This window comes from Solanum dulcamara, chromosome 11 (genome assembly GCF_947179165.1).
Source record: "Solanum dulcamara chromosome 11, daSolDulc1.2, whole genome shotgun sequence".
NCBI lineage: Eukaryota > Viridiplantae > Streptophyta > Magnoliopsida > Solanales > Solanaceae > Solanum > Solanum dulcamara.
The window spans coordinates 48,578,021-48,638,968 of NC_077247.1; the positions used below are offsets into that span (position 1 = coordinate 48,578,021).

The following is a 60,948-nucleotide window of genomic DNA, read 5'->3' on the forward strand; positions in this document are numbered from 1 at the left end:
TATATTTTAATTTTGACACGAAAAGAAAAGAAGCTTGATTGCTTTACTTTTTTTTTCTTCTTTTGAAACACATGTTTTTGGAATCTTCTGAGAAATGGACTATTCTCTGGTCATATTTGTCTCCTAAAATTTTATATAGGACACTAGGAAAAAAAAACAGTTTTGAAGTAACCAATTTTAATGAGTATATATATGAGGTAACCTTAATGGAAGCTATTCTTCCATGGAAGTGCAGAGAATGAGTTAATTGTGAAGAAGGGAGCTTTTATTATCAAATCATGTTTTAATAATAATAAAAAAAAAACTCATGAAAAAATGATAGCAGGTGGGAACACAACACTAAGAAAATATAAATGGCCTATAAGTGTGAATGCACATATAGTATACGTGTGGAACCCTACCAAGTCAAGATCTAGTCAAACCAAATTCATGCTGGTTAGTTATATACATAAGAAATTATCACTAATCTCAACAACTCTAAATTCAAAATCATTATAAAAAAATCAAAGAGAATGTATAAATTTGAGTCAATTAGTAATCGAGACCGTTGGAAAATTAGATCTATAAATTAATAGCCATGTCATCTTCGATGCAATTCTTTAATGACAAAGGATGATAGAGCGATAAAGGAACATTTTTTATTATTATAAAAAAAGTGATAGTCATTATTAGCAAAACATAATTATAGATGGAATTAATTAATGGGTTAATTAAACGAAAATCAAGTCTTAATTCAATGCCCGAGTCCATAATTTAATACTTAAGATATAAGAAAATGACAGAAAGCCATCGGGTCCCAAATTTCCTTTTTAATGATAGACTTCTAATTTACAACTTTGCCTTCCTATATTTAGCTCATATTTTAAAAAGATTTTAATTAAAACTGTATTTTTATTAAACTAACTTTATTAATATTCCTTTGTCCACTTTTTTTAAAATAATTTTTTATTTTTACTTGTCACATTTAACATATCAAGAAAATACAATTTTTTTTTATGTTTTACTCTTAGCATTAGTTACTTATTCTTCAAATTAATTTTTAATATTTAATACTAGACATCAACTAATAGAGATAAAATAATAAAATAACCATGCCAATTTTTTTTAATAAGTATGAAAAATAAAAATGAATAGAAAAAATATCTTTTTAAATTTATTAAAATGAACAAGTAAAATAAATATTTAATTTTATACAGGGCCAAATAAAATTTAACGCAGGAAGGAAATGGATTTGGTATCAATTATATATATATGAATTCCCACGTGTTTTTAGTGCAACTTGACTACTAAAATATTACTTTTGGATATCTTATCTTTTGGTTCAACCAGACATAAATTATATGCTTAACTGGCAGTCACTTATCTACTTGCAATTAAAAATATTAGATTAGTTTGAATGATTATCATTTTGAAGACATATACCCTAAATCTATTGTATATTTTTATTGTTAAATTTAATTGGAGTAAACAACAAAGAAAATAATGGACTCTAAATAAAGAAAGTGAATGGAACAAATAATATGTCACACACATACATGAAGAAAGCAATGACGTATCATGTAAATTTTACCAAAACCAAGGGCAATTACCAACTGCTCGACTATATATGTATCCGGGACCATTTTACTTCACTCTCAAAAAGCAAAGCAGAAACAGACCGCTGCAACAACCAACTTCACCAGGGTAACCGCCGGCGACTGATCCATCACCGGAGTACAGTACAAGTAATTAAAGTACATCGGAGAATTTCAAATATGGCCGGAGTAAGAAAAGAGATGAGGATGATGATGAATGGAGGAAACATATTCAGAAGGGAGGAATATGGGCGACCAATTCCAAAAAGAGGGCAAGTGAAAGTTACCATAGTTTTGGGATTAGCTCACTCTTTGTCTTCCATTTTCTTCAATCGCCGATAGAGAGAGAGAGTGTCCAGTTTTGGTTACGATTTTGAGCTTGGTGTGTTTTGTATTTTGTACATGCCTGGTGATTTTGGTAACTCCGCCGCCTATTGTACAGTGTTTTCCAAGTTATTTTTCAATCTTCTTCTTCACCTAAAACATTCTACTTTTTTTCTGCCTGCTCTCGCTGACTTGTGCACTATTTTCTATTGAACTGAAAATTCTTCTTCCAATGAAATATTATTCCCTTTATGAACAAGGTCAAAAATACCATTAAATTATACAAAATTGAACAAAAATATCCATGTTAATAGTTTGGCTTGCCGTCAATAGTTTGATTAAAAAATACTACTATTGTTACTTAGTGGGTAAAAATGCCTGAGTATTTTTAGACCAAACTCTTTCTAAGTAATTTAGAGACATGATTTTGGTGAAATAAATTTATGTATGTCGAGCTTTTGTACACGCTTCAAACTAGTCTCTGGGGTTGAAGGAAACTGTACACAATCTTAAGTGTGAATGTCATAACAAATCTGAGAAAAAAATAAACTTCTTTTTAATGAAAAATCGCAATAACAATTAAATTAATTAATACTACTTAGCAGGAAAACAAAAAAGAAATTATATCATACGAACAGTAGATAAAAACCATATTATATTAATAACACATCATAAAAGTAGTACAAAATTTGGTCACGCATCCATGGATCTGCAATCCAATGTAAGGTGGCATAGGCAACTAATGAATGCTTGCGGTTGTTATCCAAAATTATTTGCTTGATCAACTTCAGTTTCTGGGCGACCAGACATACCTTTCTTTGCTAGTTAATTGGTATAACATCTGCAACCACCACATATGAATGTATTTGTGACCAGCAGAATTTGTGCCTCCATGGAAATCATGTGTCAGAAAGCAAGTCTTCAGTCCCAGTCAATTTTGCAAACTCATTCTCATCGATAGCTCCCTTTTTTAGCTTTTTCAATAAGCGGTACTCCCTTGTGATCTCATCTTCATCTTCAACTAACTGCGTAGCACGTCTCTGTTTGGCAGTTTTCTTTCTCATGGCAGATGCTGTAGAATTTGATTCTTTTTTAAGTCTCTGTGTCTTCTGTTCTACTTCTTGTGCCATTGCAGCCTTTTTTGCTTGCAAATTCTTCTTTCTTTGCTTCTCCCTGGACTTGTCCCTGAGTGGAAAAGGTAACGGCTAAATATCAAAGGCAAAGACTCCACAACAGTTCTAACATTTAGTACTCAGTGCTTGAAGTCACACATCAGAACTGCTCTATGAAAAATATAATGCTAATGACAAGACGCACTGAAACTGCCTAATCTGTATGTTTCCAATGTGATTGTTTGCAGTCCGAGTAATGAATAAACTTACTTATACTTGATCTCGTCCAGCTTGATATCTTCAACAGCAGTAAATCCCTTTGTAGAAAGAGAATGATGCTTCACGTCAGGCACAGAAGGAAGCTGCAAAAGACCATATCCCATGCCCAACTTCCCAATCTCAAGCTCCTTCCACCTGTATATAGAGGACTAAGCTGAAGACATGGAAATATAACTATAATTTTTGTATTGCATCATAGCCTTGACTTACCTTAAAATGTAAGAGCAGTGGTGCTCTTTGTACGCACGGATGTATGATACAAAGGCTCTGAGTCCTTTCTCCATTACATCGCGATCTTTCTTTGCTGCGGACCGTATCTAGAAAAAAGGAACATCAGTAACAAACAGAACTCATTAGTCAACTGCAGCCTCTTCAACCTTTTTGAATACTGAGGACAATATTATTATTATTATTTATTTATTTATTTATTTATTTATTTTTTTTGGGGGGGGGGCTACACAATTCTGGATCTCATTATGTTAAATCTAATCACAATTTTTTAACTGATGAGGATTATGGCCTTGGAGGAACATATGAAGATCAAAGTCAACGTGGAAAGTGACTTGTTTTGTGTGGCTAGTTACAAAAAAAGCATGCTTGACACAAGACAACCTTCAGAAAAGAGATTCTCAGCTCTGTAACAGGTGCCATCTTTGTGGAACAAATTCAGAAACCATCAACTATTTCTTTTTGTACTACCCCATTGTTTCATAGCTTTGGACTTATTTTTGCATATGCTGGGATAACAATGGGCAGTGCCTGAAGATACAATTGATTTGATGAGAAGAAAGTATAGAAGGGACTTGTCAAAAGAACAACACAAATGGCGGAGAACTATCCCAGATACTATATAGTGGACTGTTTGGAAAGAGAGAAATGCAAGATGTATTGAAGATACAGATAGTTCTATACAGAAGATAAAAACAAAGAACTGAACACTTTTGTTTTCTTTTTGGTGTAAAGAGGGTTTGATTAATGATGCAGAATCTCTGTTAGACACACTTGAATCAATGCTGATATGATGTGAAGCTGGATCTTTTTGTAAATATTCAAGCACATTTCGTGTTGCATTTATAATACTTACCCTTTTCTCAATTTAAAAAAAGAAGTAACTAAACAAACTAGAGGACTGAAAGCAGTTCTCCACTACAAAGCAAGGGAAAAGAGAAATATGGCATAATTTAATTCTTACTTCATCTATAATATCAGGAGCATCAGAGGCACATTCCCCCTCTTCTAAGAAAACGTCTTTTATACGCAAGAACTCCACATATGCTTCCTCCTAAAAAGACCACGACGGATCATATCATAGTTAATAAGTATGTTGGGAGTAAGCCTGATAGACAATATATCCAAACAGCCTCCAAAAAGTTTGATACACTATAGAAGTGCAAGACCTGACCTTTGGTAATAGAAAAACAACAGCACTACCTTGTCGGCCCAGCCTAGCTGTTCGGCCTACTCTATGTATAAACATTTTATCATCCTGAGGAAGGTCATACTGCACAAGAAACAACATAAAGAATAAAACATCCATGAAAGTTCCAGCTGCTTATTATCATGCTCATAATTACATGCATGACTGACTATAGAACTATATTTTATTAGGAGAGCGGTGGTTCATATTACTACCACAAACTTCCATCTGCATACCTGTTCATGAAGAATTTAGTGCCTTTGGTGTGGCTAGCTGGATGTGTACAAAAGACTTAAGCATTTATGGGTGGCATTTGTTTCAAAACAGGTGAAAAATATTTTTAGCTTTTGCAAAAACTGAAGCTTTTCTTTGGTGTTTGACCAAATCAAGTCTTCAGCAAATTGAAGTTTGTCGAAATGATTTTTCAGCACTTCTTGAAAACAAATGCCAACTAGATCATTCCTATACAACATGCCGGCTGTATGAACTATTCTTCAAATACTGTAGTGTGACTCATCACTCATATATAAACCAGGTAACTTTTTCTTATAGTGATATCATGTTATTGAATAGGGGAAGGCAACAGTCATCAATGTGTAATACTAACTTTACTACCATTGGAAATTGTTAATTCTGCTGCACATATTCTCAGTTCTCTAAGTTCAAGGTGGTGAAGGAGTGATGAACATGTTATAGTAATAAAGTAATAAGCCCTCCCGTCTCTCCAACCAAGATAATGAGTTCATTAAGCAAAATTATTATGCCCAATAAGAAAGTACCTGTATTATATAATCAACACCTGCAATATCAAGTCCACGTGCAGCTACATCTGTGCATAAAAGAATACCACTGGAAAGAGCTGTAAATGATGCTAGTGCTTTCTCCCTTGCACTCTACAAAAGTTTTGAGAAAGTAAATTTCCTGAGCTGCTAGAGCACCTTCATTAATTAATAGGCCTTGATTAACAATTTCATAAAATAATAGGCCTTTATTATTAAAATGTCAATAAATGTACCTGCTTCATCTTTCCATGAAGAGAGATTAACGAAAAACTTTTCAGACAAGAGAGACGTGGAAGAACAGTTCCCCAATAATCAACACAAGCACAAGTCATGAAATAACTGTAGAAGTAAAAAAAAATATCAAGTACTAAACACCAACTTAATATCCTACCATCTATGCAGGTATATAAAAATATATTAGGTACAATTCAGGATTCCGGAAAGTAAGCTCACATTATAATTTTTTTTGGCTTGTTCTTCGTTATGAGATGTACAAGTTGCGATGATTTCTTGTCCGCTTCGCATTCAAGATACTGCCAAATTGAAGAGACATTAGAATATGGTAATATGCACATTGACATAAATAAACTTCGTTTGGAATAAACGAACACTGTGAAACAGTGGGAGCATACCTCAATATGAAGGCCAGAAGGTGTTTTTGACGAGGTCGAATTCCCAGATGCAGAACCGCTCAACTGTTTTGCTTCTGCCCGAACTTCAACCCTAACAGGATTTCTCAATCCTGCCTTTGATAGTTCTTCAACTGCCTCAGTTTGCGTAGCAGAGAAGAGACCCGTTCTACGAAGCTTAGGTAAATGAGAAATGATTGAATTTAGCTGCTTCTCGAATCCCATGCCTAATAGCCTATCAGCTTCATCTAATATCAGGATCTGCACAAATGATATGGTTTTCGCTGAGTGACTAATTAAGATGTAGTATGCCATATATCACTACCAAATCCCAAACACACATGGACAAAAGAAGGGTTGAGGAAAGGGGACGGACACAACACCCATTGTTCTATTTATTGACAGCCAATAGACTGCCCTAAGAACATGTAGGAAATCGGAAACTATCTTTTTAGAAAAAATGTAGGAAATCAGAGACCACGTAAGTCAGAATGTGATTATAGGCAATCATGAAAGTCAGCCTTGAGTACGAACTTATGATCTGCAACGGAGGTAAAACTTAACAATTTTTGTTAAGGCTGAACTTAGCATTACTCCAGAGCACAAATGGCAAGCTTTACATAAATTAGCACAAAAGAATGCAGCTAAATTGTTTTAACACTGGGCTTATGGCAACTTCATTTTCCTTTTTAAAGTATCAGAAGAAAAACATAAATTATCATCTTTCAAGTAAAAGATTTGGCACTCCAAATCCCAAGCAAACTTATCTTTAAGAGAAAACAAATGGTAAGCAGCTAAAAAGATACTGCAGCACCCGAGCAAAAGAATTTGAATACTCCTAAATTCCAAAGCAAACTTTCTTTAAAAGTAAGCAAATAGTTAACAGCTTAAAAATCACTATAGCACTTGAGCACAAAGCTCTTTGTTTTCCACTGAAGGAGGCATGAAAGTAGAAACCTCAAGATCCCGAAAGTCCAGTATATCCATGCGCTCCATTATGTCATATAGCCTCCCAGGTGTCCCGATCAACAAATTTGCTCCTTCATCCTCTATCTTTCTGATATCTGCCTTTACTTCTAGTCCCCCAACAAGAAGCATAGGCCTAACATTTGCTAATGTGGAAATGAACGGTTGAGCAACGTGAAATATTTGTGACGACAACTCCCTGGTGGGTGATATAATTATACCCATTACCTGCAAGGGCACCAAAGAGACAGCTAAACACAAAAAGAGGACAAAATAGAATTAAAGGAAAAAACAGAAAGGAAAGTATATCACAAGGATCTTTATTGGCTGTCAAATGGGTCTATTTGGATAGAACATCATGCCATAAGCATGGAAGATCCATTTTTACAAAGTATAACATGTGCGGCACAGATTAGTCTGTGCCTTTTCTTTGTAAAGTAAGGCCCTTCAACAAGTTTGGACGGCTTTATTTATCTATTATAACTATTTCTAGGGTTGAAGGCAACTTGACCTCCCTTCTATACTGTTCCTCATCAAGTTACATTGATTTATTTAATATAAAAAAGGGGGCAGAGATAATTGCGGCAGTACTGTCTTTCTATAGTTGAAGCACGACACTGTCAAAGGATAACCAGATAACAATAGAAGTATCAGAGAACAACCTCCAATTATTATAATCTTATAGCACCATCCAACTGGCAACTACTACTGAATAAGATCCCTTAAGCTGGAAATGTTCCAAGACAGAAACACCCTAAATGATCCAACTTGGTGGTATTAGCCAGGAAAAATGGATGTCTTTTAAATCAGCAATGACTAAGTGACTTATTTTTCACAAAGTCAATCAGCACAGAGTCCACTTCTACAAACATGTGAAGTGGATAACAGCGCCATTGTCGCAGCTCTTCATTCCCACGAGAATATTTATTTGTATAAGCAACTCATTCCGTAGACAAATTTGAATGACTTCTTGAACTAATATGAAACTTGACTAGGTACAAATGAGCACAACTACATCTGCTTCCAGCTTATATCATTCCGCACAGCAAAATTCTTCATGACTGGCCAGTATATATTTAAAATTCTAGTTCTCAAGCAACTTGATTATATTAACCTCGCATACCACTAATTGGGAATACTAAATTCCGTTCTCTTTACGTAATAAAGATGTTACAGCAAAGCCCAAAAATAGCCTAACTAACAAATCTAAATACTAGTGCCGGCACTAATGCTTGTATACTTTGCATAAAAGAGCCTAAACAGGTCTGGTAAAGAAGAAGGAACCTTATTACCTTGTGAGGTTTGGGATTGGAGGAGGACCGACGGAGGATCTCAACCACAGGTAAGACGAAGGCTAGGGTTTTACCAGAGCCAGTGGCGGCGTCGACGGTTACATCCTTGTAGCTGCAGAGTAAGGGTATGGTGGCGGCCTGAACAGGAGTGCAGAACTCGAAGCCGGAGTTGGTTAGGGCTTCCAAAACTGGCGCAGACAGCCGTGGTTCGAGGTCGGAGAAACGAGTATTCGTTAAGGCTTTGTTCTGATTCGCCGCCGCCATAGCTGCCGCAGTCATAGTTTTCTTCCGCCCAACTGCCTAAGTAGTAATGTGCTTGTAATTAGACCGTCGGGTCGATTGAGAACCGACTCAAAAAGTATATACGGTCCGGTTTTGGCTGGTAAGCGGTTCTCTTTAAATATAGGTGTGTAATGTGTAGTTAACGTTTCATTTTATTTTAAAATCGAAACTCTCTTTTCATTTTACTTCACCTTGTATTAAAAATAATATTTCCTTTTAACTTTTTCATTCTAGTAAATTAAAAAAAATCACTATTATTTATACTAAATTATTCAATATAATTTCATTAGTGAATTTTTTTAAAAAAAATATACGCAAACGTTATTTCTATCTTCATGAGTCGTGGAAATTGATTTCTAAAACTCTTACATAACTGATAAAGGAATATATTACTGCGCTTTCCAAAAAAAAACAATAGTAACAACAAAGTTCTTTCAATACTATCCTTATCTTTAAGTAATTACATATGGTACTATTAGTCAAAAAAATTTAAAAAATTATTAATAAGATTGTGATAATGTGGTAAATATTTATTTCATTCTTAATTAAATATTTTACAAGTCCTTTTGAATACTGAGTCACTTTTAGTAGAAAATATTTTACCTCCTAATATGAAACTTTCTACCACAAATTTAAATTTAATCAAATTCCAATATAAATAACGGACACTACATAAAAAATTAAAAAATAAAATCTTTTGCGTCCATTGAATGCACGAGCCCTAGAATTCTAATACGGGTGTGTTAAAAAAAAACAGATACAATATTTATAAATCTCGTAGTTGGTGAAAAAATTCTGACAATACATATATAGGTGTGTGTCGTTTCCTCTTGGTTAATATATTATAAATATAATAAATTACAATTGACTATCTGACCTTTTATCTTGTCCTCTCTTAAAGCCGAGGATCTTTCGAAAACAGCCGCCCTATCTTTCAAGGTGGGGGTTAGGTCTGCATACACTCTACCCTCTCCAGACCCCACATTGTGGAATTATACTGGGTCTGTTGTTGTTGTTGTTGTTGTTGTTGTATAATAAATTACAATTGAAAAATAAAATAACAAAAATGAGTAAAAATATATTCATGTTGAGGTGCTAATATCTCGCTTTCTTTAAGGAGATTCAAATTCACTATGACATAATCTACACCAATCCAGCAGTAATACTATTGACTTATCCCCTCCAGAATATAACAGTTCAACAACGTCGTATGATTCAAACAACTCTAAATTAGTTGAAGAGAATATAAATATTCACAAAAGAATATCTTCTTCCAACATGTCACGACCTAGCCCCGTGACTAGTGTCCAAATTGGACCCTCGTATACACACATATTATCTATAGTCAATCGGCAATTAAGCATGATAAAGGATTATATGGGTAGCACGTTGTCTCAAACTGTTACTTATATATATACTAAAATCACCTATTTCTTGGGGAGTCTTAATTGTCAAAAATAAGATAACATAATATGTAAGCCGACAAGGCTTCCATTCTGAATGTAAACGTCCAAAAACATAAGTCATACTAGTACACCGGACAACATCTATATACAACCCACTCATATGTCTACAGACCTCTAAGAGAATTAACAATAGCATATGACGGGACAAGGCCCCGTCGTACCCCTAAATACACAAATATATACATTATAAGGATTAGTACCCAAAGTTTGGGCTCCGAGACAATGGAGCACTTCAAACCCGTTGAGTAGGATCCTAAGTTGGCGGCTCTCCAAAATGAGTATTTGTACCTGCAGGCATGAAATGCAGCCCCCCGAACAAAAGGGGGTCAGTACGAACTATGTACTGAGTATATAAAGCATAAAATACCGTAAAGGAGATCACATCTGAAATAAAGATTCAGGAGTCAAGTATCATAATCAATAAATCACTGTACCTATGTCTTATAAAATGAAGACATGCATATCATCATCATATATCGTACCTGGCCCGTTATGGGACTCGGTATCACAATTATATCAATATATCGTCATATGTATATATATACCATACCCGGCCCTCTAGCAAGGAACTCGGTGAATAGAGTAGTGTACACTGATACCGTACCCGGCCCATTATGGGACTCGGTGCCATAATCATATCGTCATATCATTATAATATCATATTATCATATCACGTACCCGGCCCTCTAGTAAGGGACTCGGTGAATAATGTAGTGGAATCCATACATGATAACATACCCGGCCTATCGTAGGACTCGGTGAATAATACCATAACAGCATGCACGAATAAGATATCATTAGCAACCTTGTGAAATTTAATCATTATCGGAGACTTAATAGAATAAGCAAAACAGACCATCATTTGAAAACCAAGACAATAGTCATTATAAATCACACTAATTATGGATTATACTAAAATATGAATTATACCACAACATGAGTTATACCAACTAGGATGGCTGGAATTATACACATGAGTCAAGACATAACAATATAAATTTTGAAAATCAAGAACGGTAGCCATCCGAGTATATCTACGAATAAGAGTTTCTTTGGAATTTAAGCATACGTCATTCGTTCGTTTCATATGGATCATGCCAAAAGAAGAAAATGTTAACTTTACATACCTTTAGCGTTTATACGTATATGTTGTCCAATATTGTCTCAACCTATATTAAAACGTTAAGCACTATGATTAAGCTATGGACAAGAATAAAACGTAGTCTATCGTTAGTAGGTTATTTCTAAAAAAAATTGGACAGCACCTCCCCTATACCGCTCACTTTTCCCACTTTCAAACCAGCCATATAATCATCAACCAACATCAACAATCCAAAATATTGACACAAAATAAGATTTATTATTCATGTTACCAAAGCAGTAAATTCGGAAAGTCAAGTACCTCACGTTGTATCTAAATTTTGAAAATGAAAACGGCAAAACTGGACTTTATAACCTTCATAAAACATTTATATCTCTGTCTTAAGTTTCCAATGCAAAAGAAATCAACTCAAAATTCATTTTCTACAAAGAGATATCATCAAAATACGAACAGCTATACATGAAGGAATTTTCAATCCAGAATCTGGACAGAATTTGTCTTATGATTCATGCTCAGTTTTTGACATAATAACAGCAGATATAGACTAAGACATAAACATAAGAGTTGTAGGTACGTGTATTATCTTTCCAAAACATGTTTAATATCTAAAATCGAAGGTCTACACAATGAGATATTCCAGAATTACTACCAGCTACTCAATTCCAAAAACGGGTTTGAACATTCAAAATCTTCATACACCTTTTTCCTCCAAATTCAAGAACAACAACTCATCAACAACATCAAAACAATATCAACCATTATTATACATCATCACTAACCTAATTTCATCCATTTAATCTACCTAAAACAACCCTTTAACCCATAAATCTCAACAAATCACCAAACTAGTTTATAACACTATTTTCTCCGTTCTAATCCGTTAAAACTCTAACTAAACTTGTTAACAATGAAAAGGAGACTTTAATATTACCTTGAATTTGCAGCACCACATAAAATCTTCTCCTTATTGGTTGATTTCTAGCTCAAATTGAAGCCAACACGACGTACAACAATTTTCTCTTCATGAGCTTCGGATTTCGGGACTTAATTTTGGTCGGATTTGGGATTTTTCTCAAGAACTCCCTTTCTCTCTCTCTTTGGAAATTTCCAGAATTATGTGATCTTTGTATGAAGGAATAGTTACAAAAAATCAGATTTAATTTTATGGGTATTGGGCCTGACCCGAATTAGAATTGGGTTGGGCCGAATTCACTATTTAGTTTGGACTGTCAGATTTAAAACGTCTATATCTTATTACTCCGATATCACATTTCGTCCCACGACCTATGGTTGGAAAGATATTTCAATTATCTACAACTTTCATGTTGAGAGTTTTCCCAAATTCTCAAATTATAAAGAGGTTATGGCCTCCCGAAGTCAGCTTACCCGAAACGTAACTTTAAGAAAAACATATTTGATGGCTTCTATTTTGATTCGGCTTAAGGGTCCTTCTTGAGATGTATTTTACTACACATAATTTATTCATATAACTTGGCATCTACAACAAATCATGTCCTTTTAAAAATTCAAAATTAAAAGCCCTTGAATTTATAATCGTTAGCTTACGAATAATCCAAAATGCAAAAATACGGAATGTAACATTCTTCCCCCCTTTAGAACATTCGTCCTCGAATGTTAAACCCGCCTCATAAAGTCTTATAAGAAATTTGGGGGAATAGTCTTTTTTTTTTTTTGCAACAACAAATAGTTTCATATGTCAATCAATATAATTAATCGAGAGGTTTAGATTACCTGTAGGCGTAGAAAACAAGTGAGGATACTTATCCTTCATCTCTTCCTCGGCTTCCCAGGTCATCTCTTCTCTATTGTTATTTTGCCATAATACTTTGACGGAAGCCACATCCTTAGTACGTAACATTCTGACTTGGCGATCAAGTATAGCTATAGGGTTTTCCTCGTAAGAAAGCTCCTCCATCACCTGGATATCATCCATGGGGAATACTTTAGAAGGATCACCAATGCATTTGCGAAGCATCGACACGTGAAAAAAAAGGGTGCACTGCTTCCAAATCAGATGGTAGGTCCAACTCATATGCAACCTTGCCTATTCTACGAGTAACCTGATAAGGGCCAATGTAGCGCGGGCTAAGCTTTCCTTTCTTACCGAATCTCATTACCCCCTTCATGGGTGACACCTTCAAAAATACCCAATCACTAACCTGAAACTCTAAGGGTCGACGTCGATTATCTGCATATGATTTCTGTCAACTCTGGGCTGCTAATAACCTTTCCCGAATAAGCTTGACTTTATCAACAGCTTGTTGAATCATATCAGGTCCGATTAACTTAGCCTTACCAACATCAAACCAACCAATAGGTGACCTGCACTTCCTGCCATATAAAGCCTCATACGGTGCCATCTGAATGCTAGAATGGTAGCTGTTATTATAGGCAAACTCAATAAGTGGCAAATGGTCATCCCAAGTACCTCTAAAGTCAATAATACAGGCCCGTAACATATTTTCTAGCGTCTGAATAGTGCGTTCAGCTTGCCCATTAGTCTGAGGGTGAAATGTTGTACTAAGATTTATTTGTGTTCCCAATCCCTTCTGAAATGATCTCCAGAAGCTAGCTATAAATTAAGCCCCTCTGTCTAAGATAATAGATATGGGAATCCCATGAAGTCTTACTATCTCTTTGATAAATAACCTCGCATAGTCCTCTATTGAATATGTAGTTCTAACTGAAAGAAAGTGGGTTGATTTTGTCAGCCTATCTACAATCACCCATATGGAATCATACTTCTGTGGAGTGCTAGGTAAGCCTGTAAAAAAAAATCATATTAATTGCTTCCCAATATTTTCTCAAGTGTTCTCTTAGTTAATTATGCCGTGCATAGACCTCCTCCGTTTGTCGACTCGCTTTAGTTCATTATAACGCACTCCAAGTTCTACTAGTAAATCGAAATTTCACCAGAGTAATATTTTGGTACTCCAATATTCTTTCTTTACCCTACTATGACAATCCGTATTCTGGAATCCTCGGCATCATGTGTAACTTTCTGACTTTGACTTGAAGGTCTTTAACTATCATTTGTTTTTACCTCTTGATCTTGATCTTTTGGGTTGGTTATCAATTAGTGTTAAGGCTCCTTCATCTTATAACCTTACCGTCATCCAGTAACCAGTAACCCGCCTATTCTGATTGTCTCGGTTAAGTCATTTCATAATTTCCTTTACCCTAACTGGCAATATTTTAGGCATAATATCTTGAGTCATTTCTCTATTTTTGACTCAAACTTTTCTATTGCCCCTTTACTCTAATTTTCTCTTACTTCTCTTACCACACATACTATTGCAATCTTTATACGAATATGTGTAGGTGCTTAAATCAGCCCAGAAAATACCTAAATGTCGCCACGTTAGTCTTTATGCAGTCCCTATATTTTCTCTTACCTCTTTCAGTTGATATCAGGACTCACCTATGGCTTTTGCCCCCAATACTAATTATATCTCTATAGTTTTTCCTCAAACCATCTTATACTTTTCTTTGATGTATCCGGAATATTGCAATCGCATTGTGGTTACTAAATTCTTATTCTGCTTATCAAGTAATCACTTGATATCACCCTTAGCATACCAATATTCATAGGCTGCATAACCAATCTTGTAGAATTTGTACAACGTGTATTCAATTCTAATCATAGTCTTTCCTTCTCTTGGCTTATTCTGCTATAAATTTCTTATTGTACTAACACTCACTTGCTGTCTATTTTGTCATACTTGCATCCCTTCCTTTACTTACTATTAAGTTTTCTCATATTCTACCATATGAGAGATTTCTCTCCTTTGCTATTTGTATATCCCAATCTTATTAGCCGATAATTACGTTGCCAACATCTCAACCTCTAATCCAGTATAACCTTGCTATCATTTATAATATCTTCGAGCTACTTGTTACTATTCTCATGTTGTATTCGTCCTTTTTATAAGCATCCATCTTTTGATGTCACACTATCCAAGATCTTTACCAATAATTCTGAGCACCGTCTCAAATATCATCTTGGTTTTATTTTTCCATTTATTGCTGACTTTCAAATTTTTCTAACTTATTCCAGCATGGGATCTCATATGAAATTTAGGTGTTCACCTTAACGTGTTGCAGTGTCAGTTAATTTCATTTTACAGTTATATTTTTCTCATCCACTTCCCCCCTTTAGGGTGTACCCATAGCATTATCTATTTATATTCTACTCTATGTCCCCATTTCAAATTTTCAAATTCATGCGATTCTTTTCCAATACATTATCTCTGTCTTTCTTTATATCATCAATAACTTAGATTACCCATGTACGAAACCTTAACACAATCACAAGGTGATGAGAATTTCCGATATATAGTACAAAATCTCGTCTGATAAATGGTACTCAAATGATATAATTAATGTAGCAATTCATTCAAAGCCACATTCCATTTATTCTAATCAGTAATTAGCTAGTGTTTATAATCGTTTTAAATTCTCTATTCGGTAGCACTTATATTCTAGTGATCAGTGTTCCAAGCTTTCTTATAACGCTATCTTTATCTCAATAGATATCACATGTTCCTCTAGTAAACTCACAATACATCCGTTATTTTTGCAAATCTACATTTCCTATCATCTAAGGATTTCACTATTTTTCGAGGTGAAGTCACATATACACAATACTCCTTTATGCCTTATACGCTTTCACCCTTGTCGTGTACCCAATACTAACTTTTAATCTTACTCAAAATCATATCCATTAGCCACTTTTCCGCTAGACTTTACTTATTTTCATAACGATTCTCATCATACTCACATTATATTCTGTTCTTACTCAATCCCATAGTGTAACACTTTTTAACCTTATTCACGATTTTTACTAAGGGTCAATTATACTCGGTGGACTAAGCGTACTTAACCTTTTTGTAAATTATCCCTTAGTATCAAAATCCCTTTCGAATCATCCTAGCATTTCATGAACAACACATGAAATACATGATCCTGAATATTCCACAAGTTTATGTTTTCCATTCACCAGTTCCATCTCCAATTAATTGGTTAAGGACTAATAAAATGTTATCATAAGGCATTCTTCAACCACCACCAAAAGGAAGCTAGAATCCAACGAGCACCACCGGACCTCTTAATGCTTGATGCACCTGGTTTACCTCCAAGGTTATTCTTAAATTTTGAATGAATTATTTAATTCACAAACTAATTGTTGAGTGCCTTGTACTTCTCAATGGAAGTAAAACTTAATTATGAGACGTATTTTTTTTTCCTTCAACAAAAGCTTCTTTTAAGGAAAACATGCGATTGGAAGTTATCTTGGTTCGTTTAAATCAATTCTAAATAGGTTTTTTCCGAAATAAAATTTCCCAAATAAAAATGGTGTCCCTTAATGATGACATTGGGGTATTTCTTAACTCTTTACTACAACACAATAAATTTACCTCATGGTTATCAACCTTCAAAATATATTATGAACTTATGCCCCACTTTCTCTTCTTTTTTTTTTTTTTCTGAAAAAAAAAATGGGTAGAGTTTCCTCTGTATTTCTTACTATCCCAAAATTTGCACGCAGAAAATACCAACAATGCCTCACAGGTTCAACATATATATATTCATATCATATCGCAGCCACACAGGGCACCCAATATCAACAACAGTATGAAAATGATGGACTTACCTCTTATTTCCGACTCGAACTGCACCTGTTACACTTTCATGTCTACTTTTTCTTTCAATTTTCAACTTTACATTTCAATCATACTTCAATATGCTTACCTTATCCACCATACCTCTTTCGCATCATTACTTACCCGTTTATTGTGTAGCTTCCAATATCATCAATCGTTTTCTTCTATCGATGTCGTTCTTCAGCTGAAATCAAAAGATAGAAAAAAAGAATTTCATGTCCTATGGCTGGGCTCTATCGCACGATCTTAGATATGAAAGAAAGGCAACGTCCTAAATGTCCTGTAGCCTCCTGTTTATAGATGTGTTGCACAACACACCGATAAACAAGACTCTACTAGACACGGTCTGTAAACACTCCGAGGATGAACTGCTCTGATACCACTTTTGTCACGACCTAGCCCCGTGACTAGTGTCCAAATTGGACCCTCGTATACACACATATTATCTATAGTCAATCGGCAATTAAGCATGATAAAGGATTATATGGGTAGCACGTTGTCTCAAACTGTTACTTATATATATACTAAAATCACCTATTTCTTGGGGAGTCTTAATTGTCAAAAATAAGATAACATAATATGTAAGCCGACAAGGCTTCCATTCTGAATGTAAACGTCCAAAAACATAAGTCATACTAGTACACCGGACAACATCTATATACAACCCACTCATATGTCTACAGACCTCTAAGAGAATTAACAATAGCATATGACGGGACAAGGCCCCGTCGTACCCCTAAATACACAAATATATACATTATAAGGATTAGTACCCAAAGTTTGGGCTCCGAGACAATGGAGCACTTCAAACCCGTTGAGTAGGATCCTAAGTTGGCGGCTCTCCAAAATGAGTATTTGTACCTGCAGGCATGAAATGCAGCCCCCCGAACAAAAGGGGGTCAGTACGAACTATGTACTGAGTATATAAAGCATAAAATACCGTAAAGGAGATCACATCTGAAATAAAGATTCAGGAGTCAAGTATCATAATCAATAAATCACTGTACCTATGTCTTATAAAATGAAGACATGCATATCATCATCATATATCGTACCTGGCCCGTTATGGGACTCGGTATCACAATTATATCAATATATCGTCATATGTATATATATACCATACCCGGCCCTCTAGCAAGGAACTCGGTGAATAGAGTAGTGTACACTGATACCGTACCCGGCCCATTATGGGACTCGGTGCCATAATCATATCGTCATATCATTATAATATCATATTATCATATCACGTACCCGGCCCTCTAGTAAGGGACTCGGTGAATAATGTAGTGGAATCCATACATGATAACATACCCGGCCTATCGTAGGACTCGGTGAATAATACCATAACAGCATGCACGAATAAGATATCATTAGCAACCTTGTGAAATTTAATCATTATCGGAGACTTAATAGAATAAGCAAAACAGACCATCATTTGAAAACCAAGACAATAGTCATTATAAATCACACTAATTATGGATTATACTAAAATATGAATTATACCACAACATGAGTTATACCAACTAGGATGGCTGGAATTATACACATGAGTCAAGACATAACAATATAAATTTTGAAAATCAAGAACGGTAGCCATCCGAGTATATCTACGAATAAGAGTTTCTTTGGAATTTAAGCATACGTCATTCGTTCGTTTCATATGGATCATGCCAAAAGAAGAAAATGTTAACTTTACATACCTTTAGCGTTTATACGTATATGTTGTCCAATATTGTCTCAACCTATATTAAAACGTTAAGCACTATGATTAAGCTATGGACAAGAATAAAACGTAGTCTATCGTTAGTAGGTTATTTCTAAAAAAAATTGGACAGCACCTCCCCTATACCGCTCACTTTTCCCACTTTCAAACCAGCCATATAATCATCAACCAACATCAACAATCCAAAATATTGACACAAAATAAGATTTATTATTCATGTTACCAAAGCAGTAAATTCGGAAAGTCAAGTACCTCACGTTGTATCTAAATTTTGAAAATGAAAACGGCAAAACTGGACTTTATAACCTTCATAAAACATTTATATCTCTGTCTTAAGTTTCCAATGCAAAAGAAATCAACTCAAAATTCATTTTCTACAAAGAGATATCATCAAAATACGAACAGCTATACATGAAGGAATTTTCAATCCAGAATCTGGACAGAATTTGTCTTATGATTCATGCTCAGTTTTTGACATAATAACAGCAGATATAGACTAAGACATAAACATAAGAGTTGTAGGTACGTGTATTATCTTTCCAAAACATGTTTAATATCTAAAATCGAAGGTCTACACAATGAGATATTCCAGAATTACTACCAGCTACTCAATTCCAAAAACGGGTTTGAACATTCAAAATCTTCATACACCTTTTTCCTCCAAATTCAAGAACAACAACTCATCAACAACATCAAAACAATATCAACCATTATTATACATCATCACTAACCTAATTTCATCCATTTAATCTACCTAAAACAACCCTTTAACCCATAAATCTCAACAAATCACCAAACTAGTTTATAACACTATTTTCTCCGTTCTAATCCGTTAAAACTCTAACTAAACTTGTTAACAATGAAAAGGAGACTTTAATATTACCTTGAATTTGCAGCACCACATAAAATCTTCTCCTTATTGGTTGATTTCTAGCTCAAATTGAAGCCAACACGACGTACAACAATTTTCTCTTCATGAGCTTCGGATTTCGGGACTTAATTTTGGTCGGATTTGGGATTTTTCTCAAGAACTCCCTTTCTCTCTCTCTTTGGAAATTTCCAGAATTATGTGATCTTTGTATGAAGGAATAGTTACAAAAAATCAGATTTAATTTTATGGGTATTGGGCCTGACCCGAATTAGAATTGGGTTGGGCCGAATTCACTATTTAGTTTGGACTGTCAGATTTAAAACGTCTATATCTTATTACTCCGATATCACATTTCGTCCCACGACCTATGGTTGGAAAGATATTTCAATTATCTACAACTTTCATGTTGAGAGTTTTCCCAAATTCTCAAATTATAAAGAGGTTATGGCCTCCCGAAGTCAGCTTACCCGAAACGTAACTTTAAGAAAAACATATTTGATGGCTTCTATTTTGATTCGGCTTAAGGGTCCTTCTTGAGATGTATTTTACTACACATAATTTATTCATATAACTTGGCATCTACAACAAATCATGTCCTTTTAAAAATTCAAAATTAAAAGCCCTTGAATTTATAATCGTTAGCTTACGAATAATCCAAAATGCAAAAATACGGAATGTAACACAACATATAAATATTCACAAAAGAATATCTTCCTTCTACATGTTAAGATTCTCTTTTGTATAGTGAATATAGTTGAAGACTCCTTCTTTCACTACTACACACTACAATACTTTATCACACTTAACATATTGAGATAAGTGTCAAAAACACATCTAAACTATCATCTTTTTTGAGTTTCATATCTAAACTATTGAGAGTGTGAGTTTCATACCCAAACTATCACTTATCAGTTTGAGAAACGCACATCAGTAGTGTGTGTAATACACTCGCTCTACTCTCTCTATTTTTTGAATTTTTTTTGCCACATGACTAAAATATTATATATTGATAAAAATTAAATACACTATTAATATTAGTTAAAAGTTAAAACTAAAGTATTTCTATCCCAAAAAAAAGAAATTATTTTTAAAAAAATGATTTTTTTTTTTAAAAAAGTTTAAAATATTTTTCTCACTCATGTGTATGTATCTAACACAAAACGAGAAAAAAAAATTGGAAGAGGAGGGTTAGGTGTGGCGGGATAGAATTTTTTTTATATATATATATATATATATATATATATATAATATCTAAATTATTATTTGAAGGGGAGAGGGAAGATGAAGTAATAATTTTTTTTAAAAAAAAATTTATAAAAGAAATTTTAAAAAAAAAATTGAGGGGAGGGGGAGTATGGTGAGAAAAAGTGGTGGAGTGGGTAATAAAAATATTTTATATTTTTTTTAGGGTGAGATAGTAATACTTTAATATTTAATTTTAACTAATTCTAAGAATTTATTTAATTCTTGTCTAGGTGAAGTTTTTTGTCTATGTGGAGTGTGATGTGACAATTTTTTTTAAATGAAGGAGAGAGTGTAACATACATACCATGGTAAGAGTGGAATAAAAGAGAGATGTGTGTTTCTCAAACTAAAAAGTAATAGTTTAGATATGAAACTCACTCTCTCAATAGCTTAGGTACAAAACACAAAAAAGATGGATAGTTTAGGTGCGTTTTTGACACTTATCTCTAACATATTTCTTCTTATCTTTTTTGTCATATTCTTCACAAAGGAAGAAACACCACTATTTATATGTGATGAATTCTTTCTTGTCTTGAATAGAAATAAAATGGATAATAATGTAGGTAAATGAATAGTCAAAAGTTACATAAATTAGAAGGCATAATGAGGTAGAATAAATAGTGAATAATAAGTTAGGGGTTACAAGGAAAATTATAGCCTATTTCTACCATTAACTCATATGAGTAATTAGGCATAAAATGCCATTCACTATGTGGTACTTAGGCTCATAATACCCTACGAACATACTAAAACGCAGCACACAATTTGATCATCATTTCAGAAATATTTAATATTTAATATTAAAATGCTGCTCCAACATTTCCAAATAAGATAAAAAAGAAGCAGAGAAGAGGAAGTCAAGTTTGCCGATCCTGAACGTGGAAAAAGCAGTTGACATATAGGCATGGTGCTAAGTGCGGATGCATTTTTTATTTTTATTTTTGGTTTCCTTTCGATATGTGGAGTTCCGATTAAATTCAAATTATACACTGTAGAATTCATTTAGAGGTGACGCTTCCAATAAAATTTTCTCCGGATTGCGCACTGCAAAGTCCATTCGGATGTGGCGCTTCAAATAGAAATTTCTCCATACCATAGGCTCGAATCCGAGACATTTGGTTAAGAATGAAACAATTTCACTACTACACTACAAGCCCGTTTGGATTGTCTTATAAGTTGGCAGACATTTTGTGCTTAAAATTAGCCCAATAAATAATTGAGTTTGTTTGAATTGATTTATTTTAAGCAATTTATAAGTAAAAAACATAAGTTGGATCCATATTGGTGGGTAGATGCAATTTATTTTCAAATGAAAACACAACTCTCACACCCTACTATAAGTCAAGATGTAGTCAACCTAATGCTCCAAAATTTATGCTGGTTTTTATATTTGGACAGTGTTTGTCTGAATTGAAAAGACTGAACCCCACATACAAAAATGACTATACATTAGAAGGGTGTTCAATCGGACATTATTTACGTGAAAAAATTTACCATACAGATTACATATTATTTTTATACAAATATATTAAATTGTGAGAATATTCTTAACGAAATTCTTAATTGTGTCACTTGTTGGCACTCTATTATATATATGCCACGATTTCTGTTTCTACTTATGCAGCTAAGACACCAGTTATAATTCGCCAAAATCTTATTAATTGAGTGAAAATGTGTGCGTGTAAAATAATAATTAAAAAAAGAAGAAGATAACTTAGAATGCAATTAAAATAGAGACGCAATAGAGAAAATAGTAAATTTAGAAAAAGTGCATCTTGTAAGCCAGATTATCAAATTACTATAGTTTCATCGGTCTAAATTTGAACAAGTTTTAGGAACTTGAATTGGGGTATATAGTTGGTGGCAATATAATATTAGATGGATTCAATCCATTAACAATCTTAAATATCATCCGTAGGTCCTCTCACTTTCATTGCTAAATACATATTCCTTCCTGTTCAAAATAAATAATTTTTTGACATTTTCTCTATGTTTCAAAATAAATGAATTTTTTAAAATTTAAAGATGCACTTTTTTACCCCTTCAAAATCATCTTCTTTTAATAGATTTTTCAACTATCTCTAGTTTTAAGAAAAAAATTGAGAATAAACAAAAAGTAATGTTGAAAAACTACCTTTAATTAATGTCATTAACCAATTTTTTCAAGTGATGTGTCCCACGCCCACCCCAAAAATTCAATAGTATTTTGAAATAGAAAAAATATTTCAAAGAATGATTGAGACCCCAAAGGCATTTTACATTGAAAAAAAGAACGATATCACTAACAACAACTTTTTTAAGCAATACTCCCTCTATTTTATATTAACTGAATTATTAAAGTAATGCATACATATTAAAAAAATTATTTAAAGACAAAAATTGAACTATATTTTTCTCTATTACCCTTTTGTTTAATTAATCTTATAGAGATGATTAAATGTGAAATCATAAATATAAATAGTCTTTTATTGGAGTATAACTTTGTAAGTAGTGTAGTTTAACTCCTAGAAAATTACAAAACTTAATTAATGAAAAGGGTAAACATTAAAAAAAATTTAAATATTTCTCTTAAACTTTGAACAATTTAATTATTTTAAACAATAAAAAAAACTCTAAAAATTTAATTAATATAAAATAAAGAAAATATATCATACCCCAAAAATTCAATATTACTTTGGAAGGGAGGGAGTATTTCAAAAGAATGATTGAGACCCAGAGGCATTTTACACTAAAACAACGAAATAAATTGGTTGTCATAATTGAGAATGCATGTGACACAAAAGGAACATTTTAGTGTGCAATAAAAGAAAAACGAGTCTTTATTCTATGCACGATTCCATAATGTTTTGGATATTTACAAAATAAAGAGAAGACATGCTTTTCCTAAATGGATTTGAACCAATAATATTAATCCCCACGTGATTTTAATGTAAACATGATTATAAAAATTGCTTTAAGATAACTTTAGTATCGTCTTTTCTTTTGCTTCCACTTAAAATAATCTTTATGCTTATTGTAATTGTCAATCAATGTACTCTCCACTATACAGTTTGAAATTAAAAAAATCTGCTTTGACATATATACCCCTACCTCTTTTTTTATTGAAAAAGAAAATATCTCTATGCAATAGAAGGAAAGAAAATATACAAAAGAAGAAATAGATTTTTAAAAAGAATGTAAACTGATTACCGATCCAATAATATCTTGCAACTTACTTATACTCATTTACATTAATTTTTACTTGTTCATTATAATGAGAATAAATATTTATTTTAAAAATTAAAAAATAATTTACCACGTTATATTTATTTTACTCATATTATTAAGCTATTCATTCCTAATATACATTTTTTTTTCTTCAAAATAGTGAATTTATCATATATGAAAGTGATATAGTAAGCTTAATAATTACTTTTTCTGTCTCAATTTATATACAACACTTTTTTTTTAGTTTTTTTAAAAAAGAATGTCATATGTCTATAATTAAAAATAATTTAATTTTAATTTTTTTTTACCTTTGATAAAATGATTTATAATCACATAAAATGGTCAATGAATATTTTAAACGAAAATTTTCAAAACTCTTGTCTTCTTGTTAAAATTTATGTCAAGTTAAATAGTGTTACATAATTTGAAAAAGAAAGAATACTTTTTAAAAAAGTGCATCAAGTTTTATTTTTTTTATTTCTCACTCGGTATTCGAAGCTTGTAGAGTTGTGACTAAATTCGAATCGCGCATTGCAGAGCTCATTTTATAGTGGCGCTCTCAACATAACTTTTTGTATATTCAGAGATCAAATTCAAGACATCTAATTAAAGGTGAAATAGTCTTACATCTGTATCACAATTTATGTTGGTTGTGTCAAGTTAAATATGAACCATTAAAAATGAACAAAAGAAGTAATATATGTTGAAAAAAGTAAATGAACACTACATGATGACAAGGTCAATATCGTCAACACAATTTCGTAGATTTAATAATAGAGATAAAGATAAGGAATGGCACATAATGTAAATTTGTTTAAAGCAAGGGGCAATATTAACAACTCAGATGTATATATAGGTGGTCCATTTGCATCTTTCAAATCAGCAAAACAAATTAAAGCAAACCCAAGCAATTAAGCTACCGCCGGCAACTCAGTCACCCAACTTTACCGGAGATCCAATAGTCAGTACCAGTAAAATCACATCGGAGAATTTCAAAGATGGACGGAGCAAGAAAAGAGATGATGATGATGAATGGAGGAAACATGTCAAGAAGGGAGGAATATGGGCGACCAATTCCAAAAAGAGGGCAAGTGAAAGTCACCATAGTGTTGGGATTAGCTCACTCTTTGTCTTCTATTTTCTCCACCGGTGACCGATCTCAGTCTTGCCAGAGAACAACCCCATCTCCCCTGAGCGATGGAGTGAATTAAGAGAGAGAGTATCAGTTTTGGTAAATTTAGATATTGTTGAAGGGTATTATAGTCCTTCTAAGGAATCTTGAGCAGTTGAGCTCAGTTTTCTTTTCTTGTATATATATATATATTTTTAATTTTACTGGTTCTGTATATAGTTTTGGAAGTTAATTTTCATTCATCTTCAATATGGCTGTTCTCCATTGATCATTTGATTGTTATGTATTCCTTCCATTTTAATTTATTTATCCGCTCTATTTGGCACAATTTTTTTTTAATAAAAAAAATCAATATTAAATGTATTAAAATTAACTCTTGCCCTGTTAAATCTATTACCTGAAAAGTTAAAATTTTAGATTGCTAAAAAGAAAATTCCTTTTTAAACTTACTAAAAACTAAAGTAATACAAATGAATTGAAAGGAGAAGTGCTAGTTATTGCTCCATTAACTTTATGCTACACTTTTTGTTTTTAGTTCTTTTTAGAGTTTTTGGCCAAACACATTTTAAAATTAGATCTCAAATTTAAATTACATTTTTAAAATATCTTTTTTTGTACAAAACATCTTTTAATTATTTGAAAGTTAATAATTTTCATCGTTAGATACTGTTAAAAAACTAAGATATCTTATAAAAATATGTGCAGTTCACGTGACTATCGACAAAAGTTTTTCTGCATAATTTCATTACCTAAACAAAGAAATTTAATTACCTTAAGAAAAAAATATTAAAAATTTTGGACACTAGTGTGCTTGCTGAAACAAAAAATATCTGCTCTTCTTCTCATTTACCAACGAAAAGAAGTCGGAACTTAATTATCTTCACCATTTTCAATGCCAAATTATAATTAGATTTATAATTTTTTTGGGCAATTTAATATTAAGGTGATCAAAATCTCAATTATGTCCTGCATATAAGTTTCATTCTCCATTACTAGAAATGGAAGTTTCCAAAACATTGCTTCTAGTATATTCAATTGAGAAGAAACATATTTCAACAAGTTTTTAATATTAAATAACAGAAAAAATAAATAAAATGTCTGTTAATTAAAAGATTTTGCATAATGGTAAACTTAATTATCGAAAAAGTTCACGATAATATTTTTGATGTATTTCAAAATAATAAATATGAAGGGATGACTTAATTTTTGTGGATCTGTTAGTTTCATGACAATTTCTAGTAGAAGAATGAAAGTTGTTAATTTTTAAATACTTGGAGGATGTTTTCTACTAAGAATGATATTTTAAGAATGTAATCTAAGTTTAAAATATAGTTTAAGGATGATTTTGAACAAAAACTCTTCTTTTTATATTCTAAACACTAGTCATAAGAGACCGTGTTAGCACAAGTCCAATATATGTTATTCTTTTCTCTCGATTTATGTGATTTTAAAAATTATTTTTTTATGTTTTTAAATTTTAAATTGATAATTATTATGATTTATACATTTTATGTCATTTTAATTGATACATGTTATTTACTTTGTTCCATTTTATGTCGCATCAAAATTTTATTTGTCTTTTAAATATTTTAAATTATTAATTATTTTGGTTTATAGTACCTTTTACATAAATTTCAAATAATGTATGTTACTCTCTCTGTCCCAATTTATGTGGCATTGATAAAATTTCAAGAACCATTTAGATTTTAGCAATGTCTTTTAAAATTTTAAGTTGATAATTATTGTGATTTATTATACTTTTTACATCATTTCAAATAATATATGTTACTTCCTCCGTTCCAATTTAAGTTGCTAATTATCATGATTTATAGTATTTTTTACATAAAATTTTGAAATTGCTAATCAATGTAATTTATAATATTTCGAACTTAATTTTTTAATATATAATTTATTCCAAAAGAGTAAAAAAGAAATTAAAATAAAAAATACAAAAATAAATATAAGTAGACACGTTAATGACCAGCTGCCTGCTTCAAACAGCTGAAGCTGGCAGGACAACTGGAAGCTGCTCAAGTAAATAGCACGATCGAAAGCTGCTGAGTTATTCCCTTATATATAAGTAGTAATATAAAGTTTAAACTTATAATGTTATATGAATGAAACATCTTAGTTTTAGATGTGTGTGAAGTCCTGGTGTTATTAATAATGTATTTAAAATCATAAAGTTTAAGACTTAATTTTTTAGATGATGTCACGACCCGAATTCGGGTGTGATGGCACTCATCTCAACCCACCGAGACAAGTCAGCCTAAAACTCAACGAAAAGTAAATGCGGAAGTAATTGAGATAAAATAAGGTTTAAATTAGTCAAAAACAAATAAATAATCTCCAAAATCCCCCAAGACTGGTTGTCACGTATACAAGCCACTAATAAATTACCGAAGTACGAAAGCAAATACAGTCATAATGTCTTTGTCACTAGAGTAGGACTAAAACATAATAAAAGAGTAAGAGGTGTCCGCTAGATGGATGTAACAGCTACCTCAACACTCGAAATGATAGCCTCAGATGTGGTGGAAACACTAGGAGATCAAACAAGTCCGGCCTCACAACCTACACAAGTGTGGAAGCAAGGGGTGAGTACCAAACAACACGGTACTCAGCAAGTGGATAACTAAAACTAAGCAAAGCTTAATAGATACAAATACTCCTGTCCTCCCAATCGAACCTCCTTAACTACAACCTGCATAAAATCAGCCCAACTCTACACTTGTACAATAACAACAGTAATACAGTCCACAAATTCTCCTCAATGAATCATACCAAGTCAAGTTCAACATACACAGAGCAATATAGGGGTAAACACAAATTCACAAATATCAACAAAATGCGATGCAATGAAATGATGCATGTCTGTCCTATCGGTACACATCCGCTGAATCACAGTCCGGAACCCATGGGGGACATTTCTGTCCATGTAACCTGCCACGGAGCGTGTGGCCCGTCCCCTCAATATATATATCTTGCCACGGAGCGTGTGGCCCGACCCCTTTATTTCATAATACCTGCCACGGAGCGTGTGGCCCGACCCCTTTGTTCATATTACTTGCCACGGAGCGTGTGGCCCGACCCCTTTTGTTTCATATCATTTTCAGTATCAACACAATATGTCAGAACCAGTGCAATCAATTCATGTTCATATAATTCACGATAATAACATGACAACCACAATAATTTTTCCTATCTCACATCAACATAGTCGTTTCACATGTCCAAAATCACAATATATCAATTCCACCAATACATGTCATTAGATCACCATTTTATACTCTCATCTCTATTTTTTTTTAAGGTCAATCATATATTCAATAATCCAGTTCAATTTTCATTACTCCCTAGTATATATGACACGGAAATACAAGCATCTATAAGCTTAAACTGAGGTTTAGAAATTCACTTGCCTTAATTAATCAAGCAATTACTCCGGTACTTGAGCCTTTCCTTTTCGTTGGGCCTCCAAATAAGTATAATCTAATCAAATAAATAACCACAATAAGATCTTTGAGACTAATAATACCCATATTACTATATGTTTAGCCTAGACCCAAAAACTCACCCATATCTATACTTTATTCCCTAAATCTCAAGCCTAGGGTTAAGTTCCAATTTCTCCAAATACATAAAATCTAATGGTGTTCATATAATATAATACACCAAATATTTAATTAGCTATACAAATATGTCAAAACTTAAATTATAATGTGATAACCAAAACCAAGTAAAAAAAATAATATGAAGCCCATAGTACCATTAGTCGTGCGTTACTGCACAAAATAAAAGGGTTGCCAAATTGATCCAATCCTATCATGCAATGTACAGGGATTTAGTATGTAATTTTTTTGTATTAGCAGTATGCAATTATTACTCATCATTGCAAAATTGTTACATTCTTTATTCTTTACCCCACAAATTCAACATAAACAGAAACCATTTTTTTTTTGCACTTTAACATTAGTTTACTTCATAGACAATCCCACTAATCTATATTCAACCTATCTATACTATTAATGTAACCAAGAAAAATTGACGTAAAAGTATCACCTGACTTCTATTTGTAACGGCGCCGACGAGTAGGTCCTATTGACCTAATTTCTTTTCCTCTTCTTCTCGTTACATCTGATGGCATTAAGCCATCAGATTATATATATATATATATATATATATATATATATATTTATTTATTTATTTATTTTCAAACTAATTATGTATTAACAATGACAACCCTACTTACCTATTTTGTTAAATATAAGAAAAGTGGTATAGAATTTTAATTAAATTAATTATTTAGCCCATCAATTAAATTAATTATTTAAAAACACCCCTCAATAAATAACCGTAGTTATTGAATAGTCCAAATTTATAATTTATTATTATTATTATTTTTTTTTTTTGGAGAGAGTATTTTATGGAAGAGAAATGACTCATTCTCAAAATGACCAAACGGGTCATTACATTATCCACCACTAAAAATCATGTTCGTCCTCGAACATAAAGAAGGAGAAAAGAGAATATTCAACGTTACCAAAAGCCTGAGTTATAATCCTCAAAAGTCAGTTTTCATTCCTTCAAGTGAGCTCCTCATTAAGACTATTACATCAAGATCAACTTCTAACAACTGAACTTTCGAATAAAACTTTAGCAAATCTATAAATTAGGGATAATTTAGACGTCACAGATTAACCCATTAACCAAACCTTAATCAAAACCCTCTAAACCTCATCATAACCATCAGGACAATCTTTCATCACATAACCACGAGAAAATTCTAGACTAATACCGGCTACAACCAGAAGTGAACCTGAATCAATCACCACACTCATAATGCACAGACTATCACAGATTTTGTTAAGATTCCATTCTCACTACCAAATCTTCCCACGAGCTTAAGCTATACAAATCTGATCTTTAGGCATTAGGTACTCATTACTGGAGAATATGATTTATCTAACCCAAAGAATGAAATGATTGAATACCCTCCTAGCGATCGATACACCCAAGCATACAAAACTTCTAATAACACTATCGAAAATGGTAGATCAGTAGTTGTGATTGTAAACAACCCTTAAGAGCGGTAACACTAGACCCATTGGCCCCCTACATTCTACCATACCTAGCCAGAATGAGACCCCGATGAGAGTTGAATTTTAAGACTGTCAGACAACTGTAAGTATTCATGGTAGCTCTTCTACAAATTCTTATAAAAAGAATTGTGCATGTAAATTCACACTATTATACTTCAACAATCCCTAACAACACCAAATCTATCACAACTGAAATACCCAAGTTTGTAAAAGCATCCTACCCTACCAAAAGGGTATCGCAGGATCGATACACCGATCAACCACTAGGGATCCATCCACTGAAGTAAAAACACATGTGGGCATAGACAGCAAATCATACTTCAACTCATGTCCGAAATAAAACAGATAGTTACATAAGAATGTACGAAATCAAGATCGAATAACACAAGATACTTCTCTCATAGTGCTTATATCAAACATTTTCATTCATCTGACTCCATCACTTTGATGTTTTTGCTACCCACAATAGACTAGTCTGTTCCCCAAACCAAAACTTAGAGAAATTCTTGGTCACCTGAATAATTCTATATACTATGAGCACATAGCCTCCATTTACCCTCTAGTGTCTATGTAACGCATAACAATAGTTCGTATAACCCACCAACAGAGTAGTATCAATGCAATTCTATATCCTTAATAACCATGAAGAACTATATCCCATCTTGTAGTGCATCCATAAGTCACCTACCATAATTTGAGAGTCTAACCTTACATAAAATACATAATCTTCGACACCTCACTATTTTTCATTCAAACCAAAACCAAACCTTCAGAAAATTCATTGTTACATCCCTCATAAGTCTGTGTCGAACCAATCGACATTGTATAGTCATATCTGAAAACAAGAGCAAAAATTCGTATAATCTTCAACTTTGAACTAAAGATCTACACATGGTGTCTTATTTCTTATCATTTCTTAGATGTTTCCCATGAAGCAAATTCCAAATACCTTGAACTATTTAATATACCAGACTCTTATTCTTTTTGCTAACTCATTTACCACCTTATTCTTTTGAATCAAAACTTTAAGTGAAGCCCTTTCTTAGGCCTTTTAATGATCAAAAGCAATAAACTCTGCAATCCAAACCCTGCACAAGTTCTTTCAACTGCTCAATACCCCATGTGATCGATCAATTTTCATCTTGCCAATCTATACTTTGATGAAACCTACCGCCATAATGTAGTCTTAAAATGAACAACTTGAATTTCAAATTTCATCAATGTAACCCAATCTTATTATTTATCAATATTAGCTCATACATTGAAGGATTTTATGAATTCACGTATCTTAGCTATCATTGATCACCTCTCCATTGATCTTATTGTATCCTTCATTAAAATTTAATTATATCAGTTACCAAACTCGAAACCACAAAAGAACTTATTACCACACTCGAGTCAAATGCCTATAAAGTTATTTCTCAAATCTTATCCAATAATCATTAACCCATATGAATAACACATAACACTGCCACCATAAACAAAGCAAAATAAACAAAACCACATCTCACTAAATTTAATTCTTCACTCTCTCTGAAGATACATTCGGCCCTTACAACCAGAGTAAATATAATTGTTCTCGCCTTGTTTCAAAGGCTAAATTATATTTCACTAATTATTTTCATTTATGAATCTAGATTCTTTCAATTCTATTCGAGCGGTGTCTCAACACATTCTACGACTTTTCATACAACCACGCCACTCACCAAATAGTAAAAAAATCACAATTTAGATACCTGCAAGTCATTATTATCATATCGAATCTATTTAACCCAAAATTCTTAAAGTATGGTTATGTCATGATCATAATCCATCACAAATTCTTATTACCGTTATGATCAATAACCATTGCTATCATCTCGAAGTCAACCTTCTCAATCGATAAGACACCTTAAACCCAGTTATACCAACCAACTCCAATGGAATAACCCAATTTTATGCGCACTCTCACTAAAATTCTTAATTGCCTTCACACAAGTATACTCACTGCTACTTTCTTTATCCATAAGTTTATCATTCTGATATCGATCCACTCCCTTGGAGTTTACGGTTAAATTACAAGTCCTCACTTAGAATTCTCGGGATACACTTCACAACCTAAACGCATTAATCATACCAAAATCCACCACTAAGATCTTTCTTATAAACAATGCTTAGCCCAAGTATCCGAAGTAACCAACTAGTTGGTTTTTTTTTTTCAAATGTGAATGCAACATCAAATCTCATCATATGGGAAGATGATACAACTGATAACTCCTTAAGTAGTTAGTAATCACACTTGATAATCGATGTATTTATTTTTATATACCAATAGTACCACACCGTGAAAGTTTGATAGATCCACCACTAGAATACATCATGCCCACTGTAAAGATCATACCTAGATAGTCTACATCTTCCTAAACATTACGTAACTATCATATATTACCAACGCATTTCAGTTTCCAGTCAAAATAGATACCACTCTTCAATAGGTAAGGTCAATAGCAGAAGCAACACAATCCATAACCCTAACTAAATAATCACAAGTACCACGGTAGTAGACTTATAATAACCCTTCCTGAAAAACATCCACCCTATCAAACCGCTGTAGAGATTCTGATCTTGATTAACGCAAATCATCCTCATCACACACTATGTAACTCATTCTTTCACGACGAACTTCACAGTCTGTAGTCTCGAGGGCACAGTGCTCACAAAATAGTCATTCCCCTAACTATACCATTCTCAAATGTAGAACCACTTCAAACATCGAGTAAGCTAAATAAGCATCATTCTCGATTCTTAACCACTATCTAGAAATATAAGACTCATATAATCCTTCATACCATTGTTCCTCTTCTTATACCATATCCTCAAATTACATTATTGAACCATAACCTTACTTACTCTTTTAAAATCATCGTGCATTACAAATCTCACCATACACCCTTTCCATAAGTTTATTACTTCCACCTCCAAATTAGACCTAGACCACCCGATGACCTTTCAACTACACGCACATAAAATCAGGCTAGAGTCACCACTATATGTGAGAGAACAGAGTAAGGCAATAGAAAATAGATCGGATCAAGGATGCACGATAGAGAATCAAAAGGTGAAGATATTTCCTAAAAGTCTTCATAGCCTCTCGAAGATAAGTACAGACGTCTCCGTACCGATCCTCAAGACTCTACTTAGACGCGGCTTGTATACACGTGAGACCTATGAACCTTGGGCTCTGATACCATCTATGTCACGACCCGAATTCGGGTGTGATGGCACTCATCTCAACCCACCGAGACAAGTCAGCCTAAAACTCAACGAAAAGTAAATGCGGAAGTAATTGAGATAAAATAAGGTTTAAATTAGTCAAAAACAAATAAATAATCTCCAAAATCCCCCAAGACTGGTTGTCACGTATACAAGCCACTAATAAATTACCGAAGTACGAAAGCAAATACAGTCATAATGTCTTTGTCACTAGAGTAGGACTAAAACATAATAAAAGAGTAAGAGGTGTCCGCTAGATGGATGTAACAGCTACCTCAACACTCGAAATGATAGCCTCAGATGTGGTGGAAACACTAGGAGATCAAACAAGTCCGGCCTCACAACCTACACAAGTGTGGAAGCAAGGGGTGAGTACCAAACAACACGGTACTCAGCAAGTGGATAACTAAAACTAAGCAAAGCTTAATAGATACAAATACTCCTGTCCTCCCAATCGAACCTCCTTAACTACAACCTGCATAAAATCAGCCCAACTCTACACTTGTACAATAACAACAGTAATACAGTCCACAAATTCTCCTCAATGAATCATACCAAGTCAAGTTCAACATACACAGAGCAATATAGGGGTAAACACAAATTCACAAATATCAACAAAATGCGATGCAATGAAATGATGCATGTCTGTCCTATCGGTACACATCCGCTGAATCACAGTCCGGAACCCATGGGGGACATTTCTGTCCATGTAACCTGCCACGGAGCGTGTGGCCCGTCCCCTCAATATATATATCTTGCCACGGAGCGTGTGGCCCGACCCCTTTATTTCATAATACCTGCCACGGAGCGTGTGGCCCGACCCCTTTGTTCATATTACTTGCCACGGAGCGTGTGGCCCGACCCCTTTTGTTTCATATCATTTTCAGTATCAACACAATATGTCAGAACCAGTGCAATCAATTCATGTTCATATAATTCACGATAATAACATGACAACCACAATAATTTTTCCTATCTCACATCAACATAGTCGTTTCACATGTCCAAAATCACAATATATCAATTCCACCAATACATGTCATTAGATCACCATTTTATACTCTCATCTCTATTTTTTTTTAAGGTCAATCATATATTCAATAATCCAGTTCAATTTTCATTACTCCCTAGTATATATGACACGGAAATACAAGCATCTATAAGCTTAAACTGAGGTTTAGAAATTCACTTGCCTTAATTAATCAAGCAATTACTCCGGTACTTGAGCCTTTCCTTTTCGTTGGGCCTCCAAATAAGTATAATCTAATCAAATAAATAACCACAATAAGATCTTTGAGACTAATAATACCCATATTACTATATGTTTAGCCTAGACCCAAAAACTCACCCATATCTATACTTTATTCCCTAAATCTCAAGCCTAGGGTTAAGTTCCAATTTCTCCAAATACATAAAATCTAATGGTGTTCATATAATATAATACACCAAATATTTAATTAGCTATACAAATATGTCAAAACTTAAATTATAATGTGATAACCAAAACCAAGTAAAAAAAATAATATGAAGCCCATAGTACCATTAGTCGTGCGTTACTGCACAAAATAAAAGGGTTGCCAAATTGATCCAATCCTATCATGCAATGTACAGGGATTTAGTATGTAATTTTTTTGTATTAGCAGTATGCAATTATTACTCATCATTGCAAAATTGTTACATTCTTTATTCTTTACCCCACAAATTCAACATAAACAGAAACCATTTTTTTTTTGCACTTTAACATTAGTTTACTTCATAGACAATCCCACTAATCTATATTCAACCTATCTATACTATTAATGTAACCAAGAAAAATTGACGTAAAAGTATCACCTGACTTCTATTTGTAACGGCGCCGACGAGTAGGTCCTATTGACCTAATTTCTTTTCCTCTTCTTCTCGTTACATCTGATGGCATTAAGCCATCAGATTATATATATATATATATATATATATATATATATATATATATTTATTTATTTATTTATTTTCAAACTAATTATGTATTAACAATGACAACCCTACTTACCTATTTTGTTAAATATAAGAAAAGTGGTATAGAATTTTAATTAAATTAATTATTTAGCCCATCAATTAAATTAATTATTTAAAAACACCCCTCAATAAATAACCGTAGTTATTGAATAGTCCAAATTTATAATTTATTATTATTATTATTTTTTTTTTTTGGAGAGAGTATTTTATGGAAGAGAAATGACTCATTCTCAAAATGACCAAACGGGTCATTACAGATGATTACTCAACTAGTTATAATTCACTTAAATTTATTCACAAACTCAACTATTATACTAGTTGATTTTTCTATTTAATTTTTCATTATGTATTCTCTTATTTTCTTGTATTTCTATCTACTTGGGTCATTCATATTTTTTCCTCATGGTACAAGGAAAATAAAGACTGAATTTTTATGTATGTAATAAGTATGCAACTGTGAATAATTGCGATGCTTAATACTTTCTCCGTTCATTTTTATCTATTATGTCTATTAAGAAAATAATTATTGATATAAGTATTTTCATACTATCCCTATTAATTGATGTTTTGAAAAATGATTTGGAGAATAATATTTAATGCTAAGAGGAAAACATGAAAATAAAATAATTATTTTTTCTTCCCATGTCAAAAATGACAAATAAAAATAAAAATTTATTTTAAGAATAAATAACAAATAAAAATGAATGGAGGGAGTCTTTAATTTATCACTATATTCATATGAGAGACACATACTATTAATTGGGAAAGAAAAAACTTTAGAAGTGGCAAATTTCGAAAAAATGTGTTAGATATAAATTGTTGCAAAGAGCCGATTCATCTTACAGTTAGCTAGTGGTAAACTTTACCACAAATCAATGATATTTCCTTCGTGCCAATTATCATTGCCTTGGAGACACTGTTGGTGAAATACCATGAGAGGACGAAGAAAAAGCTTCGAAGGTAATAATATTATAGAAATATATTCATATAATTGTTACTCTATGAAAAATATTATAATAAAATATGAATGCTATATATATATATATATATATATATTGGGTCTGTAATGTTAATATTTTAAGAAAAAATGGCATAGCATGGCAATTAATAGATTAAATTCAATAAATAACTCACTTTTATTATCTTGACAAAGAAAAAGTATTTTTATATTAATTTTGTTATTTAATAACCAAGTTTTGTATTCATTAAATTGTGAAATCACTTTTTCCTTTTTTTTTCTCTGTTTTTTCAAGACACGCAACTTTTTTTTGATTTCTTCTTAATTGCTTGAAAATGATAAATTTTTTTTAGTGCTTATTTTTATTTGTCAACTGAATTAAAGGTTTTCCCCTTTTTGGTTTCCCTTTTTCTCTCAATTCTTATGTATCCTCATCTCTATTTCTCTTTCACTACTTATTTTACTTGTTTATGCAAATATGATATAACTATATGCTTATCCATTCTTCTCTTCTTAAATTTCTCTTTTATATATTATCTTGCAACATTTTCTTACCCTTAAAATTGTAAGGTTCGTGATTTATGGAATTGAAGTTTTTTCAACTTTTAATAATTAATTAATTAATATATTTATGACAATTTTGTAAAATATTGAATTTTGTTAATTGAAGTTGATAATGAATATTAATTTTGTCTCAAATAAATAATAAATGTATATGAATTTGTTAATGAATACAAAAAAACGCATATAACAATATAAAATTATCTAATTTTGTTAATGAATTTCATTGATTGCATTTCAAAATATGAATTCAAACATATGTATACCAATTTATTAGATGAATACACACCAATGTATATCAATGAATGCCAATCTCGATTTTTATCAAATGTATACAAATTTGTTATGTGAATACGGATTATGGATACCAATTTTGATTTAAACAAACACATATATATTTGTTAGATGAATACGGACCAATGTATGCATATGTAAAATTAGAAAGATATTAATACAAATAATTGTATAGCAATTTATTAATGAACACGGACGAATGTATCCAATACAAATATATATCAATATATTAGATAAATACGGATCAATGTATACCAATACAAATAAAGGTATACAGTTTTGTTAAGTGAATATAAGTTGAGTTTCTCACCATAAAATCTAGCAAACTGTTGGGGAAAATAATCCCTTTGAAGGAAGAATAGTCATAATACTAATTTTAAGGAGAGATATAATTGTAAATAATCTTTTGCTAATTTTAAGGAGAAATGATCTGATTTGGAAGAGATATGGTATTAAATATCTTTACTATTTTTAAGAAAAATATTTTTAAAAAGATGATATTAAATATCTTTTACTGTTTTTAAGAAAAATAATTTGAGGAACGATGGGTGAGATTAATCTTCTCTCCACCTCCTATTATCTTAATTTCCCCAAGTTCCTACCTACACAGGTGACATGTGTTCTTTTTTAATATTAACGGTCTAAATTAAATTAACTAAATCAAGAATTTTAATCTAGTTAAATTAATAAATATTTCCATACATTTATTACTTTAACTATGATTAAGACTCTTCGTTTAGTTAATTTAACTTATACGGTAGGAACTTGAGGAAATTGAGATAATAAAAAATAGAGAGGACTGAAATGACTGTGAATAAGAATTTCCTTTCCAATTTTTGTATTAAATATCAATTCTTTTAAGAATTTTATTTGCTAAATAATTATTTGGCAAAAACTTGCCAATTCAGTCTAAGGGTTGTATGTATGTGTCAATTCCTTTTATTTTTTGAATCTTATTTGCTAGACTTAATTGTGTTCTCACATGCTTTTCTTGCCTAAACTTAAATATACTCACCACTTGAAGCCTTTGAGTAACTGGTAAAGTTGTTGTCATGTGATCAGGAGGTCACGGGTTCAAGCCTTGGAAACAGCCTCTGACAGAAATGCAAGGCAAGGCAGGCTGCGTACAATAGACCCTTGTGGTCGGGCCCTTCTTCGAACCCTGCGCATAGCGGGAGCTTAAGTACATCAGACTGTCCTTTTTTTGTGTGATCTAATGCCTAAATTACCTTGAAATGTATGATTAATAAAGAGCCACTACAATATTACACGTTCTTTTAGATAATGTTATGAACACTTGACTAGAATATTATGCATTAGAAAATATTTTCAAATGTTTTGAAATAATGTGACATTTCTGCGTACAATAAACCCTTGTGGTCGGGCCCTTCTTCGAACCCTGCGCATAGCGGGAGCTTAAGTGCATCAGACTGTCCTTTTTTTGTGTGATCTAATGCCTAAATTACCTTGAAATGTATGATTAATAAAGAGCCACTACAATATTACACGTTCTTTTAGATAATGTTATGAACACTTGACTAGAATATTATGCAATAGAAAATATTTTCAAATGTTTTGAAATAATGTGACATTTGAGCTCAGGGTCTTTCGGAAACAGCCGTCCTACATTGGTAGGAGTCAGGTCTGCGTATACTTTACCCTCCCCAGACCCCACGATGTGGGATTTCACTGGGTTGTTGTTGTTGTAAATATAAAAAAAGGATAACTTCACAATCCTGCTGAGATTTTGGCATGTAAACACATCCCGTGAATGATTTTACATATTACGCTTACTTTTCTTCTTTCATATTTAGTGTACAAAGTTATATCATTATTAACTTTATTTTAAATTAATAAATATTATATTTAGCCATGATATTATACGCATGCAACCAAATAGGATACGTAAAATTACATTATTAACACCTCACGCCGAACAAGTAGATTTATGTAATTATTATATTGTACATGTTTACTAGGTTATGTAATTTTCCCCCTCGTAATTGAACCAAATCTAATTATAACAAAAAGAAAAAGTTGGAAGCACGGGAAGGGAACAACTAGTGCCTCTATCAACTGAAGACCACTAGTTTGAATTTTTATTTTAAAATGCAACTACAACAACGTAACAACAACATACCTACTAAACTACCAAAAAGTGAGATTCGGGAAATATAAAATGTACGTAGACTTTATCACTATTTTGCGGAAGTAAAAAGGTTGTTTTCGAAAGATTCTTGACTCAAGTGTATCAAACCTACGTAAAAGAAAGGTTGTTTTCGAAAGATTCTTGACTCAAGTGTATCAAACCTACGTAAAAGAAGAAGATAACAATGACGAAAGCATAACAATTGATAAAAAAAATAGTGTAAAGTCTACAATAAAAAAACAATAACAATAACAAAATAGTATGATAATTGAAATACGATAAAACATATTTTAAAATGCAACTAAATTAGATAAATATCTTAAAACAGATAATATGATTTTCCGACTTTTTAAGTATGTAAAAATAAAATGAGCTCATGATTTGGAGTGTGTTTGGTATGAAGGAAAATATTTTTCAATTTTCGCATGTTTGGTTGACTGAAATGTTTTGGAAAATATTTTCTAAATTAACTTATTTTTCTCAAATTTAAGAAAAATGACTTCCTTCCAAAAAAATAAGAAAAATATTTTTCAAAACTCTCTTCTAATCTCAAATTACAATGTTTTTTTTCTCACCCTACCCCTACCACTACCCCCTTCCTCCTCCCAAAAAAAAATTAAAATTTCTTTTTTAAGAAAAAACTAAAAGTTTATTTTTGAAAATTTTATTTTTTTACTCCATCCCTATCCCGACCACCCTATCCCCCCCAAAAAAAATTTAAAACTTTATTTTTTAAAAAACTATTTCAAAATTTAATAATTTCATTTTTTTTTACCTCTCCCCCTACCAACCCCTATTCCCACCGCCCCACAAAACAAAAATTATTTTTGAAAAATATTTTAAATTTTATTTTTTTACCCTATGCTCTACCCCGACCCCCTACCCCACAAAAAAAACACAAAATTTAAAAATTTATTTTTGAAAATATTTCAATTTTTGAAAATTTTATTTTTTTACCCACTCTCTAACCCGACCCTCCCCCCACCAGCCCCCCCCACCACATCAAAAAAATTAAAAAATTTGTTTTTGAAAAATATTTCAAATTTTGAAAATTTTATTTTTTTCACCCCACACCTAATCCGACCGCCCTATCAGTCCCCCACCCTCGCCCCACTCCCCCCAAAAAATTAAAAAATTATTTTTTTAAAAAAATCAAATTATTTGAAATTTAGGTCTGGAGTCGAGTGTGGTCGGATTTCGGTTCGAAAGTTGCGATCGAGTCTAAATTTGAAAGTCGAATCTTGGGTTAAAAGTCGAGTTGGGTTCCACATCAGGTGTCGGGATTGGATCACGAGTCAATTACTAGGGTTGATTTTCATGTTAGAGACTATTTTCCTAAAAAATATTTATTGCTCTCTAGCCAAAAATAAAAGATATTTTCTAAAAAATATTTTCATTTACTAACCAAACAATAGAAAATATTTGTCACTCACCAACCAAACATGAGAAAATAAGGTAGAAACCAACTTGTTTTCCAAGAAAATATTTTCCTTCGTACCAAACACACCTTTGATGTTAATCCTAATTCTTGTATGAATCTCTAATTATGTTTAGGTCCATTACTTGCTCGTAGTACGTAGTACTTTTAATCTTATCTAGAAATTTGCATATTTGTTGAAAATGTTGAGAACTTTAGTTAGAGAACATAAATAATAGAATGTTAGGATTAAAAGAATCCCAATGTAGCCAAATCGACGGTAAGGTTTCATCGCAGAACTCTACGCAACTAGCTTCGAATTGCGGTGTAATTCTTGAAGATATTATTATATACAAATCACACAATATCCAACTTTGAGTTGCAACGAATGGCAATATGCAATTTCAATTTCACCTTAATGGAGAATCTTAATTGCTCAATTGATTGACTATCTGTATTTTTACATTATTGGTGAAAGTTTAATTTCCTACTTAATCCCCTCCCTCATTTCTCCTCCCCCTGCATTACCCTTTTTTTTTTAAAAAAAAAGTAATAAAAAATCCCATGTTGACAAGCGCTTCCTCCATTCTTCTTTTTTCAATCCTCAAAAACATAACATTATTAATAAATTTTTATATTACACTATAAGGTAGGTTATTAAGTGTTCAAAAAATGGATCAAAAACATGAAAATCCTACTAGAAGTGCTAGTTTATCCTATCTTAGTATTGTCTCTGCCGAAGATTAACGTTGTTCCCCAGTTCATAGCCACATAAAACCTGTTCCTCCAGCTGATAACTCGAGTCAGATATGCAGAGCGCCAAATAAACCAGCTCGTGAAGCCTGCAAATGAGACGCCCTTCTCACCCTGACAAACAAAATAACAATCAGAACATAGTATAGAAAGGTACATAGGACAAGCTCTTTCTTGATTGATATTACACGCAGAGACGAATCCAAGATGTAGAGTCATTGAGTCCAGAACCCGCCTGACTAAATGTCTTGGTTGAAGAGTAATAGAGATGATGAAGGATATGGTGTACCTTAGCTTGACGGAGATCAACGAGAGCCTTGTAACGCCCCACAGTTGCCATACTTCCAAGATGCCTGTAAGCAAATGGATCTCCTAGAGTGATGTCTTTGGCAGACAGAGCTTTGCCTCCATTCTGTTTCCCAATGTCGGTGAACAATTTAACAAGATACTTCCCTTGCCTTTCAGCAACCTGTTAAAAAAATTGCACTTGAGAAGAATTCTATACTCCACGGTCATTTTTCAAGAAAAATGTAGTAGTTTCTCAAGATAACTTGATTCTTGCAACCCAAGGAGGAGGATAGAGTGAATTTCTACTCCTAATTATGTCTAAAGCCAGGATAACAAGACAGCTTCTTGTATTCTTGTAGAAAAAGGATACATGGTCAACTTTCAAGACAGTTAAGTTCATAAACGGTTGCAATTGAGGCCATTCACATAAAACTAAGCAGGATCAAGAAGAAAGAAACATGCAAACTACTACAGGAAAAGAGAATGGGGCAGGAGAAATGCAAATGAATAAGAATAACATGCCTGGACAAATCAAGGACGTAACAGGAAATTATACTGACCTGAGCAAGAGCCGGAAGCACCGGCTTTCCAGTCTGTTCAAGAAAACCAGCACAATCTCCAATTGCAAACACATCTTCTACAGAAGGAACTCGCAACCATTCATCGATTCCAACCCTGTGACATGTCTTAAGATTAGTTGGCTGGATACAGGAAAGGGAACCAAAGTCAAAGAAGTAGCTAAGTTGTTGGAGAAGTTCAAACTCTGCACCTTCCACAAGGAGACTTGGGAATATCTAGTGATTTAACAAATTTGGAAGGACCAACTCCAGTAGACCAAATGAGAAGGCCATATGGAACATCACTTCCATCGCTGAGAACTATTTTATCTGGATGTACTTCTTTTACAACACCTCGAACAAGGCGGACACCAACCTGATATGTATGAAGTTTTGCTCACAAATTCAACAAACACTGAAGAAACTTCTTTCTTAATGCAACAAAGCAATTGAATAATTCATTACCTTGGTCAAATGCTTTGTCGCATATTCCCGCAATCCAACATCAAATGAAGATAAAATCTCATTAGCCTGTCCATAGAAAGTGTTACTACATCATACTCAACAGTCAACATAATGCTATTTCCTCGGCAATTTTAGGTTTACCCATATACAGCAAAATATTTACCTCAATGAGGGTTACATGAATGTAGTTTTTGACATGAGCATAACGCTCGCGTACATCTCTCATGATAAAATCACTGAGCTCCCCACTGAATTCAACCCCTGTAGGGCCACCTCCAATCACAACACAGTGCAACAAGCGCTCTTTCTCTTCTTCAGAAATGCCTGCAATTTTACACACGTACAAAATTTATACTTCATTCACTTTACTATTATAACCTTAATGTCATATATTATCCTACAGAGTACATATCTACCAAAGAAGTCTGGTACGACAAGAGTATAAGTCTATGGAACATGGGGGAATAACCTGGAGTTTCTGACACCATCAAGTTCATAAGAAGCTTCTTCCTGATTTCTTGGGCATTCTGTACTTCACGGAGAAAGAAGGCGTGTTCCTCCACCCCCTTTATGCCAAAGGTCAAAGGTTCAGCTCCAGAAGCAATGACAAGCTTGTCATATGCAACCTTAAATCTGTAAGGCTCATGAGAGACTCCACGATCTCCAACCGTTTCACAGTACACCTGATTGATTTATAAAAGCAGTTTATGTTTTCCCATCAAATCAATTTCCAAGTATTGTGTCTTCTCAAATCAAAACACACAAACATAATAGATGGAACACAATAACAAGTTGAATGCAGTATAAACAAAGTTCCTTTCCCCCTAATTACTTGAATGTATTGCTCGAATAATTCTCTGATTGGTATGCCATTTACCTAGTAATCTGTCCAAATTTCCTAAGAAAAACAATACCTGAATGGATGTAGTTAATCGTATCTATATATTTGATTAGATTGAAAGGAGGAAATGAAATATATGTTAAAATTGAGACATATTTTGAAAGTGAGAAAAAGAAGAGCTTGTTATACTCACTTCATGTTTATCAGCGTCAACACCAGTGCAGGATGCTAGGAAGAAATATGAATTTGGATCCTTTGCCAGTGCTTTCTGTATCTGGGTAACTGGTTCAGCAACTGATCGGAATTCCAATGTTCCAACACAAGTAGATGCAAGCAAAGGTGTAAAGACCATATGGTTTCTTGGTGCTATACAAACAACATCATACATACTAGTGTCTAGTCCTTTGAGGAATCTGCAAGCGGCCCAACCAGAGCCAAGAACAACTACTCTAGGCTTTTCGCCCTGTTTCGTTGCTTCAAGACTTGGATAACTGGATCTTTCATTCTTTGAATCAGAACCCCCAACTGTTTGAGCTTGTGCATGTGAAAACTGATATTGAGGGGTAAACTTCATTCCTCTGATCCCGAAACTTAATTGATTTATCATCTGCGTACTTGGAACGTATGACGAATTGAAACCTGTTACATCATTTTCAAGAACTGGCGCAGGATGCCTCAATGGTGAAATGCCTTCACAGAATATATTTCTCTCACATGCATAGTTGCCAATTGCACCTCCGGAACGCCTTAAGCTACTCCTTGCAGCCCTTACCAATGCCATGTTCAGAGTACCCCTTACCGAAGCTGATACTGTTGAAATCTTTTATGAAGGCAATTATTGTTTGGAGTTTAGATGGTATAATGTTCAAGAATGACACTGAAAAAAAGGAAGTAAGTAGATGTGAGCTCTCGATAGGAAGCTGCAATACACTTATAAAGAAGATCCCAGAAGTGTGGAGAAGTAAAGACAATGAACATTTAAGTAAGCGTATCAGTCAAGGACAAGACAAAAGCAAGACAAAGATAGTTCCTAGGATTACCTAGGAGAAACAGGAAAGAGAAAATTGCATTTATTCACGGTGGTAGTTTCAATGTGAAGAGTTCTCGTAAAATTCTTAGAATGGATCTAGATATAAAACATCTGGATTTACAATATTCCGTGATTCTTGCTGGCACTCACTACAATCTCAGTCCTATAAACTACTGAGAAGATGATATAATTGCACAACAACTTGATGGTACATATAACTCAGATAACATTACAGGTTATGCATTTCATTACTTCAAACCTTAGAACAAACTATTTGTCGACACAATGTTACAAACTATCAGCAAAGGTCCATCGGATTAAATTTCTGAACACGACATACTTAAAGTTGAATTTGGAATGACAGAACATGTCTAGCAATGGAAGAAATGTGTTTGCCATCAATGCAAGCAATCTACGAAGTAAGGCAAGACAACAGCAATCTCTCAACCCATAAGCTGGTTAAGTTGTATGATTAGTTAGCAACTAAAAGGTTCAATCTTCTTTTCCAAGAAAATATCTAGTTCTACAAATAAATTAAGCTTGAACCATCAAAATATGATTTCAGCTAAGTATGCACACACACACACTCAAAAAAAAAAAAAAGCTAGAAGCAAAATCAAGACGTATACTGAAAAAATCAGACCAAGAAAAGAATGACAGCATCACGGAAATACAAAAGATTGTCAACAACAGCCTACCAAGATATGCTACACATAATTTAACATTCAAAGTTCTACAACCAAGACTGGACAGGACGAAAAACACTATCTTTAACCATTCACAAAAAAAAAGTTGTTAAGTGTCCCACATTAGTTGAGGAAATGAGTTGTTGTCTACTTAGATGATCTTGGACAAGCCTCCCCTCGTGAACTATATTTTGGGTTAAGATAGCTTATGCCATATGTCAATAACATTTGGAGATAGATCAAGATAGGAGCGGATTTACAGTATAAGCTACGGGTTGAACCTAATAGCTTTAGCTCAAATACTATATATGTGAAAATATAAAATTGGTAAATTTCGAACCTAGTAACTCAAATAGTTTGTGGGTTCAATGGAATCCTGGATCCGCCCCTAGATCAAGAAGTCCTCTGTACGCTCATATTATTTTATCAGGCTTAAACCAGGAAAAAAAGAGAAGGAAATAAACCCCATTTTGTTATGATTGCTCAATATGCAACATCATACTCATAAATTAGCAGAAAAACCTTGCACATGACTATTAAATACTATTCAGAAAACTCAGAAGGTCACAACATAAGCTTCAATATTGAAGAAACTGTACATGGTACAATCAAGATCCAGCATAGACATATATATTACATAGAAAAGACTGAAGAAATCAGAACAAAAAAAAAAGAAGGAAAGGAATTACCTTTAAGAATTTAAGGAACCCCAAGAAGAAAGAAAAGATTTTCTCCAGGATATCAGGAGTCAATAGTATGCTTTTACACTCAAAAAGAAAAAAAACAAACAAAAAAGGCACCCTTTATTCTACAGACAAAACCTTGAACAGCAAGAAAATATTGATCACAAATCACATCTCAAAGCTCCACATGCATTTTTTTGGAACTTTTTTCTAATGTAAAATAAAAAGGGTGTGGAGAAATCAGAAATATAAGTGCTGTGGTGCTATAATTAAAACATTTGGGTGCTCTCTGCAAATAAGTATATATAAAGCATGCAAAAGGAAAGAGGCAGAAGACTCTTGCCATTTCGGTAACAACAACACTGGAATAGGCCATCAAAACGGCAGCGTTCTGACTCCTTCTTTTTCTTAGGTCAAACAAGGAGTGCTAATTAGCGGATATGATAATTAATTAATTATTTATTATTATTAATCATGGCCTTTGTTAGGATTTTTGGTTTTAATACACATTCCTTATAAACTAATTAGTACTATCTCCGTTTTAAGTTATTTGTCTGATTTTAATTTAACATTTAAAAGTAAAGAAGAGATTTATATTTTATAGTTTTCTTCTAAAGATAGGTCAAATATATCAAAATATCTTTTAATCTTATAGTTTTAAACATGTCATTTTAAAAATTGAAATTAAAGAATTGTCAAAAAAAATAATCTTTTTTAATGAAAAATAAGACAAACTAATTGAAATGAAGGAAATATATGCGGGTAACTCTTTTCCATTTCAATTCATGTGACTGTAATTTAATTGAGACAAAATTAAATATTTTAAAAGATAGATATATTTATATATAAAAAAATATTTGACTAATATATATATACTATTATTTTTTATATATAAACTATAATTTTTAATAAAAATATTCAACTAACTATTTTTCGTCCATATAGCTATGCCATTATATTAGAAGAAACAAAAATGGTAAATGTTGGCTCCTAATATATGGGGTATAATAAAGTGTAAATTAAACGTGAAGAAACATGACAATGTCTTTGACGCGATGCCATGACTAATACGTAGGCCCATACTTCACCTATTTATGGTAAGTATTATTTTTGAAAAAATTACTTAATTAAGTGTTTTTTAAAAATTAATTACTGATTTTAGCGATATTTATTATTTATTATTATTTATAGCAATACATAGCAATACTATGATAAATCTACACTTATATTAAAAGTGAATTATGCATACAATATAAATGTATTATAACTGTTTTAAAATATATATTATGTTTGTGTAATAAGAAACTAACATAATATATTATAAGTCTATTAAAGTATGTGATAAATGTATTATCCATCTATAAAACTTGAATTATATATGTTTTATAAATAGTTCTCTGCAATATGTATTAAAACTGTATTATAAGTGTTCAGTGAATTTTTTTTTATTGCTATAGATGGTAAATATTTTCTTAATATTGTATATTTATGTAAGTTTTCCATTATTTTTTCTGTTTCTCTCTGTCATTTGTATTTTGATTTGACGTAAAATTTAATTAAAAAATAATTAAATTTGTGTTTATAAATATTTTTAAAAATATTTATTATTTGTATGGCTATAAAAAACTTTTAAAATTATAAATATGTCATAGTATTTATGTGAGTATAAAAACTTTTAATTAATATATCTCTTTTTAACGAATTAATAAAAATAATGTCAAACAAAATAAAATTGATAAAAATTGTTAATAAGTTGATTAAAAAAAAAGATAGTAAGTAATTTGCTACTACTAAATAGTACTATTAAATTACGTCGATAGTATAATAATTTTTATCTTGATAGTGTATGTAATTTAGTTTAGGTTAATTCCTTATTGTTATATTCTTTAATTACCCTTTACTTCTATTTTTGTCTTTTTATGGTGTGTTATAGTTATTCAATATCAGTGGAATATTCTGAAATTTCAGGGCCAAATTCTTTTAGGTGTTTGAAAACGAATTTTGTTCTCGAAGGTTTGATTTTTCTCATTTATTAATTATTATCAAATCAATTAATTAAAGCCATTGCATGTGCGCAAAATAGGAAAGCTCCTCTTCCTTTCTGTTAAATATATAAATAAATACAACAACAAAAATCTAGTGAAATCCACGGATCTGGAGAAGGTAAAGTGTACGCAGACCTTACTCCTAACAAGGTAGGACGACTGTTTTTGAGAGATCCTCGGCTCAAAAAAAGCATAAAAAGAGGTCAGATAAGGCTAAGGAGTTCAAAGCGTTATGGAAAAGTAAATAACGAATAACGCAAATAACGAAAGCGACACGGATAAAATAGAATAATCAAAATATAGAAAATAATAGAAAGATAATAACAGAAGTAAATATATAAATAAATACATAAATATATATCAAATTGTCAATAGCACGATACCTGACTTCACCAGACCATATATATCTAGTCCTTTCTTTGTTTGATTAGTATTACAAGTAATTAGAATTACAATTAATATTTCACCATTTGTATTGAAAGATAAGACAAGCTAAGTACATGTAATTACACTTTAAGTAACATCACTGTTGATAATTACAGGAAATTAAATACAACAACGAATTGTAAGACTGGTTAAATCAGACCACCAAGCTGTGTCTTCTTGGGTAATTTTATTTTTTTTAATTTTGTGTGTCAAACATTATATTAGCTAATATATGTTTTTTCATTATTTTATTAAAATTTATTTGGTATTGAATTTAATATTGCAATTAAGTTGCAGCAACTGAATCTTCTTCTTGAGAAACTCCAAAAACGTTGTTTAAAAGCATGGCTAATCGTACTCCACCTTGTGCTACTCGTTTCATCACTATTGGAAGTCTTGAATTAAAGTAATCATCTGGACAAATTAAAACAGATTAAATGTTAATTAAAACTGTCTTTCTTTTTCAAATTAATACTATTATTTTTCAAATTTATTTTTCCAAAATAATATTAATTTGTAAATACCTGATAAAGTTTCACCAGCTTCAACACCTTTGTATCCCCATTTGCATGCTATATTTATACTTTCCGTTGCAAACCTGGTAAATCACATCAACAATTAATCATTTTCTAAGGGTCAAGTGCCTGACATCGCTATTTAAGTCATAATCAAAGTATATATGTTTTTGTACATTTAGTCGTTTCAGAATCAACTTCTGACTTACATATTGAAGTTGAAAAAAATTTGAGTATGTACAGATTTAGGGTTACAACTCACTTGTTCACACAAGAAAAGACATTGCCACATTCTCTCCAAGAAGCAAGATCATCGGACCAAATTCCCTGAGAATGTATGTGCATTAATTAACCACACATATAACTACCTATGTCATATGACATAGTAATTTTAATCTAGGTTTAATGTATAGTCAATTTCATAAACTTGTCGGGATATTCCATAAAGACAAACAAACTAAGTCATGTATCAATTGAACACCTCAATTCCTAATAAAATGTTTCAATTTGACACTTTCCTGTTCAAATTTCAAAAAAACTTTTGCGTGTGTTTTCATTCATTTATTATACAGTTAAGTTAACCACATAAAATATGTCATCCCCTTAAGTATAAGCATCAACCTCCAATAGAAAATACCTAAGGTTTTATGGCTTATTGAGGCGAATACGTATAATTAATGAAGATGTCATATTTCCTATGAATACCATAAATGTTTTCGAAAATAGTTTTTTCGAATTTTGAACCGAAAAGTGTCTAATTAAAATACGTTATTAGGAGTCGAGGTGTTCAAATAAAACATGACTTAGAGCCCGTTTGGATTGGCTTATAAATTGCTGAAAATAAGTTTTTTTGAGTGTTTGACTGACCAACTTAAAGTCAATTTATGCTTAAAATAAGCCCCAAAAAATTCATTCAAACGTCTAAATAAAATATTGTGACAAGTTTAAGAGGCTGACTATGTACTAAGCCGTTAATCTATATGATGAAATTAATAAAGCTCTTACGTCAGTGAAGTTTCCTTCAATGTCTTCTTCAAGGAGATTTACATCCTTTGCATAGTAGTCTTTGGCAGCTGTTAGAATTATCTCTCTATCCCATACCTATAACATTATTTTTTTTATGAGGAAAATATACGTCGTTGATCATCTGAATGCATTAACTTTAAATCATGGATCGAGCTCAGTAGTTATATACTTACATGGTGCAAGTTTGATTTATGTCTAAACCAGCGCAAATCAATACTGTTTCCTCCAGCATCACTTGTAAAGCCAACATGCATTGGCTGAAATCACCAAAACAAGAAGGTAACAATTTTTTTAAAAAAAATAATCATACGTTGATTGCTATAGATTATTTAACGTTCAAAACATACTTGATGGATATCTCCCATGAAATGTGACAAGAACAGCAAGGCTTCTGTCATATTATCTGTAATTATTGATAAATTAAATGGCATAATAAGTGAATCACCTCATACATTATAAAAAATTTACTATTTAATTTGATTCTTACATCGACGATCGGAAGTCCCCTCTCTGTAGTGAGAGAGTTGAGTAGTAAAGTTCTGAATTGCACCAGCAACACACATATCCTTCACTCCATGTTGATCATGACAGTCCCCTTTTCATCATACAAAAGAACATTATGAGTTTTTGGACCAAGTCATATAATATTTTGGGATCAAATTGTGAAAAAAGAGAAAAGACATCTTTTTTTGATGCATTTGACTTACTTTCATAATCAAAGTTGCAAGCTTTATCTGGGGTATCAATGAAGTGTAGAGAGCTTGTCCACCTATACTTATACCAGTGCCGGACTTGGTCCGGCCACACACAGAGGGCCGATAAGTCGCCGTTAACATATTCTGGCAACAACATCTTGACTGCCTGAGCTGCCTCATTATTCAACAAGTCCTGTTTCCACATGCAATAGTTCTTATTATTTGAAGGGGAAAAAAAACATTTTTCAAATACATGTTGAATATCAAGAAATTCAAATACCTGCGCGATGCGACAAGTCATCATATGGCCCTCTTTGCTCCATGCTTCAACACCAGGCTGGTTGATAAAAGCAAGACAGAGAAAGAAAATAATGCTTAATAAAGTTGACCTCAACATCCTCAAAGAAGTTCTATAGCTTGACAGGTATCGAAAACCAGAAATATCCCACCAAAATTGGGCTTGTTCTATATATACAAATGGTTCTTAATGTGTACAAGATGAAGATTCCTCTTATCTTAAGTAAAATAGAGGTTGATTATCCAGAAAAGTAACGTACAGCATATTACAATATAATACAGCATCTATCACATGTAATGGACTAGTTGTACATCTAAAGGTATATTTTATTACACCTTTATAAATATAATAGTTGACTTATAAGGCACTTAAGTAGGTTTCAGTTCTTGGCGTGAGGGAAACTCCCAAGTTATAAAGGAAGTTGAATACATAGAGTGGACCCCTATCTGCGACTTCCTTCTGCAGCTTATCTTCATTGTATAGAGTGGACCCCTATCTGTGACTTCCTTCTGCAGTTTATCTTCATTGTGCAGCAACTGATGAGTTTTTAGTGAAAATTCGGTTGAGAACTTCGGCCAAGCGGACCCCACTTTGCGCCAACCTCTTCTCCACAACAGGAAGACGAGAGAGGAAGTAATCATCTGGGGAAAAAAACAGATACTCGAAGATTAGTAATATATTGAATACAATCTTGTGTAATATTTTGTGATGCACATGGAGGCTTTCTCTATGTCAGCTAATTATTATTACAGAAAGAACATAGCTGTACATATAGCTTGGTTTTCCATGTGTATTTTATAGGCAATTGATTTGTAGAGAAGATATGTTAAGAAAATGGATCCATCATCCATCTAAAGGCAAAGCAAGATCATGTAACAATAATGAAGAGATAAGGATGAAAACAAAATTACATATACACGTCGGTCTAATTATTATCAACCAGGCAATAGAAGATTTGCCAACATCACGTAACAGCATGTCCAATAATGGGTTGATCAGCATCTCGAGCTCAGTCATTACAGAACACAGCATAATTGAATGTTTTCTTCTGAATTTGGTGTTCTCGTAGTTAGAGTCACAAAGGAAAAGCTTCCGCTGATGACACTCAGATTAAGACGTGAAACTTGTTCATAAAGCAATTTTGTTTTTAACCTTTTCCTGATCTAATTAGATGATTAAGAGGGTTATCCAATATGAAAACATTATAAATGCCTAGCAGCTCGTTCAAATAAAAGCTAGAAAGTGAAATAAGACCACAGAGAACCAGTTTTACCTGTTAAAGTGCTTCCCGGGGTTGCATTTCTGTAGGCAAACTTGCAGGCCAAACGGACACTTTCAGAAGCATACCTGTAAAAACAAATTCCTCAAAATAGTGCATTGTTTTTATATATATGTACGTATGTATATATATAAACCACACCCGTTTAGTGCGAAATCGATAATCCTTGAAGACAATGACTCATTAATTAAATACAATTACGCATTAATATAAGGAAGCACAATATTCACATGGTTTAGTCAATTATACCTATGTCCATAACAAGATAAGAGTAGTTAACCAAATTACAGATACAAGAGAGTATAAAGCTAGAGTATCTATAATTAATCCAAAAATTAACCCAAGATACACATAATACACTCGCAAAGATACTCACTGAATATGTTTTCTAGTACTTAATACTTCAAAGATCAAAACACCTTAATCCACAAGGCAAAGAAAAAAGTGAGGGAGAAAGGTGTTGCCGGTTCCAAGGGACAAAAGGAAACGGAAAAGAATACACTTACAGGTCAGGACAAACCAGCTCCTTGCAATTTTCCCAAGATGGAGCATCATCGGACCATTCATCCTATTTAAAGATACAAGTATATAAATCATAAGCGATGATGGTAATAATGAGAACAGAAGAAATGACAGGATCAACAATTAAACTCTCTTTTCCTTGACAAATATCCCGAACACGATGTTTTCTCCAGGTCTTGATAAGCTAGTGAAAGAGTCATACTCAAACTGCTAGGTTTTGAGCTAAACAAATTCAAGAGTTAGTGCTATCTATACATCCAAAACATAAAGAAAATTGCACGAACTTGCAGTGTCATGGAAGCAACTCCCCTTAGAGATAGTGATTGAACATCCTTATAACCTTTTGAACATCCATTGTGTAACCTTCCTCTTATTTCTGGATAACAAAACATCATTTGGAAAGAAAGAGTTTTTTTAATTTAATTTTCTCCCCTAAACTATCTCACTTTACATAATACTGAAGAAAGATTTTCTATATAAGCTAGGAAAAACAATTTGTTACATCTTGCTGGGTCAGAAAGTGGAATCCATGTGAAGCAGATTTTGACTACAATTTCAGAGACTCAGTTTATGCTAAAAGCACGCAAATATTTTCTTTAAGAAAACAAAAGACAGTGAGATTCTTTACAATGAGCACTGTGGCACTGGAATGATGAAATACTCCCACAATATTCATGCACAATATTACAATTCCCAACATCACTTGAAGAAATGTAAAGTTCATATCTCTAACAAATAGATATGTAATACTGTGTACGAAGAAATCAACTAAAACTTACAGTGATGTTTCTCAGAAGAGCTTGTGTCATTAACATTATATCAGATTTGTAGTATGTCTTTAACGCAGATTCAATAATCATGGTATCCCATACCTGAAAAAGTTAAGTCAAGAGGTTACAGTGACTGTTTCTAATAGATATCTGATTTGTGCGTGGCTCACATTAAATAATTTAATGTTTCAAAATACACCCCTTCTCTTGTATGTATACAGTTTAAGATGTATATACTACTTCTCCAGTATTGTTTGACAGGTAAAGATAAGAAGAGGTAAACATGCTCAGAACTTGCCATTTGTTTTGAAAGTAGAGAAAAGTGGATACGTAATTTGAGAGTTAGAAAGAAGGCACTATCTAAATATATTTCAAATGAAAAGGACTATAAATGATAGACACTTTGTATAATTGATGGTAACATGAAGTAAATAAGTTTGCTCAAAGATGATACACTTCAACAATTTTGTTTAGTGATCCAAAAGAATGAGATCAGAATGACTTGATACTCAAAAGAAACGCACAACCTACATGGTGCAAATTAGTCTTCCTCCTGTACCAACGAACTATTATACTGTTTCCACCAAGATCTCCAGTGAAACCAACATGAAGAGGCTGCACACAGAAAAACAAAGTAAGATAAAATTAAATTTACCTTCCAGGACTTCCATTTTCTTTTCCTGATCACCACTCAAATTTAGATAGTTAAGAAACATCAAATATATATGCTGTACAAGCTTTGGATTTGATGAGGCCTGTCTCATGATCATATTTTCTTTATCAGTAATCCTGTCTTGTGATCATATTTCAGATATCCACATGACAAAATGCAAAGATACAACTGGTTTATAAAAAGATAATTGGTGAGAGACACACATACAAAAAAAGAAGATAAACTTGTTACGTGTCCTACAGGGCTTGGAATTTTTTCTCAAAAATCAAGCTTATCAGTCACATGCTTCCCAGACGACCAACTTTTACAAGAAAAGTTAATGATTGAAACAAGGTCCAAAACAACTGTTTTTGGAGGTTCTACTAAAAGTAGCTGGTCACTTGAGTACAAGGTTCAGGTGTCATTGAATGATGGAAGAACTTAGTCTATTGAAATAGACTGGACCTCCCTATTTCATGTCCAGCCAAGCACAATGCAGGTAATTAGAGAGCTGGTTTCGTAAGAGAAGCACAGAACTACAGAGGCAGAGGAGTTCCTTTGAAAAGAATATCAGCGTATAATAACATAGTCCTCGCAGTAGGAAATATCTCAATATTTAATTCGGAATTTCCATAACCAAAATAAATTTGGAGTGAGTGGGCCTCCAAAAAGGAGAGGGCATATATTTAGAGCATGGTACAACCACCCACTTAATCAGATTACATCGGTAAAAGGAAGCATATTACTCAGAAATGATGGCATTTCTAATGGTTCAATTCCATGTCCCGTGGATAACTCCCATCATTTATGCCTTTAGGCTGCCTAAATTAGACTCCCTTGGGGTGCGACCCTTTCCCAGACGAAGGATGCTTCGTGCACGCTACCCTTTTTTTTTATCTATAACAGAGGCATAGCAGTATGGACATTATTATTTAAGACTAAAAGAAGCTTATTCTTTAATCAAGTATTTAGGACTAAAAGAAACTTATAGTAGTAGTTCCAAACATTTATATGCAGACACATACATTTGTGTGTAATTATAGTTACATACACCAAGGTTCCAGGTAAGGTAGCTGACCTGATGTACGTCACCAACAAAATGAGACAAGAACATAAGTGCTTCAGTCAAATTGTCTGTCACTAGAAATAATTAGTTCCAGTACAATAAATGCATCAACAACACAGGGGGCAGTCTTCCTCACATTTTTCTGAATTCAAATCACTGTATCCCTGTGAAAGTTGAGTTGAGTAGTTGTATATTGCTCCCGTAACACACCTGTCCTTGTGCCCATGCCCATCATGGCAGTCTCCTATCAGAAAGTAGACCAAGGTTATTAATGGCTCAAAGCTAAGATACAAAAGTGCGTTAAAAGATTAATCTTAATATGCCATATCAGGGTTTATCGTTATAACAGAAAAAATGTCAACTATGAAATGCTGGATCAAGTGCAGTTGCTTTGGAGTCAGTGCACCAAGTAAACAGTAGAAAATGCAGACACGAGCTAGAAATCTTTTACCGTAATTCTCTTTTCATTTGATACCTAGGGAGTAAACTTGATACCAAAATGAATAGCTAACATGAATCAATTATATGTAGTGTCACTTACGGCAATATTTGTAATTGCACAAGAAATCAGGTGTGTCCACATAATGTAATGGAGAACTCCAGCGGTAGTGATAGTGGCGCCGAACCTCATCAGCCCAGGAGCAGATAGCTGCAAGATCACCTTCAGCTTGATCTGGGAGTAATACTTTGACTGCAGCCAAAGCATCTTCTGTTAGATATTCCTGAAAGACCCAAGAGATTCACATTAGCTTCCAAGAGAGAAGCTCGACCAATTTATTAATTTTATTTTGTCAGTCCTTTTCCATATGCTTGCTTCCACTCAAAGAAAAATATTAAAAACTTCACCTAATTTATAGTGCAGTGACAAACTTTAGATAAAATCTGTCAAAATTATAAATATGTCCACCATAACAAGTTTTTGGGAATGTCTCAATAGAATTTCAAGAATCTTCCTCTAGTACTGATACATAGACACCTTAACTTGGCCTCAACTGACAACTAAACACTCCAACTTTGAGGATGCAACCTATCTCTGTATTATGCCTTGATTAATTGAAGCACACAAAGAATATCTAATTTGAAAGCATTATGATTCGAAGTCACTATATAATTGCCAGATCAAGTTACCAAAATCAGATGATTCTATCTAACACTATGTAACGGATAGTACCATGAGCTTCCAAAGTAGTATGTCTGAGTTTCCATCAAACAACAGTGTAGTCCCAATTTCCTCTTTTATTTCTTTAGTACCCTAGTTTGTTAAGATGGTGATTTCTACAATGTCCTGCTGTTCCAGATTACTATTACACTCTTTATATTCAGTTGTAGCCACAATTTTAAAGCATTAATGAATGAAGGAAAGTCTTTTTTTTTCTCTATTTTGCTATTTTCATTTCTTTGTTTCCTTAAATCTTTGGTTTGGTTACTGAGACTTGTTCATTCCATTTCGGGTTGGCTAACGAATAGCTATATGCTACAATTCTGCAACAATGGATGCATACCCATAAAACCGCTCAAGAGACTTCAGCCAATGCCAAATAGGAAATCAGATAACTAGTCAACGCAAATTCTTGCAAGCAAGTACATAAAGATTCAATCTTTATGAATAAACCATACAAAGGGATCAAGATTAAGCACCCCATTATCCAAACATTCAATCTCTTCAAGAATTGACTCAGAAAATATACAGCTTAGCAGAACAGAAGAAAATGGTGAGCAAAAACTTCTTCTTTCTTTCAAAAAAAATACTTCATTTACCTCAGCAATTTTGCAGATAACATAGTGTCCTTCTTTTCCCCAACCAAGAATTTTTTGAACCATCATCAGAACAACAGCTAGTCTTACAAACCATTTGAGCTCAAACCCACCCATCTTTTCCAATCAAATTACACAAGCTGTAGAAAGAAAATCAAGAAAAGAAAATGAATTCTGTGTAGTTTAAAGGTACAAATACAGTAACAAAAAAAGAAAAATAAGTAAATACATAAATGAAAAATATATTGAACCAGTTACTAGGGAGTGCTTTTGGTGCTTCAAGATTCAAGAATGACAAGATATTTTTAGGTGGAATAAACCCTAGAAATGGTACTGAACTGAAGAGTAACAGATGTAGTATTATATATAATAAGAATCAAAAGTTGTTGAATTAAGAAACGCGGTAATTTCAAAATTCTATTATTTTAATACTAAGATAATATGTATTGGGTATTCAATTTCCAATTATGAATTTAAGGCCAAAACTATATTGTAAATTATGAGATTGCCATACTAAACGTGTCATTTTTAGTATGGTGTAAATCTATTCCAATCATGTACTATATTACTTGTCAAAAGAAATATATATAAAATATTATAAAGTATTATTAGTGGATGTTTGAAGGGAAGCCAGTAACTGTTAAAGTTGCTATCTTTTTTTATTATTATTATTAGTGGATGTTTCATTAATTAAATGAACCACTTAAATGGCCAAGTTGTCCACCTTTTGTCTTTGTCAATTCACACACAAAAATTTCTCAACTCTCTCTTTCTCTTACCGTCACTTTTTCTTGTTAATTTGATAAGTTAGTTTGTTTTATAACACGTTATCAGCACGAGTCTCTATCACTTTGAACTATTTTAAAAAGGTAACAAAATGGTAAGAATTTTATTTTCTTAAAATGTCGAATATCTCTAAACTTGAATTTGTTGCTCTTGATATATCTGGAAAATGCTACTCATCATGGGTATTAGATGCCGAAATACACCTAGAATATATGGGTTTGACAGACACCATCAAAGATGACAATATGACATATAGTCAAGACCGTGTCAAAGTCAGGATATTTCTCCGCCACCGTCTTGACGAGGGGTTAAAAACTTAAAATTGCAGTACCTCACATTAAAATACTCCCTTAAACTATGAAAGAATCTAAAAGAAAGATATAACCACCTAAAGTTGGTCATCCTTCCACAAGAACGTTATGATTGACTCAATTTGAGATTAATGGATTTTAAAAATATAATTAAATATAATTTTTCCTTGTTTGAAATTATAGCATAGTTAAATTTATGTGGAGAAGAAATCACTGAGCAAGACAAACTTGAAAAAACATACTCCACATTTCATCCCCAAATATGCTCCTGCAGCAGCAATATTGCGAAAAAAGTTTTAAGAAATATTCTGAATTACTTTCTCACCTTCTTATTGTTGAATGCCAAAACAAATTGTTAATTAAAAAAATCATGATAGTCGGCTCATTGGTTCTTTGTCACTCCCTGAAGTGAATCAGACAAATTATAACCAACGAGAAAGAGGTCATGGCCCAAGTCATTATTGTGGTCGAAGAAAAAATTATAATCATGATGTTCGGCTGGCACCGAGAAATGATCAGCAATATAAAAAGAAAAGTGAGAAGCAAGAAGCTATATCAAAGAAAAATTCAGAAAGTATATGTCATAGATGTGGAGGTATGGGGCATTGGTCACGGGTCTGCCAGTTGTCAAAATATCTGGTTCAACTATATCAAGCATCCTTGAAGAGAGCAGAAAATAATCCAGACACGAACTTTATCTCTGAAAATAATATTGAATGCATCTGGATGTAACTGATTTCTTCAATTTTCCAGAAGGAAATATAAATATTGATAAGCCTGATAATATTTAAATAATTTTCTTTTTATTTGTTTGTACTAAATAATATGTTTATATTTTTTTAATTCATGTAAATAAATAAAATTTGTGTAATGAGTCATGTTTTAATTATAATATTTACTTTATTTCTTTTAAAAGAAAAATATGGATGTGCCTCAAATTTTGTTTGGATCATTGATTAATCACGAGGATATTTATGTAATTGATAGTGGGACGACTCATGCCATTTTTAAAGACGAGAAATATTTTTCCTACTTTCTTTGAAGAAAAACAAATGTTACTATAATTTCTGATAATTCAAAAATTATTAAAGGCTCCCGAAGAGCTAATAGATTTCTGCCTAAGGGGACAAAATTGTTATAAAAGATGCACTGTTCTCTTCTAAATTTCCAAAAAACTTGTTAAATTTAAAGATATCCGCAGAAATAGATATCAGGTTGAGACACTAAATGAAGTGAATATTGAATACCTTGGTATAACCAAGAGTGTCTTAGGCAAAAATATATTTTGAAAAAATTACCAACTTTGTCATCTCACTTATATTATGCAGAAATTAGAGCAATTAAAGCACATTTGATCGTAAATCAGAAATTTACTGATCTAAATACATTTATGCTATAGCATGATCGAATAAGTCATCCTGGATCAATAATGATGAGACGGATTCTTAAAAATTCAACTAGACATTCGTTTAAGAACCTGAAGATTCGTACGAATGATGAATTTTCATGTGCTGCTTGTTATCAAGACAAATTAATTACCAGACCATCAACCTTGAAGATTGACATCGAATCTTCTGACTTTTTAGAGCGTATACATGGGGATATATATGGACATATTCATCCACCTAGTGGATTGTTCAGATATTTTATGGTCCTAATAGATGCATCATCAAGATGGTCTCATGCGTGCCTCTTATCATCTCGCAACCTGGCGTTTGCGAAGTTATTAGCACAAATAATAAGATTAAGGGCGCAATTTCCAGATTATCCAATTAAAGCTATTCGCCTTAAGAATGTTAGAGAATTTACATCCCAAGCTTTTAATGATTATTGCTATCAATTGGAATAAAAATTGAATATCCTGTTACTCATTTTCATACTCAAAATAGCCTTGCAGAGTCATTTATTAATAGCCTACAATTGATAGCAAGACCTTTACTTATGAAAATAAAATTGTCGATTACTGTTTAGGGTCATGCTATCTTACATGCAGCAGCACTTGTACGCCTCACACCGATAAGTTATAATAAATACTCTCCGTCATAATTAGTATTTAGTCATGAACCAAATATAGTCCATCTACAAATTTTTAGTTGTGCGGTATACGTGCCTGTAGCACTACCACAACATATAAAGATGGGCCCTCAACGAAGGTTGAGCATATATGTTGGGTTTGACTCATCCTCCATAATTCGCTACCTTGAACCGTTGACAGGAGACTTATTTACTATTCGATTTGCAGATTGCTAGATTTGATGAAACAACTTTCCCGTAATTAGGGGGAGAGAAAAACAAACCCGAAAGAGAAATTGCGTGGAAAGTTTCATCACTATCTCATTTTGATCCACGTACCCGCACATGTGAGCAGGAGGTCCAGAAGATCATCCACTTACAGAAAATAGCAAATCAAATGTCACATGCATTTATTGATTTGAAATGGATAACTAAGTCACATATCCCTACAGTGAATGCGCCTATCTGGACTGATGTTCCAAAAGGACCATCTACTATTATCATAGCTTCTGAATCTCAAACACGCTTGAAGCGTGGTAGATCATTGGGTTCAAAGGATAAAGATCCTAGAAAGAGAAGCGTGAGAAATAATAAAGATAATACTACAAAAGAACCACCTAAAGAAGGTCAAGATTTGAGTAATCCTGATATTCTTGAAGAAATCAGTGAAC

General features: G+C 32.8%; 4 protein-coding genes and 2 long non-coding RNA genes across 9 annotated transcripts; all 6 read right to left on the reverse strand.

Moving 5' to 3' along the window:
* Positions 1 to 2,385: 2,385 nt before the first annotated feature.
* On the reverse strand, positions 2,386 to 8,699 carry LOC129873054 (DEAD-box ATP-dependent RNA helicase 18). The gene is made up of 11 exons (XM_055948050.1): positions 8,376 to 8,699; positions 7,075 to 7,311; positions 6,121 to 6,378; positions 5,942 to 6,021; positions 5,722 to 5,827; positions 5,486 to 5,599; positions 4,692 to 4,790; positions 4,482 to 4,571; positions 3,500 to 3,606; positions 3,281 to 3,424; positions 2,386 to 3,083 (listed from the first exon to the last, which is right to left on the reverse strand). Exons 1-11 carry the CDS (start codon positions 8,652 to 8,654, stop codon positions 2,798 to 2,800), a joined length of 1,800 nt encoding a protein of 599 aa, XP_055804025.1. The 5' UTR covers positions 8,655 to 8,699; the 3' UTR covers positions 2,386 to 2,797.
* A 1,400-nt stretch (positions 8,700 to 10,099) lies between these two features.
* Positions 10,100 to 12,338, reverse strand: LOC129873992 (uncharacterized). Its single transcript, XR_008762818.1, has 3 exons — positions 12,157 to 12,338; positions 11,251 to 11,292; positions 10,100 to 10,411 (listed from the first exon to the last, which is right to left on the reverse strand). It is a non-coding gene; the product is annotated as an uncharacterized LOC129873992 (long non-coding RNA).
* A 5,066-nt stretch (positions 12,339 to 17,404) lies between these two features.
* LOC129873963 (uncharacterized) lies at positions 17,405 to 19,697 on the reverse strand. Its single transcript, XR_008762814.1, has 3 exons — positions 19,516 to 19,697; positions 18,610 to 18,651; positions 17,405 to 17,770 (listed from the first exon to the last, which is right to left on the reverse strand). It is a non-coding gene; the product is annotated as an uncharacterized LOC129873963 (long non-coding RNA).
* A 21,685-nt stretch (positions 19,698 to 41,382) lies between these two features.
* Positions 41,383 to 46,397, reverse strand: LOC129874209 (internal alternative NAD(P)H-ubiquinone oxidoreductase A1, mitochondrial-like). The gene is made up of 9 exons (XM_055949462.1): positions 46,125 to 46,397; positions 43,913 to 44,596; positions 43,348 to 43,561; positions 43,042 to 43,202; positions 42,879 to 42,944; positions 42,626 to 42,789; positions 42,417 to 42,531; positions 41,858 to 42,037; positions 41,383 to 41,682 (listed from the first exon to the last, which is right to left on the reverse strand). The coding sequence occupies exons 2-9, from the start codon at positions 44,498 to 44,500 to the stop codon at positions 41,527 to 41,529; spliced, it is 1,644 nt and encodes a 547-aa protein (XP_055805437.1). The 5' UTR covers positions 44,501 to 44,596; positions 46,125 to 46,397; the 3' UTR covers positions 41,383 to 41,526.
* A 2,096-nt stretch (positions 46,398 to 48,493) lies between these two features.
* Positions 48,494 to 51,579, reverse strand: LOC129873038 (endonuclease 1). Of its 2 annotated transcripts, XM_055948028.1 has the most exons (10): positions 51,459 to 51,579; positions 51,106 to 51,162; positions 50,838 to 51,018; positions 50,618 to 50,725; positions 50,478 to 50,533; positions 50,304 to 50,387; positions 50,110 to 50,205; positions 49,367 to 49,431; positions 49,114 to 49,187; positions 48,494 to 49,003 (listed from the first exon to the last, which is right to left on the reverse strand). In XM_055948028.1, the coding sequence occupies exons 2-10, from the start codon at positions 51,127 to 51,129 to the stop codon at positions 48,876 to 48,878; spliced, it is 816 nt and encodes a 271-aa protein (XP_055804003.1). In that variant the 5' UTR covers positions 51,130 to 51,162; positions 51,459 to 51,579; the 3' UTR covers positions 48,494 to 48,875. The 2 variants fall into 2 exon arrangements, with proteins under 2 accessions (XP_055804003.1, XP_055804002.1); XM_055948027.1 differs by lacking the exon at positions 51,459 to 51,579 and having other exon boundaries at positions 51,106 to 51,227.
* On the reverse strand, positions 51,269 to 57,549 carry LOC129873039 (endonuclease 4-like). Of its 3 annotated transcripts, none has more exons than XM_055948030.1 (10): positions 57,397 to 57,549; positions 57,171 to 57,307; positions 55,954 to 56,134; positions 55,549 to 55,656; positions 55,425 to 55,480; positions 54,226 to 54,309; positions 53,704 to 53,796; positions 52,909 to 52,970; positions 52,397 to 52,470; positions 51,269 to 51,764 (listed from the first exon to the last, which is right to left on the reverse strand). In XM_055948030.1, the coding sequence occupies exons 2-10, from the start codon at positions 57,282 to 57,284 to the stop codon at positions 51,646 to 51,648; spliced, it is 891 nt and encodes a 296-aa protein (XP_055804005.1). In that variant the 5' UTR covers positions 57,285 to 57,307; positions 57,397 to 57,549; the 3' UTR covers positions 51,269 to 51,645. The 3 variants fall into 3 exon arrangements, with proteins under 3 accessions (XP_055804005.1, XP_055804004.1, XP_055804006.1); XM_055948029.1 differs by having other exon boundaries at positions 57,419 to 57,547; XM_055948031.1 differs by having other exon boundaries at positions 57,426 to 57,545.
* Between the last annotated feature and the right edge of the window lie 3,399 nt (positions 57,550 to 60,948).

Coding starts and splice junctions, on each gene's coding strand:
- LOC129873039 (XM_055948030.1), bottom strand. CDS start 57,284: ATGGGTGGGTTTGAGCTCAAATGGTTTGTAAGACTAGCTGTTGTTCTG. Junction 53,797..54,225: donor GGAAGACTAATTTGCACCAT/GTAGGTTGTGCG, acceptor TAACTTTTTCAG/GTATGGGATACCATGATTAT. Junction 51,765..52,396: donor CCCGGGAAGCACTTTAACAG/GTAAAACTGGTT, acceptor TTTTTTCCCCAG/ATGATTACTTCCTCTCTCGT.
- LOC129874209 (XM_055949462.1), bottom strand. CDS start 44,500: ATGGCATTGGTAAGGGCTGCAAGGAGTAGCTTAAGGCGTTCCGGAGGT. Junction 43,203..43,347: donor GATGGTGTCAGAAACTCCAG/GTTATTCCCCCA, acceptor GTAAAATTGCAG/GCATTTCTGAAGAAGAGAAA. Junction 42,945..43,041: donor TTCATGTAACCCTCATTGAG/GTAAATATTTTG, acceptor TTCTATGGACAG/GCTAATGAGATTTTATCTTC.
- LOC129873038 (XM_055948027.1), bottom strand. CDS start 51,222: ATGTTGAGGTCAACTTTATTAAGCATTATTTTCTTTCTCTGTCTTGCT. Junction 50,388..50,477: donor TCATGGGAGATATCCATCAA/GTATGTTTTGAA, acceptor TGGTGATTTCAG/CCAATGCATGTTGGCTTTAC. Junction 49,188..49,366: donor GTCTTTTCTTGTGTGAACAA/GTGAGTTGTAAC, acceptor GTGATTTACCAG/GTTTGCAACGGAAAGTATAA.
- LOC129873054 (XM_055948050.1), bottom strand. CDS start 8,654: ATGACTGCGGCAGCTATGGCGGCGGCGAATCAGAACAAAGCCTTAACG. Junction 5,600..5,721: donor TTCATGGAAAGATGAAGCAG/GTACATTTATTG, acceptor AAACTTTTGTAG/AGTGCAAGGGAGAAAGCACT. Junction 3,084..3,280: donor CTGGACGAGATCAAGTATAA/GTAAGTTTATTC, acceptor TTTTCCACTCAG/GGACAAGTCCAGGGAGAAGC.